We start from the raw sequence: 72,089 nt of genomic DNA on the forward strand, positions 1-72,089 counted from the left end.
CTTAAACAAGCTAGCAGCTCACCTCCCCATGTGCAAACCAAGTTTTTCCTGACACTCTTTTGCAGGGGCACGGCTGTTGCATCCTGTCTTAATTGCTGCCAAAGACAATTCTGATTGGTTCATTGGTTCATGCAAACAAGCCAGAGTGTTTTTTTCCCCCCTATACTAGAAGAGGATTTGGTGCAGCCAGACCTTTCTCCAGCGCTGACACAGTGCTGTGGAAATAGGTCTGGCTATGCAAGACTAGCGTTAGGGTCACAGGCTGGATTGGATGGATTGCTTTTAACTTTGCTACAACCATCCATGTGCCCCTATTGATGATTAATAATATTTATAAGAACTTTTGATCTAGTGCTATCACCGTGTTAAAATTTGAATCAGTCCAAAACTTTGCTTTACAAATAAATACCAGCAAAACAAATGACATCCTAACACTGTAAACTAAGATGGTGAACACACTAAACATCCTCTGCTAAACATCAGCATGATAGCATGCTAATACTTGATTTTGCACAGCCTCACAGAGCTGCCACCATGGCTGTAGTCTCTAGTCTTCTATTTTTGCCTTTTATTGCATACACTCACTTTCTTTATACAGTCAGTTAGTACTACAGCAAATTAAACTGCTATTTAGCTTCAGAGTCTGCGCACAAGTGACATGAAGATCATTTGGCATTTACAGGTGAAGGTTAATCATTTGGAGTGTTTATCATCACAACATGAACAGCATAAATGTGAGGTTGTTACTTTACTCCCAGCAAGAAACAAGACGTCTTTACAGATAATTGAATTAAAACTCCAAACCAGACTCAATTTACAATCTGCAAATTACAATAAATTAGTAAGACCTTAACAGACCTATCACAAATATATATACAAGCGTCAGCCCCCTCACTTTATTTTTGGACATGGCACTTGGTAAACAGATACATTAATTATCTAGTCCATTTAAAATGGTCTTCATTATCATCCACTGCTTAAAGGGAGAGTGGTGGAAGACTTTTTGTTCATTTCACAAGACAATCCCTAGTTTTTTTCAGAGTGCAATGCAGGGAACAAAAGAGGAACAATAAAAGATGGTAAAATAATGACAGAGGGAGGTAATCAAGCTTGTATTCTTTGCTCCACTGTGCTGGCACTTACATCTTGCCTTCAATGCAGAGCTGAAGTTTCCACAATCCATCTTCTCTGTAATGCTACCATGGAATCATTCCAACTTGAACACAAGTGTGCAAATGAGAAGTGGGAAATTAGTTTACATGATATGCCTGCATTTATGCAGAAAGTGTTCCTACTGGCTCAAATACCGAATACAGTTGAATGCCTCAGTAGAACAGAGTGCACAATGTTTTTCTTTCGTCGACATCTTTCCTTCTTGTAGCTTGTGGTAGAATGACAAGGTGGAGCTTAGATCAATGGCGCGGTTTATTTGTCATAATAGATCAGGAGGGCTGCAGTTGTCTCAATGAAAGCTGAGTCGTTGTGGCAATTAAGGCCTTGATGTGGGTGGTTTACTTTATTTGTTGTACAAAGTGTTAATGAGTGCACAGGCAGCCAGACATGATTATTCAACAGCGGGAGAATCACACTAATTTGGGCTGCAGATGCAGATTGCAGAAATCAATGAGGGAGAGACAGAGCAGGGGAAAGGAAGCGACAAAACCAACAAGCCGTCGGATTGGAGGCGTGGAGACGAACGTGAATTGTAAATGAGGAGAGGCGGAGTGAAGTGAGGAGAGCCGCACCGGCAACTACATCCAAAGTTAACTGTCCAAAAGTTTGCAGTTAAACGGTAAAACTTTATGAATCATAAATACAACAGGGGCTGGAAGCACAACTCCCCACTTTGGGATACACCCTGCCCTCCCAGTGGTAAGAATTAATTACATTTCCTCAAGTGCTCTACTTAAACGCAAGTGCCTACTTAACTCTAAGTGCCGTACTGTACTTAAATGCAAGTTTGGGGTACCTTTAGTACTCAATTTCACACTCAACTAAACTACATTTTTGAAGAAAACAAAGTGTTCTTTTTACTCCACTACGCATATTCGCCAGCTATATTATTAATTATTTAGGAAATTAGGATTCCAGATGCAAAACATATGATCAACTAATAAAAAATAGCTTTTACTGCGTGACATTATACAAAACATTTAAAATTAGCGACACCTTCTTAACCTACCACATTAAAATGCTGCAAACAACTTAATGCTTTACTTGTAATAATCCAATAATATAGTGTAACATATGAATACAACACACAGAAAGAAAAAAAACACAGAAAAAGCAGCACATTTTTTCATAAAAAAATGGATCGTAATTAATTGTATATATCAACTATAGTGTAAAGTTCAGAAGTAAAGCAAATTCATATATTTTAGAAGTTAAGTTAATTCATAGGTTTGAGTTAATTTGCGAAAAATATATTGACAATGTGTACACAGCTGGCTATTTATAGATTTATGTTTACACAATTATTATTTGCATATTTACATGCAGTTACAGTGACCTGTTGAACCTGCCTGTCTGGTTTTCTTGTATTTACCTTGGTCCAGGTCCTGTCGGCTCCTGATTCGGTGTCATGTGAGTGAGAGTCAGGAAGTGGTGTGTTTTGTTTTGATGTAAATAGGCAAGATCGGACATTTCTGGTGTGTTGTCCTCAGCTGTGGTGATTTCTCTTGCGATACCATGGCAATCCTGGTATTGTCACAATGCCATTTGCCATTTATATGATGGAGATAGAAGAAGCATGGATGCTCACAACTTCACTTTTTCAATGAAATGATCAAATAAAAAAGAATTTCATTACCTAGCTTCTAGAGGTGCTTTATAGGCCAACATTAGCAACCCATGCTCCTACCCTACCAGTCTGCACCGATATTAGTGGAGTGGAGCTGAACTAAGTTACATTTCAGGCCTCATATGCCATCAAAGGGGGCAATGCAACATTGAAATACGTCAAAATGCTACAGAGCACTAGCGCTTCACTCTACTCCTCTATGTCGACATGAATTGGACCTTACTTCTCAGCAGTGTTGGGCAAGTTACTTTCAAAAAGTAATTAGTTACAGTTACTAGTTACTTCTCCTAAAAAGTAACTGAGTTACTAACTGAGTTACTCCACAATAAAAGTAACTAGTTACTAGTAAAAGTAACTATTCCGTTACTTTTGCGTTTCTCGCCCCCGTAACCCTCACCACCCGGCCCCCACCTTCTCAGCGTGTGTTTCATAAGCCAGATGAATAGAGTGCACAACAACAAAGACAAGTACCTGAGTTTTGCATTTATTGTAACTCCATATAAATTAGCGGCACAAGAGCTAGCATCGTCGCGGGCCACCAATTTGGTTGAAGCGTGAGCGATCGACAGGTGCTTCATTAAATTTGAGTTGCTAACATAAGACGTGGACAAAGGTTTCATTCCGGGACATAATGTGCACTTGACATGCACATTTTTACCTACGAATTCGGTGAATTTGAAGTAGTGCCGGTATTTCCATCTGGAAAAGGTTTTGCTGCTTTCCTCCTCACTCTCCATCTCTCGATCCCTTTGTCGTAGAAGAGCTAAAAGCACCCGCCAAAGTTCTTTCAAATCTCTGTACCCGGCACTATGCATGCGGAAACACATACCCAATTCTCTGATTGGCTGAAGACGTAATCTCACTACACATCAGCCAATAATTGCTGAGACGGCTCTCTCATCCTCCTCTCTCTCAAGCGACTTTGAGTATCACGCAAAGCGCTATATAAAACTCATGTATTATTATTATTATTATTATTATTATTATTATTAAGACAGGCACACACGAGTTCAATCATGAAGTTAAGGGAAAAAAAACTCATTATGCGACTAGTAACGCACGGTAACGGGGTGTCGGATATGGCAACGGCGTTACAGTGACAGTCAAAGTAATTAGTTACATTACTCGTTAGTGAAAAAAGTAACGGCGTTAGTAACGCCGTTACTAGTAACGCCGTTACTCCCATCACTGCTTCTCAGTGTGAACATGCAAAATGGAAGGGTGGGACTTAGTGGTAGAGGGAATGGGTGTATTGGGATTGAGCCTTGGACTTCTATTCATCAAATGTACACAATTATGTTTCATATCTGCTGAATGTGTAACAGTGCATTGGATTAAGAATATGCGTTATTCCTCTTCTGTCGATAGGACTTTTGCTCCCACCAGCCACCAACATAACTACCGCTGACTGACACACAAAATTACCCTTTTAAACTTGATTTCACCTAACACTTGAACCTGAGCCGGGGATTCTGGAGTGTGCACGGGCTGTTATTGAGAAGCTTTTTGTGTTGTTTATCTCCGTGTCAAGCTAAAGGTCAGGGCGTAATCACAGGCCTAAACATCACTCCAGCACATGGACAAAGCAGCTGATCAGCCGCAGGAAAATGTCAGCCAGATATAGAGTGCTGATTGTCCATTAGAACAAGGCCAGGGCCAAGCCTGAATTAGATTAGTCGGGAGCTCAGGTCATTCAGCTCCTTTTGACAAGGTCACACAGCCCAGACACAAAAAAAATACTGATTGTGAGGATATAATCACCTTGATTTGATGTGTTCATTTTTGTATGTGTGTGTGTGAGACATTCACATTATTCCTTTGTACTTAAAATGTGCTGTTGTACTCAGTATGAGAAGGTCATTTGCTAATGTTCTTCGTCTTCTGCACCAACACTTTTATGATACCATTTATGTTTTGGCTGTTTGTTATGAGTGTGTGTGCATCAGCATGCAGAGCATGAGAGTGTACGCACATTTTGTGAGTCTTAATTTTCACTTCTTTATTTTCATCCCCAAAATATATAGCTCCATTTTCCAGGTGCAAGCATGAAATTATGCTTTATGCAGATAGAGCCACCGCAGTTTCGTTCCGGGGGGGGTGGTAAAAAAGCAAAAAACTAAAGTATTCCTGCTAAGTTAAGTAGACAGTTCATAAGGTAATGAATAAATATAAGCTGCTAAATATTTCAACTGCAGAGCATACCTTTACAGTTGGAGGGAAAGGCTCCAAATCACATTCTTCACAGGAGGAACTGAAGATATAAGGAGCTACAGACACGGTGTGTATGGCTGACAGCGAGAGCTATTTCCTGACAAAGTGTTTACCTTCTTTCTGGCATATATCTTTGTTTTCTTTAATAATTTGTCATTCAGCTGGGGATTTATGTGTGGGGAGGGAACTCTGAGGATTTCTCAGTTACTTTTGCTCTGCAGCAAACAGCGTGCTGGTGTGAAGCTCCATGTTCACCCAGGAAACAACCTGGGAAAACCAGATAAGACAGCTATTGTTTTATTGAAAAGTAATTTGTTAAATATGAACATGCACACGTACATCTACAGAGGTGTTTACTCGGTAGAACTTTTAAGTTTCTTCCCGCATTTTCACATCGTAAAAAGTCGATGGCCTTTTTCTGCAGCCCTGCACATGTACCTCTCAGCTTTAAAGCTATTTTTCACAGTTCACAGTAGACTGAGCAATGTGCTATCTGTGAGATGATGTTAAAATTATACAGTAACAGCTTGTTTGTCGGTGAAATGGCGCTTCAAAATTGCATCCTGATTAATGCCAAATTCTTACAAAGTCATGTTTGATCTGCTGCTGATGTGTGACGGTGCTATTTCGGTACCTGACACTTTTCTGCATTAATGAACAATGGAAATAAAGTGATGATCAGCCTCAAACACATATGTAATCCATTTTAAACCCAAGTTGCAGCATCTAAGTATGGAAATTATTTTACTTATGCAAACCCTTAAACCACAACTACAAACCATCCCTTTAAGATTAATTTGTACATTCCATGGAGTCACTGTTTTCCATTAATATCACTGTATCTATCTATATATATATATATATATATATATATATATATATATATTTGATAAGAATTTAAACTCGCCTGCTTTAGGTAATCCATCGCTCTGAATGTTTTGTAGGCCTCCCTTTTCCTGAAAGGTGTATTATCATCATGTGTTGATAATGCATTTGCCAAGCAGGGACTGTTTTGAAATCCCTGTTGGTGCATTTAACGAGTTCCAACATCTGAGATTATAAAGTTGGCAGCCAAAATAGAAACCCTTCCAGTGCCAGAAACAACCAAATTCAAATTCCTCTTTTTTGTTTTTCAAACATTTGTCAGCTCGTTCTCTGGTTTCAGTGTGTCACTTTTCAACACCGGGGATCAGAGCTTTTACGGCAGCCCACATTGACATTTTTTTTATGTCTATTGAATGCACCGGCAGTACGGTCCCTGCACAAAAGCATTAGCCTTGCACAATGAAAACGTTATGATGTAAATACAAAGTGACAAAATCTTTGCTACAATAGAGTCCGTCGTCAAGTTTCTTGAGACACCAAAACCATCCATAACAGAGCGCGCGCTTTGTGCTAAGTCTTAAGTATGGTGAAAGTGGGCGACAAGTTTTCCAATTGTAAAAAATTATAAAGTGTACAATTTTAAGAGCTAAAGTAGAACACAAAAATCATTCAATCTGGCTTTTTATTTTTTTTGAAAATGTCAGTAATAGAATGGTAAACCTTACATAGAATATGGTACAAGGTTGCACAATGTCCAGGCAAGAGTGACTCAGTGAATTATTTTCTGCATTTGTTCATACACACTATGAATTATTAGAAACTGCTGTGAATATGGTGGTCGGTGCTTTTCTTGGAAAGCCTCTATAAACACTTCAAGGTCCGGTTTGTGTGCACAAGAGATTGTGTGTATCTGGATGTGTGTGTGGTCTAGATACTCCAGTCGTACCGCGTACCTGTATGGTTTCTGGTGGAGTAGGATTTGATAATGCCGTGCAGCTCAATGTGATCGATTTACGCTTGTCCTTGCTCAAACATCGCCATTCTCATCTGAGCCAAACCGGCTCCTTGTCAAATCAATTTTGCAATGAGGCCGACCATACTGGGAGTGTGTGTGTGTGTGTGTGTACATGTGAACGTACATCTACACACAAGCCAGTCTTTCAACACCTTCCCCCAAGTCACAAATCACAGAGTTAGTGATGAAGCCACAGCTGTAGATAGACTAACGAGGAGTACGTGAGCAGGTAACCACAGGTGTTATTGAAAATATGTTCTCCACAGCGAGAAAATAACTGGCGCAAATGAGAGCAGAAGAGGCGTGTGTGTGTGTGCTTCGCCGTGCGTGGGGGGAGGCAATCCATTGGTTTTGCAACTGTAACCATCGATCACAAACGCAACACATCTTTGTGATGTCGTTTGTCTCCCCGCTCCACGCGTGACTGGAGGCTCTCGGTGGCGCTGAGCTGAATGCCCAACAGAGTGATGGTGCAGTGTTTACCCTTGCATGGGATATCTATCACCTTCCGCTGTGTGATGTTGGATCAAAGAGGCACTGAGACGAACAGTATGTCAGACATGGTGCTGGATTAACGCTGGGACTGTGAGAGAGACTGTTGTTGTGTTTCTTGCAGCTTCAAGCTGTTTTCCCTCGTGGGGAAATGAATTCCCTTAATGATTTTGCCCGGTGGCTTTAGGCATCATCTGACTTTTTGTTTCCCTTTTTCCCCATGCTCGAAAAAAGGTATGACTTAGTTTGTCATTTTCTAGTCTCTGCAGGCAGATCAAGTCCTACATAAGACAGCACAGTTTAGAGTTCACATTTCTTACAAAAAAACTGTCTTCTCTAATTCCCAAATGTCTGGTAGATCCATTTCAGTAACATATTTAGGCCAAAACACAGTAGTTCATGGTTAAATGGTGACAACATGGCAATAAAACTGCAATCCCTAATGCGTTGTTATGCCTTTATCTGTCATTATACAGCAGACGCCTTTATACCTCTACACCGGAGATCCTGAGATGGCAGAAGTTTGATTGACAGTTTATTTAATAATAGTAATAATAATAATAATAATAAATTTTATTTATATAGCACTTTTCTTCATATTCAAAGACACTTTACGTCATCATATTTTAAAAGGAACAACACATTATGAACAAGTGGAAAAAGAAAGAACATCAAAACCTGAGCAGATGGGAGCTTCTAAGCCCGTCCTAGAGCCTGCAACAGCAAACAAGTGATTGTGTAGACAAGTGACCCACTCTCTCTTCTCTCTCCTGAGCCACTTACACTCTAGCATCCGGATGATTAATGCATTAATTAGCCAATGAGATTTCAAATCAGTAATATATAGTTTATTACAGTGTCATAACTTGGAAATCATGCAAGTTAATGTCGTCTTATGCTTTTCTGCTCCTTGAATCAGTTGTTTTTCCAACTAAGCACTTGTTTGTGACTAGTTTATAGGCACAAAGTTAGTGTAAATACGTTTTTTGTTTTTTTTTGCCAGCCGCCGGAATATTTCCTCAGAAAAACATTCTCAGTGATATTGTTATTAAATTTGAACTTGGTCCATATAAGACTACATGGTGTGGACCCGTTGTGTTTTCCAGCTAAAAGGGCCGGTTACAGTTGCAGACTTACTTTTGGATTAAAAAAATTTGGCAAGAAAATTAATAAATAATTTAGTGTGTTCAAACTCCTAGATCGATGCCAGAAGCACTTACAGAGCTTCTGACAGCTTGTAAGCGCTTGTAAGGAAAAACTTATAACCTTTCAAAAGAGCCCCACATCATGCCTGTACTCCAAATGGTTCAACAACAGCTTTGAATTTAATTTGGGCTGGACTGAGATAGGCATTTAAGGATGATGTTACGTGAATTTCCAGGACTAAGAATAGGTTAAGAGAATGGGTGAACAGACATTGGGATATATAGAGAAAGAAGTGTGGGAAACAGTATAGTTACAGTTTCCATAACGACGGGAGCGACAACAAGAGGAGAATGGTATTAGAGGTGGATGAGGCAAAAGTGAGAAAGACCGTGCCGCATGCAACATGTGCGGGGGCAGATGCGAGGGTGTGGATGACGTCGGCGCACTCACCTAACAGATGTGGATTTTTGCCGTGTGAAGTGGGTAAACAGGTGGGAAGGTTGTATGTGTTCACACATTTAAAAAAAAAACAAAAAAGAACACTGCACACTGCAAGAATTTACACCCAGTTCTATGCTTTGTTTCCTCAGCATGCAGGATGCTCCACAAACTCTGCAGCACTTGAAGATGCAAAACTTTTGTTCTCAGGTGCAACTTTGTGTAGGTCCTCAAAATGTCAAATAAAAATAAATACATGAATTAATGGCTAGTACAATAGCAATGCTACTTTTGGAAAGTAATTTGTGCAAAATAAAATGTTATTAGATAAAGGATTGATGAGGTTCTTATTCTTTTGTTTTCTGTAGCAGGAGTGTGCAGTAAGCAGTCTCCTCTCTGGGAGCTATATTACAAGTCTGTATTTACTTACTTATCTCTGGTCTGTGCTCCTCCTAAACCTTTTTATGGAGGTTTGTGACCGTCACAGTGATTTCCCCATTCTCATATCGTTCAATATGGCTTTTATTTTCCGCCAGTTTTGTTCTTCCAGATGATGCCACAGAGCACGAAATTGCTCACTGATATAATCTGCTACAGGATGTGACATTTAATGGTTTGTGTGTGTGTGTCTGAGTGCGTTTGTATTATAGGCGTTCGCCCATGGGTGTGAGAATAGCCGTATATATTTAGACAAAGTGTTCCGCACGGGTGTATAGGATGGGGGTAATTTGGTGAGGACGGATCTCTGTCTGTCCCAATACCTGGACACATACATCTTCAATCTCCTCCATTTCGCCACAGACTGCTGCTGCATCCTAAACCGCTGCATGGAGCTTTATTATATTTGTGCATCCAGTGTGGAAAAAAAAAAAAACGGAATGCACTTGGCTCCCTAATGGAGTGCTCCATGGCCAGGCAGGAGTGGCTGCTGGCTTGTTTACCGACCAGCACAACCTACCAGCACACACCGACCGCCATTAATCCCGGGCAGCGGAGAGAGGGAGAGACAGGCAGCGGTAGTTTTGAGCAGCCCAGCTTGTACTTACATCATCCCAAATGCTTAGTCCAAGAGTAGAGGTAAAAGCCATTATCCTGCTGTCTTTTACTCCTTCTCAATCTCTCTTCCCTCCATCAGAGCCTTGTTTGTTATTCCTACAGACGCTGATGATAACCGGCTTTTGACTTGCAGTATTCGAGGTTAAAAGGCACTATGTATTGTCCTCAGCAGCACTCTGCAAAAACTTTGCATCAGACGTGGCCTGTTTAAAGGAGTGATCACTGACTTTTTTTAGCAGCAGAACAAGCTGTAAGCACAGCATTGACATATTGTTACGTTAGAAAATTCATATGGTATGAAATGTCTTCCATCTTTCTGCCACCAGGGTAAATCCAACCCAATATTCACTTCAGCTCTGTTTTGGTCTCCAAAAAAAAAAAAACCCTTGTGAAAAACATCTGGCTCTTAAGCTGCTAAATGCTCTGCTATGTCCGCCAGCTAGTCGTTAATTGCGGACGTAACTGACCCACTGACAATTTGAATATGATTATTAATGCAGCTTTACAGTGAAACAGTGATAATCCAAAACCCCCCAAAAATATATCTCAACATGAAGGATGAAAAGCTCCATATGCAAACAGTGACCACCTTTACACAAATTAATATTAATCTCCCATCAATAGGCAAAGCAATCTGTACAATTATATTTTTGCGGTGCATTATTTATGTCAAGTGCTGTATTTATGGCCAGAGGATCAACTAATATTATGCTGTTTGGGTTGCTTTATTAGCTAAAAGCTAGCTAGCCCTGATCATGGACTGGATAGACTTATTAGACATATTAGTATGGACGACATAAAATATCCAAAGCATTTGCTTTATCTTGAATATTTTATCACTAATCTGTTCATTAAATTTGTTTTGTGAAGAATGTTGCAATACAGAAAGTCAATCAGAAAAACCTCCAATATACCTTAAAAGTAGAGAAAAAGCAGAAGAAAATGAAAAGTTAAAAAATGTTTAAAAGTGGTTTCACAAGGTTCTATTGACTTGAATGAAAGAAACATTTATCTTTTGAAATAAATCACAATATTAGTTACTTTGCATCCACAGGATTCATTACTTAATCATCAATAATTGAGATATCCATGCACAACCATAATACTTGATATGGGATCCTGGATCTACCAGCTAGCAGCTAATTTGACAGCAGATAAGTTCAGCAGCTAACGCTAGCAGATGGTAAGTGTAACCCAGTAGAATCAAAGATTCTCTATAAAGATAAATAATATCATTTAATATGTAATAATTTTATTTTCCTGCTACTTTCCGGTTCACCAAACTATGCTTAATTGAAGTTAGTCGGTTGATTTAGGTGCCAGTCAAGTTTATTTTATTGTTATTGGTCAAATCAAGTTTTATAGGAGGGAGGAGCAAGTCCCACCCTCTTTCAGGTAGCAGGTGCGGTTGTGCGCGCAGACACACCGGAGCAGCGAGAGAAACACGCACATGCGAACGAGTGAGAAAGGACAGATAATTCTCTGTCGGTTTTTATGCACACAATTTGTTTGTAACCATTTAAAAGTGTATGAAAGTGACACCAGAGGTGACTGAGACGACCAGAAGCCTGTGGATGTGGGTTTTACTGTATGCGGACCGTCTTGGTGAGTCAGTTTTAGAGAAGCTAATGTTGCTAATGACGTAACCTGTGTCACTCCGACATGCTGCGTATTGTTGTGTGTGTGTGTGTGTGTGTGTGTGTGTGTGTGTGTGTGTGTGTGTCGGCTGCTAGCTAATGTGCTACATGTAAAAACGTGATGGTTACTGCGTGATTTGTTAAAAGCTTTGTTTCATTAAAGGGCACATATTTCAGTGTTAATATGAAGGAAATGAATGTGAACCGCAGCTGTTTTGTTTAAATTGTAAATGATTTGGTATTTTTGAGTACATATAATATCTTTAATGTCCTGTAAAACAGGGTTGGTTAAAAATAGAGCTCATTAAGAGTATGAGAAAAGGTTAAAATGTGTAAAAACAAGCACATAAAGAAATTCATGGTTAACATTAGTAATCATATTTCATGGTTAGGCTAAAAGCTAAAAACTATTCATAATTCATATAATATGGACTAAAAACATTCCATAAAATTATGTGGGTTGAAGGTATTATTATCACAGAACTATATGATAAAGATGATAATAATAATAATAATAATAATAATAATAATAATAATAATACATTTAATTTATGTAGCGCCTTTCAGGGTACCCAAGGACGCTTAATAGTAACGCTTAGATAGTTACTACTGTGTTTTCTGAGATTGTTGTGTTCTTAGATTTAATCTGAGATATGGCCATAAGTGGTCATAACTTTATAACTGTATACAATAAGAGTTTTATATTGTTATACAGGCTAGGTTTTACCACTGGATACCACTGGAAACTCCCTTGGATTTGGGAAACTGGACACTGGATTTTCTCCTTGGCAAGGAAGATGGCGAGCTACTGGGAAATCTGACTGCTTTATCCATCAGAGAGGGGACCCATCCATTCCTTCTTCAAAGCACAAGTTCACCGGTGTGGTAGGATTTGTCACGACTCATTCTGATGCTGACTTATTACAAATAGGGTAAACATTGGGAAGCCCTGCAGGGCAAGTCTGATCTAAATTATTTTTTTTTCCTCTTTCTAAGTTAATTAATTTTTGGTCCATCTGTGAAAACGTGAAAAGAACAAAACAAAACAACAATTTTCAGGAGAATTGTTTTAGTTCCTGTCTTTTTGTTTTATTTATGAAAAAAATCAATGTGTGGTAGGGTTAGTAAAAAATAAAATAAAATAAAAAACAAGAAAAATTAAAAACCGAGTCAAAATTTTATTTTTGGTCAGGTGAAGAAAGAATATTTTTTTTCATGTGTGGAAGTGAATTTCTTTTCTTTGTTTTGGGGGGAGTAGGGATTTTTTTTTAGGGATTTCAGCCATGATTTTTAGAAAAATGGATCACTTGAAAAAATCACTTGCCCCTCAGGGCTACCATATTAAACGGGATCACCGTATTAGTGTTAAATCAGGACCTGCAGAGCAATTTGAGGCTAAGCGATCACTTGTTGGTCTGTGATAATCTAGCATTTGGTCAACAACCACCAAAGTGATACAAAAGTGAGTTAAGGGCCTTAAGATCTCGTTCCTGTTCGACCTCTTCACAGACTATAGTAGACCTGCTGTTCAGTTCATGTTGAAATCAAATACTCCATTCTCTGAATAATAGCACATCATGTGGTGTCAGTGTAGGCTACATAGCAATTCACTTGGCCAGAGATGTTCATCTTTCATATGCTTGCACAGTGGGAAACCCTGCGGGCTGTACTGTAGCGTATTGAACACTGAAGGAGCCTGCATAGAGGAGTTAACATCTCTGCATCTTGAAAGCACCTTGAATACACAAGTTAACATAAAAGACTGCAGGTCACGTGATCAGATAACAAAACAGTTAACTTACATCTGCAGGCTTACAAATATGCTCAAAGGAGAAGCAGTGAAACAAGCTCATGCGCAGCATCAAGGTGTGTTCATCTGCTGCTGGCTACAATGTCAACTGACAGCTCTTTGAGGGAATACAACAACAACATAATTTGTGCCATTTTCCCAGCAGTCGCGGCTTGAGACATTCATGTTCTATTGAATCTGTTGTGTTTGTAGTTGATGTATGCGGGGAGCGGTCCTTCCCAAATGGATTAATACCATAACCAGTTCCAGATGGCTGCGACATCTTGTTCCCCTTCCTGTGATCGTTTTAATGCTTTATTGATTGCTGTTGTCCAGGAAACTGGATGCATGCTGTACCGCTTACTCCTTCCACACACACACACACACACACACACACACACACACACACACACACACACACACACACACACACACACACATCATCATCCTTCATCACACACCTTCACCATTCCCACACTCTCCCATCCCACAAAACCCACAATCCATTTTTCATGGCGCTCCGGAATGACTATGCCACGAGCTGATTGGACACACCTTTAATCCGCTCGAACTGAAAGGATGGCGAGGCACGCTTGGAGGGGGAATCGGAAGTGGACTTGATATCAACACTAAGGGCCAAAAACAACCGGTGCAAAGCAGCAGTATGTCTCTGGGCGTCTCGTGTAGCACCATAAAGCAATGAATGAAGTTGAACACATTAATAGATACACTCTCAGTCAGTCTCAAAACTGGTCTCGTCGGTCTGAAACAGCTGTGCCAATCAGAGTGAGGCATGACAATAACATCTCAACAAATTAAGATACTCGTCTACAGGAAATCGCCTGGTTGTCTGGATGGTGCACAGCAACATAAATCTGCAGCCAAAGGCAGATGGTGTTTTTTTTTTTTTTTTTTTTTCTTCCAGTTAACTAGATAGAAACAAATAATGACGCATCATATCCTCAAATGTGATACAGTGGCATAGTTGCACCATAATTCATTTAAGAAAGAAAACAACATGACTGGTAACGGTGTGTGTTTGTCATTTTACAACACCAGGGTTGTAAAACAAAATGGAGTTTAACAAGAGAAAAAAATGATGAAATATTTTATATGGTGGAGTGGGGAGGATGAATTGAGTATTGAGATTGAGATGAGTCTCACAGCCTGAGGAGAGGAGCTGGTCCGTAGTCTGGTGGTAAGGTGGTGGATACGTCATATCTTTTGCAAGGTGGCAGCAGGGTGAACAGAGACTGGGTCGGGTATCCTTTGTTCGACTGTTGATGACTTTTGTATGACTTTTTAAAAAGTTTTGGTGCGTTATGGTACTGCGCTCTGATGTGGGACTTCTCAAATTGAGGGCTGCAGATTTATCACCACATGTGTCCTGCTGCCTTCAGATGGTTGCATGTATTTAATGAACTGCAGGAGAGGCTTTTCAGACATTTTAAAGTAGCTGCGGACAACAGACTCAGGAAACATCACTCATTTAATTATTAAACTTTTTTTTGAATACTGATCAAAATGCTTTTATGCCTGGGCGTGTTTAATTAAACTATTTTAGTAACGTTTTAAGAATTATTGCATGATTGCTGTGCTTTTGCTCCAAGCATTTAGTCAGCTCTTGTCGTTGAAATCATCCGAATGGCAGCAGATTGATTGTTGCACCAGGTTCTCAGCACCATGTCTACGGCCCAGTTTCCACCAACAACTCCCTCCGCGCTGCCTCATTTGAATGAGCCATCCCACCTGTGCGCCGTGCGTACTAAAAATATCTAACATATGGGCAAAGCTAACTTCAACTTCAGGAAAACACCAAACAGGCAGAGCTGTGATTGCCCTGGTCGCCATGCCGCCACAGAAATAGGACCCTAAGGGTTCAGAATTCAATATGTTCTATGTCATTGATCTGTGTCATTGAAACGTCCATAATGTTGTCTATATCTCCCGTCACATATGGAACAAGGATCGTTTCCGGGCTCTCTGGCTCATGCAGTGGTTTTCATCATTCACAGATGGGTCTCTTATGTGCTGCATGTTGAGTTTATTCCTGTGTGTCATGACTGTTCCAGGTAGATTAGTCGATGTGTGCGTGGGACTTGGCACCTGTGAAGGTTGGTTTTATAAACTGCTGTTGCTTAGAAATGCAGTCAAAGCCCAGATTGATGGAACATTCACATGCTGTCGCATAGATGGAAGTAATATTATTGCTTTCATGCATTCAGACACAGGCCAGACTAATTTTCAAAGCCCCCCTCTGGCAAAATTAACATTAATTCCTTCACAACATCCACATTGGTGTATTTTCTGTCTTCCAGGTTAGATTCACCTTAGAAGAAATCTTTGGCATTTTTGAACATATGCTTATTTGCTTTCTTGGCGAGAGTTAGACGAGGAGACTGATACAACACTCGTTAAAAATGTAGCTAGAGTGCGCAGCAGCTTAGCTTACCATAGCATGAAGACTGGAATCAAGGCGAAACAGCTGCAGCTTGCTTGCTGTGGACCTTAGGATAAAGCTGCAGGATATAACACATTATGTCTCATTGGTTTAAACTGAACACAATCAAAGTCTAAAAACAACAATTCACCACTTTACAGGGGGTTACTACCCAGACTATTTGCTGGTCAGACCAAGTTGCTAGGCAACTAGCAGTGATACAGGAACACTTTCTACGAAGACCACATCTAAAGTACGTTAAGGGAGCCTTCATAGCTTCATGACTACACTTCTAAACATACATAATGCTTTCTGATGCGCTATATCAGCTGCTGCAAAACACTGATGTGACTTATAATGAATTATAAATCATAAAGTACGACAGATGCTCTTATTATAAACTAGAGGTTGACTGATGGTGAGGTGAGTATAGGTAGTCACAATGTATTATAAGCCCCATCAGTCAACCTTGGGCTTATCGTTAATAAAACACATCCATAAGACACTTAAACTTGTAATTCATTATATGTCACATCTACTGTATAATATTTTACAACAGTTGAAATAGGGCATCAGAAAACATTATGTATCTTATGATGAGTGCACTCATAAAATACGAACCGTGAATGCCCTATTAACACACTACTGATGCCTGGAAGTTAGTAACGTCGCGTTGACCAAAATCCATTGTAGAGTGGGTCCCGTAAATGAGCCTGCTCACAGAACTAACAGGCTACCCATTCACATTCACACTGCAGTTGTCAACATGGCTGGATTTGTTGTGATTTTTTTTTACTTTTTAAGTACCTTTTCTGTTTGCTCTGAGCTGGCGGCCATGTTGGTGTTGGTGATGTATGTTGAGCAAGACGGTGTACTAACTTCATTGACAAAGTGTGTGGGTGTGCAATTTATGGCACAATTCAATTTGTCTCTCCCCACTGACTACTGTACTTTTTGTTTCGGGATTAAGGTCCCATGAGGTCCACCGGATGGAGCGTGACTTCGGCTCTCTATGTTGGCTTGATCACTCAATGTAAAAGAGTCTTATACTGTGCAGTCATATACATCGTCGAATGTTGCTGCTTCTTTGCCCATTGTAGACATGATGAAAGACTTTTGGAAATTATACAAGACCCAGGTTGAAGAAAAATGTCACAGCATAAAATCAGCTCACACAGAAAACTCCCAGAGCCATTACGACTTTAGGTATTGTACATGTGGGAAGGGGAATATCAAAGAATATATTGCCGTGATGACAGCGGGTCCCGTTGGTTATTCCTCTTCCTTTTTTTGTCACTCCTACCTCCACCCTATCTCACCCAACCCAGAGCGTAGTGTCCATGGGAAGTGTAATTGACTGAGCTCTCTCCTAGTGTTTATTTTATCCCCTTGCGGACCACAACAAGGCCTGTTACCCCACTAAACAAATCAATGTAAGGTGTTAAAAAAGTAATGATGTGACACTGAACTCTAACACCCAAAGCTATGGCCTACTAAATCAGCCCCGGTGCTGGGCAATTCCCACTGAGTGCATGATTAAGCAGCTCTGACTGAGGGGGGGCTCAGGAGATGGCTGGCTCATAACTCAGTGCTGTCAAAGCATCATGAATGTGTTGAAGAAAATAAGAAAATAGTAAGGCTTCTAACTCGGCAATAACCAACTCTCGCTGGCCAGCTGGAAGATGTGTGTTAGTAGTTAGTTTGCTACCGTCAGCAAGCTCTCATAGCTTTAACGAGTCTATTAAATGTGACAATCATCAAAGAGAAGGTAAACGGCTGTAACGAATGTCCAGTTGCGCCTTACTTCTGCAGGTGTGCTTTGTGCTAACTTGTTTAGCTGCTGAACGTGAGTCCGTCACTGCTCCTGTGAGCAGTGGCTCCCTTGTTCTCTGGGTCAGGGGCTGTGTGCTTTTTGCGACTGGCTTAGCTGCTGGTTGTGTACTTTGAGCGCAGTGTGAGTGTGATACTGTAATGCCACTGGGGTTGGCTACATTGACATGATTGGATGGGAAAACAGGGAGGAAATAGTGAAGAATACTCCTTTTTTATATATTAGTACAAACAGACACACACAGTGTGGAAATAAAGTCAAATTTGTGACACTGCTCATCAGCCTTGTAATAGTGACATTAATACTGCTCTCTGCTTTTAGTGTGACAGATGTTGACATCTGAATAATCATAACAGAATGCATGTAATGGGATCCTTTACGAAGCCATTGTTTTCTCTACGATAACTTGAATGGTTCCATCAGTGTCATCTGGAAAATGTATATTTGGTCGTGTCAAAATAAGCTTAAAAATACTGCTCTCTTTGTGAATTAAGTCATTTCTAAATACAGGTACACTGACATGACAATACAGTTTTTACAGTGATCGAGTATGTTCTTTCTTGGAGGAAGCTGTAGGTGTCAGGTGATTGACAGGAAGAAAGAACAATGTGCTGTACACAGTTATTTGAATATATCCAACAGAGGCACAGTGGAATATGATAAAACAGACAGAAACCTTGGCAAAGGTAAATGAGGTCTTCATGTTTACCTTGATGGATTATCCAGTCCAGGCAATTTTCGAGTCACTGTTTTCTTTTCTTTTTTTTTTACATGAAGGAATGACAGCAAATAGCATCACCTCAGAGTAGAATAATTTGTTTGTGCAGATACAACTTGGAACAATTGAAAGGAAATGGAGGAGTGTTGCGATCCTGTAAAGTGGCTTGATGCAACATCTGACTATTTGTGCCCCCACATCTTTGCAAACAAAAACTGGTTATAGTCAAAATTTCATCCCTCACAAATCATTGAATGTCATGTTAAACATTTTGCATCTCATTATCTATAGTCATGCTTAAAGAGAAGGTTTGGTCGTCTAGTGGATAGTTAGTTTTTTTGTGTCATACATTTACTCTATATATTTATAATCCCAACGTGGAATGGTCAGTTAACCAACGATGCCCTCACCGTTGGCCTGGTGTAGATGTAATGGTTGACATGTACCACAATTGTAGATGTGACAACCAGCGAGAGGTGTGCCTGTTTGTTTGAAAACAACAATGGCGGTTCCTCAAAAGATGAGCGTAATTGCTATAGCATCAGTGAAATCAGAACTGGAGATATATTTCATTGAAAGAAGAGCAAAAATTGGCAGTGAAGGCTTTCTCAATGGAAAATATATTTTTCTTGACTGACTTTGGCAATAGTTTAATTTACCAATAGGCCCCGCTGGTGGTAGTGCTCTCCTACTGCTGATCTGACAGCTGAAGTTGGCCCACGGTAGACGGTGATTGACAGATGGTTCGTCCAATCATCTGCAAAGTCTTTTTATGTGTGCCTGCCCATTTCCAGTTTCTTGTGGCGCCTTTCCAGATGCCTTCTGGCTCGTCGGGTCGGAATCCAGCAGCAAACTCAAAGGAATTTTATAGCAATATGATATAATTATAGATGTTTTTGCTCCTAAAACCAGTTCATCGATATTGCTTATCTTCTAATACCAAGGCCAAATTCTTTGTTTAATCATTTTGTTTTTGTTTTTTTTCCTGAGCAATACTTGACCAGTTCATTCTGGAACTCATAGACACATTAAAATTAAACACCACCCACACATTCCCAATCTCCTCCCCAAACACAGCCTGTTTACTGAGGCATGACAACTGCGTGCAGCAGCTCCTTTGTTCCGGTGGGTCTGGCAAAAGAAGCACTGTGGTTTTAATTTTTAAAATGCATGCGAAATTCCAACAGAAATAGACCTGTGACTGAAAAATTGGCGGTTTGCACCAGGATATTTTTTTTCTCTGACACCGATCTGTGGCATAATTGAACAATGCTCACAGCCAAATGGCTATCTTCAGATTGTGCTTTATATAAGCAACCGTTTGTGTGATTCATCTGGTGTCTAAATAGGAATATCTGTACCGGCTCCTTTCAGCAGGGGTTCTATTTCTTTCATTGCTGCTGTCTTGCATGAGGTGGTTGAGATGAGTGGAGGGCGTTCCCCTGCTCAGCGTGTTGCACTTCACTGCAGTTTTCTGATGAAAAATTTAAAAAACAGACTACAAACCGCAGTATCCCAGTCCTTCAGCCGCACTCTCTTCTCCTTTGCTGAGCAACATGTGTCCGTGCTTGATGTCATCTTCAATGCTACCCGCTGCTAATTACATCTGAGCAGTTGAACTTGGAGAGCAAAACGCTTAAAGGCAGAAAGAGACTAAGATAAGAAGAGAAGCACGGTGACAGGGGTGTGTTCTTAGACTAAGTTACACACACAGGTGTATAAGGGAGTATATGCTGCTGCAACAGAACGTGTGCCCACTGTGCACGATTCTGCTGACGGCTCAGGATCTTCTAATAAGCGGCTTCCCTTGTTTGGCAGAGGGCGAGGGAGGGGATGGGAGGGAAGAAAATGGCTCTTTCACCTCTGTAACCTGCTGAAGTCCCCTCTGTGCTAATGCTTGGCTGCACACTGAGGTGCTCTGCTGCACACACTCATGCATATGGTTTAATTAGAGTGGCAGGCATATGTCTCTGCTGCAAGGTACCTGCCTGTCAGATTAAAACCAGAGGACTGTTTTATGCAACATTATGTCTGATTTCCCTAAATAGTGACTATTAAAGAGGCCATAAGTAAAGCTTTTACTGCTCCATAGAACAAAATGGCCTAAATATATCTGTAAGGGTTGATTAGGCTGTTGATTAACATCAATAATTCAGGAAATACTCCACCGAATGCAGAAGTTTCTAGCTTTCAAAACCCATCTTTTTCCTCCAGCCTCATCTATTCCCATTTTCAGTTCTCATTACAAAATGCTCTGCAGTAGAAGCACGTGATGAGACTTTTAAGTTACATCTGTGGGGTTCCAAGAGCCATGTTTGTTTAGTTTGTATCTAATGCTAAGCTTGTGCACGAGCACACAGGTGCTGTGATACGCATTCCTGTGGATGATTTTATGCCATTCCACTGTTTGATATATCAAATAACCACTATCCACAACGTGCACACGCTAACTGTAAATAATCTACGCACAGGCTCCATTAGCTTTAGAGCAGGGACACCCCAAACTTTTTTCCGTTGAAGGGCCAAAACTGAAACTTAAAGGTGCACCGAAGGCCAAAAGAATGCACCTATTGTTGTATTGTAAAGGTGCAAAATGATACAAGGATCGCAAATTAACGTAATCAGCTGAGTTCCTGCGCACTCTGCCCGCAATGATCAGATTATAAAAAATAATCAATATTTTAGTCATATTTTTAAAATGTATTATTATTTTTATTATTATTATTATTTATTTATTATTATTATTATTATTATTATTATTATTATTATTATTATTATTATTATTATTATTATTATTTTGCTTCAAAGATCTGGTGTGCCAAATTGAACCTTATGGCACACCAACTTTGGCCTCTAGGCCCCACTTTTGGCAGCCCTGCTAGTAACTATTTTGGAAGGAGGACAAGAAGGCCACAATGGAGTCTTTTGGTTCCATTTTAGAAGTCTGTTGAACCTTTGTTCATTTCCAACATTATACTAGGTACGTTAACCCTGGTGCCATGTCATTTTTCCAACGGCCCATTATTCTGAAAGCCCTAATAGTCTGAAAAATAGCCCGTTGGAGCTAGGTCTGCTTTTATCCGACAGCAAAAGCCCACTTCTCTGAGGGCTCTTCATTCCGAAATTACACACTCTGATATCACTAACTAACTGATATGACTGATATAACACAAACCATGATCTATTTCTAAAGCCAACAGAGTAGTTTTGGTGCCTAAACCCAACCAAACTATGACTCTTTCACGACGTTAACCATGTGTTTATTATCAACAGAGATGGCTAACTGACGTTGACAGCAAAGGTCAACTGAGTTTGTCCCCTTCCTACACGTCCAAATACACGATTAAAGGCAAAAACCTCCAGGGAGAGTGTGTATTTTCGGGAAAAAAGGCCTTCAGAGCAGTTTGCTTTGTTTTATAATTTATAATAATGGACTGTTGGACAAATGGGCTTTCAGTCCAGTGCAACATTTTTCACACTATAGGGGTTTCGGGAAAAAAGGGCTGTTGGAAAAATAGACTGCCCCCCTAACCCCAACACTAGCAGCATGCTAGATCAAAGCTGCACTCATTGTGGAAAAAGCATGTTGTCATCAGTAGCTGGCAGTTCAAGTGTGATTATTAAACTGATCCTAACACACAATTTTCTAGACCTTTCTAGGCTCATCCAAGTAATATGGTCGTTTTATGATGAAACAAAACTTTAAAGCAATTTGTTTGAATCTATTATATTTATTATTTGAGATACTTAAGTAATAACTTCAGCCCTGAAAAATGCAAAGTATGCAAAGTTTTAGTTCACAGATTACCCAATACTGCATTTCATACTGTGTGATATCACTATAAGGTGGTTGGAGCATGCAGGAAGAGTTAAAGCAGATTCACACTTCAGTAATAAAGCTGGCTCGTTGAAGAAACTTCCATTCACTCCTCAAGTGTGTAAGCCTTACTGTACAAACTTCAAGATGAGAAGAACAACAATTAATGCGTATGCAAAACTGCGACAGTGGGACCGATGCCTTTGTTCCTTGAATCTGGCTGTCACTGGTTTTTAATTAGCCGACTCCCTTCAGCGGGTTTGAAAACAAAGCCCTTATCAATGACACAACAGAAACATATGAGGGGCCGTACATGCTAACAAGGGGCCTTTAATCAATGGCAGCCACACAGGCACCAGGCAGGGTTTAGCACAAGCTTATTCACATTAGCTGGCTGTATTGTTGTCATAATAGTTCAATACATACATTTGCGTGTGTATTCGAGTGTTATTTGTTCTACCGCTGTTTGTCTGGGGTTTCCTGTGTCTGAATTCTGTTCAGGATTCAACAGTTTGCTAAGAAAACAGTGGGCTTGTTTGTGCAACACATAATGTGGGGATGAAAATAACAACACATTTATACAGCACATTTCAATGCGACGAGACCTCACCAGAGGAACAATATTAAGTGCGATGACAGACAAATATACATAAAAGGAGCTCATTTACATTTTTGCAGCAGTTCATGTGCTTCAGTGCAGCTGCAGCTGGTGACAACAAGGGAGAATGTGTTTGTGTGTTTTTAGGGGAGGCTGATTTCTCCACGCAGGTGAGCGCGCTCAGATAAATGGCACTGTGCCTCTATCAAATATCCAGCGCTGTGATCCCTGAGGCTGGAGCGTTGCTGCAGCCCATTCCACTCTCAGTGCGGAGCCCCATTAAGCTTTGGCTCCAATCAAAGATCCTCTCCCTGTATCAGACTTACTTCATCTCGGAGGGCCCACTCCAGCTCGGAGACACAGCGCCCTGACAGCTGATTGATCTGTACTCCGGTGTCTTATGCTTTCGCATCTTCCCCTCACCCCTCAAGAAAGAGAGACTAAGAATGGAACAATTTTGGTACACAGCATAAACTGTGTGTATGTGTGTTTGTGTCTCTCACTATGTTTTGGTGTGTTCTCTCAGCGTGTTCTCCCAACATATCAACGATGTAGGTACCCCTCTGGCATCACTTCTTAAAGCGTTCCCTGAGTGCAGTCGTACAAAGAGAAAGGAAAGTCAGGGTTGGGGGTTGCTCAGGATGTTGGATGAGTCATACAATGGACTGCATCCTGTTTGTGTCTCACTCTAGAGTGAACTATTCCTTTAAGTCATGTAATGTAAGCAAGTTAACCCTCTAGGCGCCAGAGTTTATTTAGGAAAATATTCCGTTTGGATTTTAAGATTTCAAAAGGCTGTAGCTTGGAAGTGGTGAGAGTCCTCTGGGCATTTTGTTTTTTATTACAAAAATCGCTATCTGTCTCTCTGTCCAGCACGCTCCTACCACCGCTCCGCTGCTCTCTCCTCTCCCACTCTGCCGCTCAGCCGCTGCTGCTCTGACAGCTGGTGTCGGGTTTCAAACTTTTTTTTCTCAGATATTTTGCATAGAAACACACCCACAAATGACGTCAGGATTGAAGCTGAATCTAGTGGCCATCTAGTGGTAGCAAGCAGTAACAGCACAATGCAGTAGATATGGGCTGTTTTATTCAGCAATGTTGCCTGTCGCAATAATGCAACTTTGGCGCCTACGCACGTAAATTATGTAACTTGGATGCGAAAGTGAAGTAAGTACGTGACATGAGTCATTTTATGAGTTTTGGATGTCCAGTAATTGTAGTCAGCGTTGATTTTCGGCCAGTACCAGCCTCCTGAGACAAAGTGTGTGTGACCCATCCATCCACCCTGACCTCCTCCAAAAGCAGACTTTCTCGCTCTTTATACTATGTATTTTATTTCTTCATCACATTCATGTGTAAAGAAATGCATTTTGATAACAAGCCAAATAATTTAGGACATTAACATGTTATATATAAGCCAGGTCTTTTGAGTTTAATTGTGTTGTGTTGCCTCTCGTGCTGCGGTTGTTTTTGATTATTTCGTCTTTTAATTAAAACGCCTGTACGTACAAATATGATTAAATTCAGTACGGGATGATTATTTAAAATAACTTATTCATTTCATTCATAGAACATTTCTGTATCCTCATAAACCATTACTGTGATACGAAAAAATTGTATATACCGTGATTAAAATTATCCCCCACCACCACCACTCTGAATGTAGATTGTCCATTTTTTTTTTTCTCCTTTCGATTGCTATTCCATTTCCTTCTCACATATCAATCCATGACTATGTATTTGTTAAAATCTTCAATAACTACGTCTCCATTCTCTCTATTAGGCTATCTATCAGTGTTGTGCATATGTGTGTGTTTGATGTGATTGCGCGTGTGTGTGTGGTTTGGTCACAGATTGATGTGTTTGTCTCCCCTCTGTTGTTTTCCATCCTTTGTTTCATGCTGTTGTTTGGACAGGCATAGGCTAGCTGGAGATGGGAATAAATGGGACTGTTAGGAGACATCCGTTATATGCTGACACAAAGCCATTATAAAAGAACAACTCCATATGTGTGTGTGAGTGTGTGTGAGTGTGTGTGTGTGTGTGTGTGTGTGTGTGTGTGTGTGTGTGTTTGTGTTTGTGTTTGCAGACTCGTACAGTATGTGTGTGTGATCTGTTGTGGGAAACAAATGCGGGTGGCATGTTTGTTTCTGATTTAGACAATATTGTATTTCATACCTGTGTGTGTGCGTATATCGGCTCCCTCTGATGATTGTTTTCATTATTGATTAGGCTGTTGTTTTAGCGTAGATGTTCAATCTTGTGCGACAAATCTATAAATCGTTTGGTCCATGAAATAGTGATATTTCCATTACAAGTTCTCCCCGAGCCCAGGGTGGTGTCCTCGAAGTGCTTGTTTTTCTGTTCGACCAACAATCTAAAACCAAAGACATTAAATTTACAATGATATTGGATAAACTTAGAACAAAAGGCAGCACATGCTGGCGTTTTAGAAGCCCAAGCTATGAAAATGTTTTTTTGTTGGGACTTGATAAATCACTTTAACAACTAATTAATTATCAAAACCATCAAAACAATTCATCTTGATCAACTAATTAAGTATGGATTATTATGTTATCATATAGTTAATATGTATTTATTGCTGTAACTAACTCTAGTTGTAGCTAATGTTAGTTGCTGCAAAGTCTTTTTTTACTTATTACTACACACTGTTCCTCCCCAGGTAGTAAGTACTAAGCGGAACATTTACAGTCTTTTAGCACCTTAAAACACTCCATGGATATGAAGATGTTGTACATGTGTTGATGAATTAGATTCTCTTTTCTATCATAAAAACAAACAAACAAAAAAAAAAGAAAACAGAAAAAAAAAAGGCCTGTTCCAAAAAAAAAAAAAAAAAAGTCTGGGTTTCAAATGTCTCATCAGAGACAGAAAATGCACTCCCAATATAAAATTTTCCAGTAGGGTCATTTAGTCCCCAGTCAAGTTACACAGTAAGAGTGATTCATCCCTTTGTCACTCTATTTTTGGGAGAAAAAAATAATGGCTCTTCATTGTCATGGGTCTTACTTTTCCATTACCAATTTGACTTTGTCTGCTTGCTAAAAGAACAGAATTACCTCAATTTTATGTTACAATGGTCTTTCAAAATGGTACAGCTGAAAAAATTATGCAAGACTGCTGGAAAAATATAACTGCTCCACAAATAAAATAGGTGAATGACTTAATGATAGATGTGCCATATAAGTAAGTTAGCCTGGCTGTAAGTGTTTGTGGTAGACATTTTGAGGTATGGTACCATTTCTTTGATAATATTTATGTGAAGCATTGGAGGTGGTTTGTTTTTTAGTTGATTAGTAGTTTAGATTTTTTAATGTGTATATTTTCAAGTATTTTTCTTTCTTTCTTTCTTTCTTTCTTTCTTTCTTTCTTTCTTTCTTTCTTTCTTTCTTTCTTTCTTTCTTTCTTTCAGATTTAGCATTATCTTGTGTGTGAAGTATTTTTGTTGTTCTGTGGAGTAAATGTGATTTTGAAAATGTATGATTATCACATTTTTTGAATGTTTTATAAATTAGTTTTATAAGTTATGTCATAATGACGTAGACCAAAGGTCTAGAAGTCAAAGAAGTCTTGCTTTTCTAGCAATGCACCTTGGTTTGATCAGCTGCTTAGAGCTGTCCTCTTGTGATTGGATCACAAAAGATGCATTAATGCCGTGAGAATACAGAGGAGACAAGCGTACATAACACAGAACTGCCTGTTTGTCACTGCTAACAGAGACTCCAGTGTAAAATCTGGCTTCATGGTCAAAGAAAAGGTTTTATATCATCATCACATTTAAAAAATTTTTTTTATCAATTGATTGTTTTAGATAATGCCTTGTTTTAGGGGGTGCTGCTGCCCCCTCAGCACCTCTATGTCCTCCACTCACGCCAAGTGAACAATTTACAGTGTGTGCCCTACGTGGATATTGATTTTTGCATTAATAACCTCATTTTCTCCTCTTCCTCTGCTGTGTCAAGCCATAAATGTAAATGAAGCCATAATGTAATTACAATAAAAGATTTGACTCGTAAATCCAGGCGCAAAGCATGATTGAGTGTACGAGTGAAATGATGGCGACGCCACAAAATACGGCGTCTTTAGGGGGTAACTGTTAAAAGGTTTCCTTTTATTTCCAATTGTTTGTTGGCCCAGAAAAATCAGTTGAAAGAAAAAAGACTTGCGTGCTTCAAAGCCAGAGCACCAAAAAATGTGACATGTCTGATCCCTGCTTAGAAAGTTGCAGCGGAGCACGACACGCAGCAGGAACCTCTCACATTCGATCAGATCAGACTGAACACAGCGAGGTTCCTCCTCGCGTATTTCCTCTCCTCCATAAGCACTGAGACACTTTGTCCATCACAGATCGTTATCAGCACTTTACTTACAGATAATATAGCGCCAACAAACCCTTCTAACTGACATGCAGTCCATCAGGTTATACCAATTACAGATGAGGATATTGATATAACCATGCACCAGTGTATCAATATTGCCTGCTAGCCACTTGGGTTTGACATTCAATCTCTGCCTTCATGACCTTGCTTCACTCTCTGGGCACTCTGGGACATATTCACATCCTCCGAATGGAAGGTCAGAGTGAGGATTTCTCACTAACCAGATAGATTGTAACACCCCCATCAAAGGCAGATATTGAAGGGTCTGCAAATTATAATGAAATACATGCAATGAAATGGCATGACACTTACTCTCGGGTAAGGTGACCATCCTCACTGATGGGGGATTTAGCCTCATCCATTTTTCTTAGCTGCATTTACTTTCCCGTCTCTCCCTGCTCTGTGTACTGTGGCTTGTTTTCCTCTCGCTCCAGCATTGTGTTTTCGAGTTTAACAACTTAGAAAATGAATGTTCTCAGCCTCGTCAGGATTCAAAGGGTAGGACTGAAGCTGTAATAAAAAAAAAATAAAGAGCATGTGGACGTGCATGCTTATGTGTGTCCGTCGCAGTGTTGTTTGTTTGGCAAGGCGCGCCGATGCCGCTGCAGTGCTTTATGGTGCTTCATAAAAATAAATGGTCTCTGTCTGGCTTCAATTATAATGGTGAATATGCAAAGGCGCCTCGTTCATTAGTTTGCTTTTGCTCTGTGAGCGGGGGAAGTGGATTTGGTGTATTTAGTATCTGACTGTTGTCCTAAGTAGCAGGGATTATTCTAATGCTCTGTCAGTAGCAAGGCCTAGGACTAATTCCCTTTTCTCTTCCTGATATCCATTACAAAGGATGCACTAATAGACCCCCGTATTTTTCGGTTCCATATGTTTCTTAACCAATCTTGCAATTAAACTGTCATCTATAGCTCAGTGTGTGTGTGAGCCCCCACATGTGCGACAGAGAAGGTGTGTATGCATATGCGTGTGCAAACACTTGACCCCGTCTACTGGATGGCTTCCCTGGAAGCTTATTAGTTGAACTGTGAGCAGTGTATGAGAGGGTCAAATGGGCCCATCATTCTTTTTTTTTTTTTTTGGCTTAACCTATTATACTGTGAACACCAGTGGCGGACGGGGATAATAATCTTCACAATGGCTACGTTCACAATAGACTACATATAATGCGTTTTAAAAAAAATATTTTTAAGTTTACTATTTATTTCCTTTAGTTAATAAAAAGTGTTTTCAGATTTCAAAGTTTGTCAATTGCAAGACAAGGCATCAGGGCAAGAAAATATTCACAAATATCTTTTTCGTACACTTTTGGGGTGTTTAGAGCCTCGACTGGACATACATTTATCGTGATGATACTCTGGTGGCTCTGAGGAATGTGTATACAGGTCTTTATTTTGCAGATAATTTCCATGCATTTGCATCTTCTCCTTTCCACAGCATGATTCCATGTTTTTAAGTCAACTCTGGAAGGGAAGTTGTGATATGACCCTGTCCCCTGCTCGTAAAAGAAAGTAAAATCATTTTACAGCATTCACCCCTTCGTTTACTCTTTCTCTCGCTCCTGTACTATTGCTTTTCTCACCACATCGCAGCCCCTCGCACTTCACATACTGACTGATCATTGTGTTGATGTATAGGCTGCCTGTGACCAACCTATGGCAGACAGTCAGAGATCACACCGAGTTAAAGTAGGCGGGTTGTCTGACCGTTTACAGTCCTGAGTAACTGTAGCTACCCTGTGTTGTTTTCTCTCTGGTTTACCCATTTTTAATTTAGCATTTTGTGCACAAGGTGCACTTTTTAGTTTTGGGGAGGAAATTGCTTTCAGAAGAGAAAGATCTTCATTGACTTATTTTCTGTTATGCCTAAACAAATTAAATAAACATCTTCCTTTTTAATGACTGAATAAACAAGCTGACCTTAAAAGACAACACTATTTCATACTTTTTTACTTTGTTTATATGTGGCAGACCCTGCCACCTTTCTAACTTCAGTGTTCTCGGAACCTTATTTTCCTCTGAGAACAACTTCTTTATTCACTTATGGAAAATATAAATATTTCTGAATGTCTGTTATTACCTCATTAATATTGTAAATATTAAAAGTGTATTCGAATTTGAATCCATATATATAATCCATAAATACCTCTTTCACCTATGAAGAACAAACAATTTACTGTAGCTCAGATTTAGGGATATAACCTGCACCGATGCAGCCGTCTTTGGCTGAACTGAGACTGCTTGGCTTGCAAAGCGCATTTACCAGATAGAGGCCAACAGTTTAGTTTTGTATTCTGGCTAACTCACTGTTGATACAGCTTATAACATATAAAAATAAGAAGACTGTCAACAGAAGTGATCCTAACCTTTATTTTAGGGGGGACAAATGGGGCGTAGGGGTTCTCGTTACAGGATATTTCATGTTTTGAATTGCAGTTCAAACCATTAATGGACATAAAGAAAAAGCGTGCTGTGCAGGATATCGAAAGATTTCCACAGGAAGCAAAAACTTCATTATTCCAGCTGCTTTAATTACATTAATACATTTTTCATGGCAGTTGCACTGTGCACCCTGACCTGACATTAACATTATGGGAAACCTCTAGAACAATCATATGCAGATACAGTACCACCAGCTGATTAATTGTCTTTCGGCTAATGGAGACAAGATTCATGTTCGCTGCCAACCGGTCTCAGCAGGTGATGCACACTGAATATGCATTTTGCAATGTGGTAATATGAAGTTTAAATAGGGTGAAAAAATAGGATTAATTATACATTGAAGCCTCTGATGGCTGTGAAAAATACTGAAAACTTTATTTAAATCCTCAGGGAACTTTGTGTCACCCCTGAAAATGTTCTGTTAATATTGTGATTGCTTTGGTTTGCTGAGCCTGAAATGGTTTATGATTTCACTGTGAGCTTAGGGTATTCGGGTTTTGGGGTTTTTGGTGAGCACTCAGAACTTTACCCACTGTGCTTTCTCTGATATTGCAGGAGCTTCAGCCCGGGGGGAAAGAAAGGAGAGCGAAGATAAGGCTTTAGCTGAGTAAGACACACGTAATGGGAAATTTGTAACTGGTCCACCGGTCACCTAAAAGTAATGGACACTTAAAACATTCCTAAAATCATGAAGCGTTTGAAACACTTTTGTCCTCTTTTTTTTTTGCAATGGACCGATGACACTCAGAAGGAGTGAAGATGAGAATTGATAGAAGAAATGAGGCTGCAGAGAATCAGAGGCACAGGTATGTCTGGAATGATGTTATGAAAGAGGTGATGTCATCGCAGAAAAGAACAGTTGCAGAAGAACAGGCGCAGAGGGACATAAAAGAAGACAAGGAGAAATGCCGCAATACAAGGTGATGATAAGCAGCAGAAAGAAACAAAATGCAGTCTCAGTGGTGAGTGAGATTGTAAATGACTTGTCAGGCCCACAGCGCAGTACATATTGGAATTAATGAAGGGAAATGTTCCAGCGGGGCTACATTCATACAATGTGAATAATTAATACGCAAGGTCACAGAGAGACAAAGATGTAGGAGAGGAATTTTTGACGGCTGAGAACATGTGTAGTGTATATTCAGCCTGTGTGTTGGATGAAGTTACATAATAACCGAGAGCAGACAACCACACACCCAAACACACACATACCTCCGGAATTTTGAATGTACAGTTAAAGAACTTGGTTCCTTTAACAATTGGCTGTTCGCTAAGCCTCACTGTTCCTAAGTCTGTCAAACTCTCTGTACGAACATGACGCACATGCAGATTACAGATTTCATGTCCTTTTAAGAAACGCTGTGTCTTCAATAACACACTAAGGTAAGCTACATCATGCTTCACAATTATAGCCTATGACCTTTAGATTTGTGGGGTAAACAGATGGCTGCTGCTGGCCAATGAATGTTGGTAATGTGCATCTCAGCAAATCGCAACCATTCTGAATCTTCCTGAGGGTTCAATTTTCAATATCATTGTGTTTTGGCTGACCTGGTTCTGTTGCTACAAACGTGGCCGGCCGTGGGCTCAATTTTTTCAGATCCATCGCTGAAACACGCCTTACCTATGACAGAAATATATTCATCGGCATTGGAGAAGAAAGCGCAGGTTTGGGATTTAGAGGCGATCACTGTCCACGGCATCTTTCGACCGTCCAACCCAGCCAGCTGGACTGTCCCAAGGAGGAGAGTAGAAGAGAGAGATCCTGGGTAGCAGCCATTCTAATCCAGCTCGGATTTAAGGCTGCTCCTGGCTAACTTTTGGTCGCAAGTAAAGTAAATGGATGAAATTGGCTGGCCAAGCCACAGGAAATCAGAGACCGTTGTTTCACGCATCTTTACAGAGACCTGTCCCCACCACAACATCCTGGATCAAGCTGTTGCATTCTGAGCAGACAGAGATTGGGATGACGAGAGGAGGACTCTGTGTTTACATCCTTGATGCTCGGTGCTCAAACTCAGCCAAAGTTGTTGGACAGTGTTTTCCAGATGTCAAACTTTGCATACAAAGATGCAACAATATTATCACCATCTTGTTGCTGCTGTTTCAGTCGCCCCGATGCAAATAAATCACCTTGAATTGTAAATTTATCCCCAGTTTCCATTCCTTAATTTTCCTCAAACATACCACAAGGAACTCTGTCTCCGTGTAATACTGCCTTTACATGACCTACATAAGCAAACAAGACCAACAGGGAGAAGATTGACTATTTCTATATAACCATTGCAGTAGGTCTAAATGACTTGGTCGGATTCCAACTCATGATGTTGAACTGCTGAGGATGAATTGAGGCAATTGAGGAATGAGGCTGCTGATACAGTAAAGCACAAAAACAAAGTTTACTTTTTTACCATAGTCATCTTTTGTGCAAAGGGGCTGCCAGAATCAATAAAAACTGAAAGTTTGCTGTAGCCGCTTTAAATTTGTGATTTTGGTTTTGGTATGGTGAAATAAAATCTTCCCTGCCAATTCTGATAGAAACTGAATATTGCTTTTATTAGAGCACCATCAAAACCATTTCACCAACTGGAGAAAGCTTGACAGGCCTGCTGTGGCTAGTTGTGGTTGCTAAGCTATGATTGGACAATCAACAGAGTTATTCAACCTGTCAGTGGGGGAATGGGAGTGTGTGTTTGTACTTCCAAGAATAGAGAACAGTAGTCTGAGTGATGCTCTGAGTCACAATTACCAGAAAGAAAGAAAGACACAAACAATTTTAAAGTGACTGACTGTTTGGTGGACAGTTATTTTTGATGGACTACAAATGAAACTGTATCTGAGCTTGAGTGCGCAGGCCCTCCAGTATTGGCCACTTCTTTTTTTTTTTTTTAAACAGCTCAGTACCTCCACTCGCTCCCCTTTTCTCCAACCTTAATTCATATTGACCTGCCAGTTATTGCTTACTGCCACTCATCTCTGTCACAGCAGCAGCATTAGGGAGCAAACGAAACTCTGACTGCAGGGCTTTCAGACCCTGCTACAGTCTAAGTTTAGGCGACTTCAGCACCACAGACACCACAGCGTTAAATCTTCTACCCAGGTGCGTGGATACCTTTTTCCTTCACCATGAACAGGTATTAAAAGAGCCCCCGGAGCTGCGAATGTTATCTCAGTTAAAGCAGTTGGTCATTATGAACATGAGCAGGAGATTGTAAAAAGAATCCTGTTACTCACGGGGAAAGAGAGAATTCATTAGTAAACACAAAACCGTTCATGACATCTGGACACCCAGGCTAAATGATGCGCCTGTGCTAAGAACTACAGCAGAACTCATCTATTTCTTTGCCTCGGTTCAACAGAATTTGCATTTGTTTTCCGTACACTACTTGACTGTGCAAGACCCTCTTTTATGTATCCCCTTCGGTGTCAGTGACGAGATGCATCGGGCACGCGAAACACCTGTCATGCTGCATCTCCCTGACGTGTTTGTTCGCTGCACTGACCTCGAGGCAACAGCGGCCACCGGATACCAGATCCCCGGAGAAACATCAGAGGGACAACAGGCCTTGAAGTGAACACGTGGATGGAACTATTTAAGATGGTGTCATCTTTATTTTATTTTGAATATAAGAAACAGCGGGCAGGCCAGTGTCGACTGACAAAAAGTATTTTGCTTACATAACATGTTTTCTTTTGGACATGTGGGGAGAAAAAAATGTCATAAATACACTTATCTGTTGTGGAAATGAATGCAAATTAGCAATTATTTGAATAGATAATGCCCTTTTTGCATGTTTTAAACACAAATTCAGAAGTTTTAAGTTTTCAAAAACATTTTTTTCCAGGCATGGTGACCATAATAAACTACTCAAATAGCGAGAGGCTTACTTGATTCATATTCATACTGACTGATGAATTACTTCTGAATATTTTCCTGTGATTACATATTGAACATTTTATGTCTATTTTCTGTAGATTGTCAGTTAGCAGGAGTTTGCTTGCAACTTCTAATGTCTCTTAGTTAAAATGTGTAGCCCGTTCATCTGTAGGGTCCCTCCCTCAATTCAGAAACTTAAGCCCAAGTCCTCCCATTACACCAATGAAACCCCATTGGAAACACAGAAAGAAAATATCCACAATTTCGTAATGATTTCGATTTTTCATGGCTTACTTATTCAGTCAATTATATTTTCCGAAATGTCATCTCCAAACATTGAGTTGATGTTGTTTCAAAGCATTCTGCACACTGGCAGGAAAATAACTCTGGTGGAAAAAGACAGAATCCTATTTATTTGTATTTGTTGCCCTAAAAGTAGTCAAACCTAAATATATAACAGTATAAATAACTGGAATCTGCCCATGAAATATTGTATTTTCGTAATTGTAGAATGTCACCAACGATGCTCAAACCACCAAACCCCAGAAAAAGAGCAGAAGACCAAGTGTGTTTTCAGTGGTAGTTTCAGCCCTGACAGACTTTTCACTCGCCTTTTACCTGTGCTAATGCTGATATTAACACTGACCACCTAACTCATGAGATCAAGTTAGCGATGTCAATCCAAGTGCTGCTAACTGCAGCTGATTCTCATTCCAAATCGGCCCGAGTCCACATCCCCGAGTACTAACCACATCTGGCAGCTATATGTGAGCCAAAGTTGGTTTCTGTCTGGTCTTCCAGCTGCAGTACAAAGCCAACTGTGCTGCCACTCAGCTGGAATTGACTAGACTGCCAATGTTTGAAAGTGGGATGGCACTGCTTCTCAATGATCCTCCATGGCTAATAGACAAAGCCTGTTTCAAGTATCAAATCTTTCCATCAGTCTCCACAATGACAGAAATGATAAAGTGATCGAAAACCTTCTCATGTGGTCAGTAAAAATGTTCCAATCCATGTCTGGGAAGGCTTTGATGAGATTAGATATTTATTTAAACTTCTAAAAATCGTATCAGTTGTTGATTAGAGCTTCCACAAATTAGCATTTTTGAGCTCACAGCTGTGCAGCATGGTTGTTCAAACATACTTGCACGCAAACACACACAAAACATTGTCTGAGGCCTGTGTGTGTGTGTGTGTGTGTGTGTGTGTGTTGGGGGGGCATCATATCTGTTTGCACTGGTTAAATATTGATGTTCAAGATCTGTCAACGAGGTTTGGGCTCAGCCCCCCTCCTTACTAATGTATGAACACATATGATTTATTAATCCCCCACCCCCCACCCACAAGCTCATCCCAGACTCCAATTGTTCCAAAAGTTTCTGACTGTGTAATTCGCCACCTTTGTTTATAAGCCTGTTTTTTTCAACTCAGAACACAATGAGGCACGGTGAAGAACGCTGAGCGCTGTCAGGGGAGAATTCGATAAAGTATGCACAAATTACAAAGTGGAGACAATATTCTTGCTCTTCTCACTCCCCCCACGCCCCCGCCTACTCAGTTCCCTTTTCATCTCTTCATAGCTCGCTTTCTCAGTGATAAGTGTGTGTCTGTTCGCCTGACAGTCAGCGAGCATATGGAGGGTGTGTGTGGTCCTGCCAAGCAATGGAGAAATCACAGACAGGACGGCAGCACTGTAGCACATTAGAGTAATCAGAGGGAAATTATTGCCCTTAAGTAGCTTTTGGACATCTGCAAGGAGTGCACGCATATTGTAAATACAGCACACATACACACAGAGGAAGCAGCATGCTCAGATACCTGACAGCGAACAGATGGACTCGGCACAACCTGTTTCAGACATCCTTCTCTGCTTTAAAAGAGTAATCATAGAAAAGTAAAAGCTGGCGCTCCCTCAGGCTAGTCTTTCTAATAAGCACATGAGTAAAGCCTTTTTTGAATGATGAAAGAAAACAAGAAGTCAGATGTTTATGAGCTCGATTAGAGGCGCAGTCAGTCGCAATCTCCCCACTCACCATCTTTTGCATGCAGGTGAAGGATATGAGCATTAAATTTGATAGGTGTGTTTACCTTGTGAGAAATACTGCAATTTTATTCAGGCCTGCTGTTGCCTTGTGTTTACACTACCGAACATGTGGCAGAATGTTGTGTGTGAGAACTTCCCGTGCATATCATTTTGCGGAGCATATGCTCTCATTCAAATGTATCAAACTTTGCCGGTTGTTCGCTGTTTCTCACCAACTTGTAAGTCGTGGGAATAGCGAATAGTACATGAAGCGCCTCTCACAAAACCCTCTCATATTTTGGGTTTCAGGCTGCCACAAAATATTATTTTGTTTTAGCCAAGCTAGCAGCATGGCTCTGTGGATGGCACTGTCGGTTGGTCCAACACCAATTTTATTCAGGCCTGCAGACCAGAGTGAAATATCTCTTATCTGTCTAACTATTGGATGCATTTACATGACATTTTGTACAAATATTCATTGTTCCCAGAGGATGAATCCTAATTAGATCTTGGAAAGGATGTGCCTGCTAACCCTGATCACTTTGTTGACCTAACTTTTCATCCAGCGCCACCAGCAGCTCTGAGTTTTTAAATTATCCAGTGAAATATCTCCACATCTAGATGGTTTTTGCCAGCCCGTTTGCCAGGATATATTTTCAGCTTTGGGAAGTTCGACCATCTCCATCCTTGTGTGTGGTGACCACAACAGGTATCTTAAGCCAAATTATGATATTTTCCCAACACTAACCAAGTGTTTTTGGTGGCTAAACCTAAGCAGAGTAGAAGCACAGCATCTTTACAAGAGAGAAATAGAATACTCAAGTTAAACAAACGTAAAGTGGCAACATCAATAATTGTACAGTTTTAACTTAACTGTGGTTATGCAGAAGCATTAGCTAACATTTATTCTGGCCATTGGGTTGGTTTTTGCCCAACACTTGGTACATTGAAGGTTCCCAGACATTGTGTTTTAATTATTAGCTAGTTTAACGATTTAACTAATTCTGATTAAGTACCTGCAAAACTGACGCCACATCAGCCTTAGCTCTCCTTTGTTTTTATTGATTATTATATGTGCTAGTATGCTAACAGGCTAAGCTAACATGGTAAACGTGATAAGCATTATACATTCTAGACAGCGGCATGTTAGCATGCTGCCACTAGCAGCTCCAAGTGCAGCATCAAGGACCTCTAGCATGGCTGTAGACTCCTGGTCTTGTACAATCAATCATCTGGTTTAGTTATTTTCTTCTTTTTGATTACTATTGTTATCAAAAAGACCATTGTTTCCCACATCCCTTCCATTATTTTATTTATTCATCCCCCACTTTTATTGTTTCTCTATCCGACTCCATCCGTCTTTTGCTCCTTCTGCCTGACTGTTCACATGTCTATCCATATGTCTTATTGTCTGTTTCTCTGTCCTACCGTCTGTCTGTCTGTGACCATGCCTGTCTGTTAGAAGATGTGCAGACCAGCCATTCTAGAACCATGACGCGGCCCAATTTCAAATCACAAAATCCTCTCAGGTCCACCCAAAATTTCAATCACAACCCTGATCAACACATGAGACAAAGATGAAGGATTTCTCCAAAAAATGAATTAAGAATAACACCTAATTTGATTCCCTTGTTTTATCAGTTATAATATTTATTGAAAATGACCTCTTGCGGCCCACATGCGGTACCTTTGGGAATCACTGAATTAGAAAATGAAACATCAGAAAAGTGTGAAAACGGGCTCAAGATGACATCTTAAAATGCAGTGTGTTGTCCAATCAACAGTCAAAACAAGAAAGAGCAAGAAAGAAATCAAATAAATTAATTTACAATCACTCTAACAGAGAACAGCAGCAAATCCTCTCATGCATGAACTAGCAAAGATCTGTTGAATGACATTTTCTTCAACTGACGAAACTGAAGTGATGTGTTTCGACACGGCTTACTCAAGCCAGAAAAAGAGAAAATCTTATTTTTATATACTGTACACCAGTTGTACCGCATTGCAGTACAGGGCACTTCACACAAAGATACAACACAATGCCAAGTGTTTCACTTTCACGACACACAACACAAAGGAATGATGAGAGCACGTCAGTCACGTCATAGTAAATAACACTGTTGCGATATTTCAGTGTCTCGTTGTTGAACTCTGAAAGTCTCTCTCCGGTGGTACTGGCTGAGCTGCATTTTTCTTTTATATGCGTGTGTTCACCTCATTCATGGCCTCCCCTTCAGACGATGTGGTCAGACGTGTCTCGCACCACAAGCGACTCTCGGATTTGTGTGGCTGTCAGGTCTGTTTTGTGCAGAGGTGTCTAAGAAAAAGCAAAAGGAAAGAGAATGCGGGGGGTGGAGCAAGTATATGTGTCTGTGTGTGTGTGTGTGCGTGCCATCATACCATAAAGTGTCAGCTCATGTCTGTAGGAAGCCTGATGCGAGTGTGATGGGGCCCTCCTCTGCCTGTCCCCTTCTCCCCTGGTTCTCATTTCACAGGTGGACGAGCAAATTAGTTCCAGCCCTAATCCATCACCATGGATCCCGGCTCACACGTCGGGAATGCACACCGACTGACACGTGCATGCAGCCACATACGTAAACATACACAAGGCCGTGTCGACTGGGATTTGGGGGGGGAAGGTCGCTGGAAAAGAAAAATGCTCTTACACAGAAGAGTGTTGAGATCAAGAGAGAAGAGCGATTACACACACACATAGATGGATCAGATGTTTATCAGCTGGATAAAACATGTCTTAAATTGTCGTACAATTTGCCTCAGCCCTGCTTCTCTGCTTCACAAGCGTTTTGCGTTGATGCTCGCTACCCTCCACCAACTTACAGATCATTCCATGTCACTGGCTGCTGGTGGTAGGTCCTCTTTAAGTACGGGGCCTCAGCCTGAGGTGAAATGTTCCATTTTGACGTTCATGCGGATCTTCGTCTCTGAAAAGCTCAGTGGTGCTGCCGCCATCAACGGTGGCGCATTGTTGTGAGGAAATGTCAGCGGCGGCAAGGAGAAGAAAAGGGACTGAGAGGAGTGTGACGGAGCTTGAGCTGTGCTCATGGGTGTTTGGGTTGCAGCTGCCATACTCTGTCACCTCTGCACATGAGAAGGGGAAGCATGTAGAATGAGGGTGGGACAATCGACGGTCTTTTTAACTGAGAAGATGTCATTTCCTGTATTTTTTTAACAGGTGGATTACGCTTTTATCAGGGTAACTAGCATTAGAACAATTATGGGTACATTTTTATCCACACACATATTTGAAGATATTAAAAAGCTAAAAATATAGGAATTTATTTGATGACTAATTTATAATAGCTTTGTGGCACAGGCCTCTGATACAGTATATAATTAAAATAAAATACTGTTTTTGGCGAGAAATATAATTGCTAACTGTTCAAACAACAAATAACTAAGGGAATATCTAAACGAATGTGACACGATACAACAATTATAACCTGACAATTATCAGACGAGAGCTAAGATTTAGATTTAGAGCAAAAAATGAAAAATTAAAGCTGACAGCTTGAGCTTTCACTGTGGTTTGAGGCTTTATTACATCATTATCTGTCATCAATTAATGTTATAATTCTCCATTTCTTTCTCTCCATTTGAGTCACATTTACCAACATGCTTTCCTCTTTCCTGTCACGTTTCCGTTCTTCCTACCTAGTTTCCCCTCTTTGATCAAGGTTTTTTTCGTGGTGACAGTGTGTGACCCAGCTTAACTCAGCTGCCTGACATTCAGGCATCAATGACTACTTAACGTGAGCGGCCGACTGTGTGTATCTGTGTGTGTGCTGTGTCAATCTGCCTGGGTACAAGGCAGCACTCCTATAACAAAGCAGAATGGATTTGATAAGCACTGACAGAGCGCTCTGAACAGGCCGACACATTTTTCTACATAGTAAAAGTAGGGCGGACAAACTAATAATTTGTAAACGGATTATAAACTAGTATAATGGCTCAGACGCCCATGCCTCTGCATCTCGATGTGCTGGTGAGCAAAAGTGAGTGGCCTTTGCATACCCATACATCCTATCCCTGCATGTTTTTCTCTCTTTTTCTAGTCGTGAGCTAGCTAAAAGCGTAAGCACCCACTCTACCTAGGGGCTAGTGTCCCATTTTTTAGTGCTGATGTGAGTTTAACCTCACGATGATGTTATAAACACTCCCTTACCAAGAAATGAAAAAACTCCATCCAACTCTTCTGGCTATCCCTGCCATGGGAGCAATTTACAATTTTCTCATCTCAAGGCTATTTGTCTGCATCCACACCACTGGGGGTTTTCGATGTGTGTGTGCGCGCGCTGTATGCAAGACTTCATCCTAATTTGCAGCATTTAAAGGAAGCCCAGAGACAAAACAGAAACACAGCTGCCTATGACTTTGGCCCACCTACCACATGCTCCATGCCAACAGACAACCTTCACTGCTACTTAATTAATAAAAGAATTGGGGGGAGTACTGAGGCAGCTCTAATTAAAAAGCTTTTATGGCTAGTTCATTTTATTCATCACAGGTTGTTCTTGCTCTGTGGGGTAGAGCAATCCTGGAGGAAAAAAAAAAAAATCATTGCCAAGCTGTATATCTTGACTAAATCTGCCTGTTTGTATATCTCTAGTGTTTGGCAAAATGTCTGCAATATCCTTTGTGCAACACTATGTGAGCAACAAAAAGCAGCTGTCTAATGCGGTTCAAAAAAGTTTGTTTGTATAAAAGATGTATGCGTCTGCCAGTCACAGCTGAGCAACTCCACTGCTTTATCACTTTAGTTTCTGACGCCACTGCAGAACAATTTGAGCTTTGAAGCAGCCGCGTTTAAACAGCTCACTTGCTGGAGAAAGAAGACTTCAAGCCCACACTGCTTAACATTCAACTTGAGCCCACTGTTTCCTCTGTGTGTCTGGCTTGGTTTGAGGGAACATTTCACCAGACGTCGCAAAAGTAATTCAGTCATTCATTACGGCCATTTAGTGTCTTGCATTAGCGTGACAGCTGACAGTGACTTACTTAAACCTTTGCCGGAGATTTTTCATCCATGTCACAGCACCCTGTCGAGGATTTAAGCTTGTCTGTCAGGCCAGAGCCACTCAGCTGGTTCTAACTCAGTGGGATCAGCTCCACCCGGAACACAGCTCCATCTTCTAGAGCTCAGGACGAAAACTAATTCTTTCTTCCTGCCCGAACCTTTACAGTTAATTGTGAGACTGACAATGTTACAGAAGTGCTAAATGGTAAATTAGTGGAGTACTCTTTGAATACACTGATATTTTCTTCAACCATGTTGGCCACCACTAAGTTAATTTACTCAGCCGATGAAGTCATAGTGTAGTCTGCACCCTTTGAGAGCAAATTTGAATTCAATAAATCACAAACTCATCTCTGTATATACACTGAGCAAAAATATAAACGCAACACTTTTGTTTTTGCTCCCATTTTTCATGAGCTGAACTCAAAGATCTAAAACATTTTCTATATACATAAAAAGACCATTTCTGTCAAATATTGTTCACAAATCTGTCTAAATCTGTGTTAGTGAGCACTTCTCCTTTGCCGAGATAATCCATCCCACCTCACAGGTGTGGCATATCAAGATGCTGATTAGACAGCATTAATATTGCACAGGTGTGCCTTAGGCTGGCCACAATAAAAGGCCATTCTCAAATGTGCAGTTTTGCTTTATTGGGGGGGTCAGAAAACCAGTCAGTATCTGGTGTGACCACCATTTGCCTCACGCAGTGCAACACATCCCCTTCGCGTAGAGTTGATCAGGTTGTTGATTGTGGCCTGTGGAATGTTGGTCCACTCCTCTTCAATGGCTGTGCGAAGTTGCTGGATATTGGCAGGAACTGGAACAAGCTGTCATATACGCCGATCCAGAGCATCCCAAACATGCTCAGTGCTCACGACGACGTACTGCAGTCAGGTCGAGACCCCGATGAGGACGACGAGCATGCAGATGAGCTTCCCTGAGACGGTTTCTGACAGTTTGTGCAGAAATTCTTTGGTTATGCAAACCGATTGTTGCAGCAGCTGTCCGGGTGGCTGGTCTCAGATGATCTTTGAGGTGAACATGCTGGATGTGGAGGTCCTGGGCTGGTGTGGTTACATGTGGTCTGCGGTTGTGAGGCCGGTTGGATGTACTGCCAAATTGTCTGAAACGCCTTTGGAGACGGCTTATGGTAGAGAAATGAACATTCAATTCACGGGCAACAGCTCTGGTGGACATTCCTGCAGTCAGCATGCCAATTGCACGCTCCCTCAAAACTTGCGACATCTGTGGCATTGTGCTGTGCTGTGTGATAAAACTGAACATTTCAGAGTGGCCTTTTATTGTGGCCAGCCTAAGGCACACCTGTGCAATATTCATGCTGTCTAATCAGCATCTTGACATGCCACACCTGTGAGGTGGGATGGATTATCTCGGCAAAGGAGAAGTGCTCACTAACACAGATTTAGACAGATTTGTGAACAATATTTGACAGAAATGGTTCTTTTGTGTATATAGAAAATGTTTTAGAGCTTTGAGTTCAGCTCATGAAAAATGGGAGCAAAAACAAAAGTGTTGCGTTTATATTTTTGTTCAGTGTAATTAGCACATCAAAATGACCAGCATAATTAAAAAAAAAACAAAAAAACAAATATCTGTTGTTTAGGCACAACAATGAGAAGAATAGGAAGAGATCATGCTATGTGTTTAAAATACATCATCAATATCATCTTTTTTATTCCACATATCCACACCTGCCGCCTACATTACCCATAATACAACCCGACTGGCAACAATTTCAAGATTTGGGCATGTTATACATCAGAGATGATTGACTGTCTTCTGGTAAACTCACTTCTTTACAACCCCTCCTGATTGTTTTTTATTTTTAAACGGCCCCAACCGACATTAACTCACATTAAGTGACATCACACAGTTAGCAGATTTGATGCAGCCCCCTATGTGGGTACAAAAAGGCTTCATACAGCTTTTTACATAACACAGTAGTACTCATCAAGACCTGCAAACAGACTTTAATGTAGAAAATCATTGTGGTTCCCTTTTTAGCAGGATCACAATTTTAAGACTGTTAAATTTGTTTGCACGAGCTTAAAAGTTTTAACAACGTAAAATGTATAGTATATCAGCCACACAGGGTGGTTTGATGCCCCTGGGGTACTGTGATCATCCATGTATTTATCCCTGTTCTGATTGCTCTTGTTGTTACTTCATGCTTTTTTACCTGTACGCTAACTTGCATGCGAGCCCTTATGTGTAGTTGAATAGGTGGGGCAGCTGGAGGAGAAAATACATCATTATATGTTCCACAACCAATGATAGTGAACCAGATTTTCATCCCATGTCAGAATGGTCCCCTGGGAAACCCATCTAGTGATTCAAATGATGAGTTGGTGTAGTTAGGTTTTATTCTTTCAGTATGATTTGTTGAAATGTTTGTTGCTGTATTTTTCTTTTACTGTTACAAACAGTCATAAGATTTTGAGTTCCAGTTGAATGTCTGTAGAGCGGAGGACCTGTGATATTTAGCTAAACATTAAGTGATAACATTTTTGTTTTGTTGGGATTTTGATGTGATTCCCAAATACGTTGAGACTTTGTGTCAAAAGGGAGGAATGTGGGAATTAAACAGTTTTAGATTTATAAATCAGTGCATGGATTAGAACATATAAGGATGAAAGAGGAGGGGAGATCCTCCTCGCCTGAGGTGTGAGGAGCTGTCAGGGTTAGAACAGGTCAGGGGCAATTCTCTTTGCCTAAGGTATTAACAGGAAGTTATATAGGTTAACAGTTATTATCCAGTAAACCATTAAAGGGTCAGTGCCCAGGGGAAGGCGTGATTAACAACTGTCATGAAGTATGTAACCACAAGTCAAGATGGGTCTGATTCCTCGCACACAGTCTGAAATTCTTCAGAAAACAAGCACCTCTTAAACTTCAACAAGGAGAATTTCCCTTTCCATATTCACAATGCAAGTCATCCCTCTCAACACTCGGATTACGGTTTAATAGTGCTGATTAACAGAAGCCACCTGATCTTGGCAATCTGTTTTGTTTTGATCATGAGGTAGCAGGCAAATTTAGATTAATTAGCAACAAATGGCAAACTAAATTGAATGAAACACAACAATCAGATTTGTGGCTGGCATTTAAAGGGGAAGATGACAAAGTGATAGAATGTGTTTGGGCTTATTTTAGGCACAAATTGTTTGTTTCACCTCATCCGTTAATGGCTGTTAATCCATCAGTGCGTCGAGACTTTTTCCTTGGCAGGTGACCCAGTAAGTATCATTTTTCTTTGGGTAAGGACTAATACTGCTCTGTTGGCCAGACAGCGGATGTCAGATCTATTCAGTGTTACCAATTTGTTCAGTATACCTGCATCTACTGCAAATTAATACAGCAGCCCTGCTATAAATCCTACCTTTTGAATGCTTTTGACTTTTGTTACACCTTGTAAATAATGTGCAATCTTGTCAGGTGTTATTATCTTCATTATGGCAACAGGAATGGTAAACACAGCACACTACTGCATTTAATTGCACTGAGCTGAAAGCTAAAATTTCCATTTTAATGTTGTGATTTTGCCTGTTGTGCATATGGTTGATCTAAATGGATGAAAGCAGTGGGAACGCCTTGCCTTCCTAACGTGTTCACGCATAACAGATGATTGTGATTATCTGATGATTGTGTGTTATAAGTTATAACACTGGTCGAGTAAAGCAGACACCATCCAAGAGTCTATTTGGAAACCAAGCTGTTTCTTCACTTCTCTGTGATTTTATTGTTGGAACAAGGGTTATTACTCCATGTGTGTCAATTTTTTTTTTGTTTTACCTGCTGACCCTCTGCCAATTTTAGATATCTTACTGACCACTTACAAAACTGTGTCCAAGCTGGGGCTGGTGTGGTGCATTATTTCTATTGCTTAAAGGAGCAATTTGTAACAAATGCTTCAGAATTTTACTTTGAAACTGACATCATCAGCTGAATGTGAAGAAACAACAGTGTTGAGGTGATGTCATAGACGTCTATGGACTGTGATGCAGAGATACCTGCTGAAGTCGGCATGCTAACCAGCTAGCCCTTACCCCTCCTGTCTGAGAATAGACCCTTTTCAAGGCGGACATTTTCACATGTCAAAGCAAGAAAAACGCAGGTGGAATTTATAACATTAATGATGGCTGCATTCCATTTAGCTTGTTAAGTTCTGGGTTTTGTGCAGGCTCACTCGCTGACATGGCTTTACCAGGACACATACTAGAATGAAGGCATCGTTATCGCTTTGGTCATACATGTGCTAATTCTGCTTTGACAAGTCAAAAAGTCTGCTGTGAAAAGGGTTTTCTACCACTCTGTACCGGAGCCGGGAGATATATGCCATGGCAGCTCACTAAGTGCAATAAGGAAATACTCTCGCACCTTCTGAATTCAACTTTCTCTCTTTTACCAAACTCAATTAAGACGAGCTTAATTGCCTCGTTAACTCATCGTACAACACACTTCATTCAGACTCACCAAAACAGTCTTGGTTTGTCTTGTGGTTTGTTCCCACAATGACCTCTGGTTGGGTCAAAATAAATCCTCCATTCGCAGAGTAAGGTGTCAAAGTATTCCAGCTCTACACAATGTTTTTGCAGTGCTGCTGATGTCCAACTCTCTCTTGCTCCTCTGCAGCCTCGTGCCTCTCTTGTCCCCGTCTGTATCTTCTCATCCCCAGTGTCATAGTCCTGGTGTCAACCACCTCCATAATGTATCCCCTGTCTTCAAACTGACCTTGATCAGTCTCCAAAGCTTTGTTCAGTCCCAGTTTGCTGTTGAGTCATGTTCACTCTCAGGCTGCTAAACCCCAGTTGAGCTGTGCACTCCCTGTGGTAACTCCTCCCCATGATCCGAGGTCTTAGTCCAGGCAAACTCTAGGGGTGATGGCTCCACATTTAACAGAGCCATTAGCTAATTAGCTAGCTAAAACCAAGGAAAGCTAGCATAGAGCAGCAGTCGTCTGTTACTCCACTGATATGCTGCTCTATATATTTTTGGATTGCTTTGAATTCTGGCCATATTTTACATACATGTGTGAGAAATGGTCAGTAACCGCTGACCACTGGTATCTGTAGCTGTCATTAGCTAATTAGCTCAGTTAGCTGTGTAGCTAGCAGTCCTTGGGGGAATCCAGCTTTTGTTTTTTATTAATCCAGATTTTGATTTTTACAAGAAAGAATGTACTTTGTGTTCATTTAGAAGTTACAAAGTTTGCTATATTAAGTGTTCTTGTGATCCGAACTCTTCACACATGGATCTTTTCAATGAAAGACATTTTGACATGTCACAGTAGTGAAGGATCAGACGTAAAAACTCAAATGTATGATAGCCGGGCTCCATTCAGCTACTTGTATTTCAGGATGATGGTGTTATGCGTACTGGCTCACTGTCACCCCTGCTGGGTCACTTTAATAGAACACAGCCATCGCTTATTTTTGTTTTGCTTGTCAATTTCAAGATAGGGCCCTTCATTCATCCAAATAACTCTTCAGCTAAACTCAACAGCTCACCAGGCACTTAGATGGAGAAAGTTTTTCAGGCTGTCTCAGACTTACTTGTTAGATGCCATTGATGCAAGTCCTCCTTGATGGCTCCCAACACACATGAATGGCATGGAAATAAATTACTCATACCACTCTTCACCTCATCTTTATCGGATCTAATTGCTTAAATTTCATGTTACAAAGAGTCACTTTGAAGTGTTTGTGACACTTTTAAATTAATTAATCGTTTTTACAGCTGCATTTTGCATTAATTATGTGAGAGCAAAAAGTATTTTTGAATCAGTGACCCACAATTTTAACTGTTACTGGATGATTTTTTTAAAATTAAAAGTTCTTGAGATAACAGGAAGAGGGAAGTAACGGTGACATTTAACCCTTTCAGTATTTATTTTTTTATTTTTTTCATTCTGATGGCAAAATATAACTGTTGCTTGGCTAAAATCTCAAGCTTTCTGCAAAACACATTTTTATAACGATAAATGGAGCACATGAGCGAGAAGTGCTGATTGATCTCTATTGTCAGTTTGAAGGCTGTAGCGAGCGGTGGTGCTGTATTGGATTCCATCACATAAAATTCTTATTACATTTAGTCTACCCGCATTTACTGTAAATATACCGCAGCATGTTATTCCTCTGCAGTCTGTGGCATCAGATGAGTTATTTTTTTTCCTCTCTGAGCATTATTCTTATTGAGCTTCTTCTCTGAACACATTAGTCACCATTTCCCAAAATGACGGTCTGTGTGAAAGCGAGCTGCGCTCTTTGCCATCACATATCCGCATGTTTGTGTTCATGTTCGTAAGTAAATGTAGAAGTAGATAACCACTTTGGGGCCACAATGGTTCGTTCAATACTGAAAAAATACTTGACTCCTTGGGTGTTATACTGTGGCTGTGACAGGCTTTCCAAATCACATACAGGCATTGCAACCTACGGCTATACAAAGAGGATCGATGCCCATCGCAGGTCTGGTAATGGACTAGGTCTCTCTCTTTCTGTCTTTGTCTGAAGGCTTACAGTAAGGATGGCCTGTCTGCCCCTCCGTGGGCTCTCTCAGCTCGCTGTTCAGACGTTTTCAAACATAATGTCACTATTGCTGGACCTTATCCAGCCTGATAAGCAGAACTGCAGCTGTGGAGAGCAGACATCTGGTTGCCAGCCTCCCATTTCACTGTGAACAGGATTAGGTCCACTGCCTGGAAACCAAATTGTTTTATTCCGCCCAACAAACTGCAGACGAGGAATAGGCTGTGAAAGATGCTTGTCATTATCCATCTTAAAAGCTCGCACAGGCTTTGTGAGGGTTTTTTCTTTTTGCCATTTGTCTCTGGCTAGCATTCACTTCTGCATTTCAACCAAGAGCTTTGGCTCCATCATTTCCTCAGCGGTATGCTAGAAAGCTCTCAATCCCTTCATTTAAAACACTGCAGCTTGGATACTCTCCGAGGACCTAATTTTTTGTCAGACAGCCTTTCTTTTACTTTACTTTGGACATTTTTAATAACGTCTTTAAAGAAATAGGAATTCCCAAAATGATGATGGGTTTTGTGTTGAATGTGTCATCGAAGCACAGCATCTGAAACTTCAAACCGCCTCCTCTGCCCACACGGAGAACATACTGGGCTTTTTCAGCTACAGATTTTGATGAAATAAAAAAAAGAATAGCATCTCTCAACACTACTCACTGTGCAGACCATTTTCCCCGGCTTCCCCCACCATCAAAACATGCACAAAAAGGTTAATTCTCCAGTCGGTGCCCTTGAACAAAAGCACTGGCTAAGATCTGGAGTTGGTCCCCGGGTGCAAGGGTTAACCCGCGCCCACTGCTCTGAGATTGGTTAAATGTAGAGTACCAGTTGCACTATGTTGTACATTGTATGACATGTGATTAAATAAAGATTCTTATTATTATTATATTTGTGTTACATGCACAAGTGTTTATTTGCCCCAAACAGTAGTAACAGTGTACTGTACATTAGCCCTAAGCTAGTTGGAAATGGCAGGCATTAAGGGTGTGTGTGTGTGTGCTGTGTATTTTAAATTCAGTTGAATTCAATACTCACCATGGACACGGCTCCCTCTCCTCTTTTTTCCTCCAGTTAACTACAGTCAGTATTAACGTAAGTACATAGACACCCAACAATGACGGTCAAGTATTGTACTTTATACTCCACTACACTGATCTGATAACTTAATTTTTAAATAAGTTTATCAGCAATCAGATAAAAAAACACTGATTTCGATAATCAGAAAAATAATTTGATTACTAATAAAAATAACGGCCAAGCTGGTTATCAATCGACCCATAGAATTCACTATATACACACAATAATATATGTATAATTTACTTTTATTTGTACTAAAGTACATTTATTGCCAGAACATTATTTTTGATACTTGGATACAATTAATATCAGAAATTTGAGACTTTCACTTAAGTACTATTCATATTGGTAACTTTCACTTTTACCAAAGTAATATTCTAGCATGATATCTTTATTCTAACTCAAGTATGACTTTTGGGTACTTACTATACAACGCTGCCTGAAAACTCAATAAAAACTTATCTCTGAGTTCTCCTCCCATCAGTAAACAGCTCCAGATCGGGGCAAAATCCAATGTTTAATCCTCCAGACGGTCGGGCTTTGCACCCGACCCTCTCCTTCCCAAGTTGCACAGCTCTGGGCTCTAGTACTACAGCTGCAAAGGATAAAGTGAGGAGAAGTAGTAAAAGGAGCGAAAAAGTCAGTTCAGGGAGGAGGTTGGGACTTTGTCAGGAGACCACAGTTCGTGATTTTAACCCAAACCATGATATTTTCCTAAACCTGACCAATGAGTTTTCTTTCCTAAAGGTACTCTCAATATCTGAAATAAAAATAAGGAATAATTGATTTATTTCTGTCACATGTTAACTATTTAAACTCCTAATTGTCTGAATAAAATTAGATTAAATCAAGTATTGTTACAAATTTATCAGCATCATTGTGGACTAGATGTGTGCAATGCCCCCATCTCGTTGGCGCTTATTATGTCGTCAATAGAGCTGAGACCAAAAAGTAAAACCTGAGGATATTGCTGATCATAACATGATAATCAAGCTGGTTTATATTTTTTTTAATCACACGAAGAACTGACCTTTTGCTGAACATTTAAAGTGAAAACAGGTGAAAACCCCCACCTCCTCCCAAGTGGATTTGTTGTTGGTGCCACTGACCGGATCGCTTACTATTTCCCTCAGAGCCTCGCAACTAGACAACACAAGACTGACTCACTTTGTTTCCAAATCTCCATAATCAAATAATCAACACCACTTTGGAAATAAGAGATAAGAAATAAGCATGTTCATTGATGAGGTGACGTAAAATAGTCATCATTTCATATGGAGATTTGTACCATTTGTAATCAAGCCTTCATGTTGTTGTCTATTACCAGTTTAAACTGAGGGACATTACACTAAAAGTCTACTGCGCTGCAAATTTGGAAATGTGTGTTGAAAACAAAATGGTGGCCAAGGAGTGAATGGAGGCAGCTGGTTGACGGAAAGCCAAACAGACATGCACACATGCACCGGATTGTTATTTCTAGGATACATTTTACTTCAATTTATTCTCATCGCACTGGAAGGTTGGGCCGGGATAGTGGCTGCTGCCTGCTGGTCATTCGTCCTCTTTCAATTTTGTTGTTGGGGACTCTTGGCTGACTAAGTGCTCCAAATGGATTCTGCCTCCTGCCAGGGTTCCTCTTTCTTCCTCCGTTTCTCTGTGGCTATCTCTCCCCCCCTTCAGCCACCGCTCACTCTCACGGCTTCTTACGTGTTATGAAGTAAAAATAGGCGAGTAGACAATAGTTGCTGGGAGATGAGTGCCAAATAGAGCACGATCACTGAGAGCGGAGTTAATGGCTAAGAAACAACTTCAAAATATGACCTCTAAGTTCTCCAACTGTGCTTGTGAGGAGAGGTCGGATATTCAGGATCTGGCAGAATGGCGATATACAGTGTATTTATATATATATATATATATATTTTTTTTTGTCAGAACTTGATAAGGAGATTAACTGCCAATCATAACACAAGTATTTTCTACGCCATAAACTTCAACTGAAAGCTGTTCGGCGGTCACCGCACATCTGTGCATGTTTATGAGTGCTGGGAACACTTCAATCTCCTATTTAGAGAAAGGAAATGAAGGGAGATGATGGAGGAGGAGGAGGAGGAGGCGAGAAACGGAGGAGGGAGAGGATCTAAAAGTTAAACTGCATGCTGATGTTTTGTACTTCCTGTTTGTGTTCCTCTGTGATGGGCTGGCAGCTGCTGCCAACGCGGGCTTCCAGTTCAGCAAACATCTGGGCCTCCCTTGCCTGCTAAATGTGTGCAGAAAGAGAGAAGTAGGGAGGGACAGGCTGCATAATTACGCTGGTCTAAAGGTGAAGGATAAAAATACTGTAGAGAGGAAGGTGAAAATAGAGGGAAAAAAAGAAGCGGCTTCATGCATATGTTATATGATCGACAGAGGAATTGGAGAAATATGTAGAAATGTACCACATGCTGATTTCCCTGACCGCTCTCAAGGCAGACAGCTAATTTATGTTACTTGTGGGTTCCTTTTTTTTTTTTTATCTTTTCGTTTAGACATCCGCGCGCAACTCAAATAGGCACTTGTATTGATCAGGCTTTTAATTTCAGTGTTTTGCTCTTATCTACTCCGCAGCAGTTTGGACAAATGCCTAAACCATCCAGCCTATATTCCAGGTGGTCCACATATCTGCATGACGCTAACGTCCATACTTGATTGGATTTTGTTATCTCTGTAATTGTTTTAATCAGCCAATCACAATTAGCCTCCAGGAGAAAACAGACAGAAAATGGGCAGAGGGAGGGAGAGAGAGGGGGGGATGGAGGCATTGACGGGGAGGAGGTGAGTGCACCGGCCCATTACTGATAAAGCATATTTTTTGCAAGCGCTTTATTTTCATTGATGAATTACAGAAAATGTGCCAGACTCAAACTTGGTTGATCCAAGGTCGGTTTGTAATGAGGCCCTTTATTCTTTGACAATGCATTATTGTCCACGCTGTCACTCATGCATCTGACATCTAAACCCATTTCCTCTCTCAACAACAGGGCCCACTGGATACGAGTGCTCTCTAAGGAAAATAAAGTGGCTTACAGAGAATCTACTGACCAATTTAACACTCAAAGGCAATCGACTTGCTGACCTCGGACTTCTATTTTTACATTTTGAGGAGGAGGGTGTCAACCCAATCGCTCGATGAAATGTTGGCAGTGAACAAACCACATATATGCTGAAACTTAACATTTCTTTATGTTGTTTATGTGCCTATGGTCTGGTTGGGTTTAAGCACAAAAACCATGGGTTAGGGTTAGGGTTAACCCGAACGTGTGGTTAGAAAACAAATATATATCCATTGACACAAACATGGTTGCAAATGTTGAGATGCCATCTTGAACAGTGGTCAGTGGCTTTGCAACCTCTTCGCCTAGCTGTAACGCTGCAACCATCTCCTTTATCTCCCGACATGAAAGTCATAAATGTAAAATGTAAAAAATTCTTCTTCTTCTTCTTCCTATTCTTCTTCTTCTTCTTCCTATTATTCTTCTCCATCCTAATAGCTTAAATTTATGAAAACTGCAGGCACACACCCACATAAACTTAACAATTTCTCATCACATATTGATGGCATGCAAATCATTCCACGACTGATGGGTACGGTGGGACTGAGTAGCCTGGTATGAATAGATAATGAACTTGATCCCCCCCTTTTTCAGGACCTAAAATTAGTGAATGCCATTTTCTGAAGGTGAAAGGGCGGAGATAAAACATCAAATTGTGCCAGTTTACAATTCTGACCTCCGTTGAAAGCTTTATCAGCACCTTTTTATTTCCGAGCTAGATTGAGGTGTGCAACAGGCTTTTGTCATGGGAAAAAAAAGCTAAATAAATGCTCTGTGTCTAATACAGAAGAGCACAATATGTTACTTTTACTTTCCTTTCTTTCAGCGTCTCATAAGATTTCGTTTGAATTGTTTTCTTTTGTTTGAAGCTTAAATATCCTGTTGGCAGAAGTACGACTGAGTCCAAGGCTATAATCCATCACTGTAGACTCTGCAGTGCCTGTTTTATGTAACATTTGTGTTTTTTCTTTTTTGTTTTTTTTGTGATACTTCATTTATCCCCAAAGGACAAACTTATGTTTTTGAGTCTTCTGTTTTCCAAGAAGGATTAAATGGACTGAGAGATACAATATGGTGCTTAGCAAGTCTTAATCGTTATTTTCTCTCAAATTACACTGCAAAGAAGGAGGCAAAATATGGCTTACATTTGCAGTCTAAAGATTCCTTGAGGCAAATTCACAATGATAGAACAATTCTGTCATGTTATTTCAACCGTACCCTACTCCTTCCTGTAGTGTTTTGCTCATTTAAACACTTTTGTTGAAGTGCTTGTCAATGTTAAATAATAAAGTCATGGCTACCAACATTCACTCCCTGTATATGTTGTTGTATTTATGTACACTGACACCGATTTAGCTGTGTGTTTTTGATAATCCAATGATAAAGTTTAATAGCCTGATATTTTATTTCAATTGTACATTAGGTTAATTGCTTTGCTTGCTGTGGATTTCAACATCAGAGTTCTGTTCAACTGAGCTCTTCAGCTGTGACTGAAACTAAACTGAAAATAACCAATCATTTCCTGTAGCATATTGTAATTTCTTTCCATTATACTCCGTTTTAGATCCTACACTATTAAAATGTGCAGTAATTTACTGTTTGCACACATTAAATTATTTTATTGTAGAATACTGTGTATTCACCCAAAAATTACAGCAATCAAATCATACTTATCATGCCGCTACTATAAGTAAATAATTATGCACTGTAGAAAATCATGGCCATCAACAATGCACTGTAAAAGATTACAGTGACAAATATATACTTTATACTATATAAAATAACCAATAATGTCCTGTAAAAAAAAAATCAACATAACCGATAATTTATTGTATAAAATCACAGTAACCAAAAAGTTTCACAGTAAATTGGCTGCTTCTTTATACAGTAAGTTACTGTGAGCAGCAAAGCATTCTAGGGGCACTCGACCACTACTGTAAATTTTAAATGTACAGATGCATTGTGGGAACTTTACTGGTTGGGATTATCAGTGACGGCTTAGCTAATTCAAATGTTGGATTGGTGAGTATCTTGACCCTTCAATCTTAAAGACTGTCTGTTTTGATCGTAACATGGACAGTATACTGTTGCTTTGCCTCACTAGCAAGATTAGTTTGGCCTGTTGCTAACCTACAACATTAGCTCAGGTAACGTCATCTGTAACATTAAGGAGTTTAAGCTGCCCTCATATTACATTTCAGCGTTAGAAAAGTGATGCTGAAACTTTTTTTTTATTAGTAGTTTACTACTGTACTTACACCAGCTCATTAGTTGTATTTATGCTGTGCATGTCTATAGATTTCTTCGTTTTGGCATATAAAGCTTTACATCTTACCAGTTTGGAGGAATTGCTAAGTGACTTAAGTGTTAATAGTTTACTGTGAAGTTGCATCGTAGAATACACTTAATGTAAAATGTGACAGAACACCTCCCGATTGTGCAGCCTCGAGCTGTGTCCAATGAGATGAAAGCCATAAAATGATTTACATTTGCAAAAACTAGACAAATATGTTGTGTTGTCACAAAAAGACTACTCAGATTCTTACATTTTCACACACAGTATGGGTGTGAATCTTTGTTCTATCCTCACCATCTAAACTTGTCATCAGCACTTTAACAGCAGCACACCTTTTTCTCACTTCCACCCTTTGTGCCTAGTGCTGATGGGTGATTTTGAACAGTCATGAATAAATCAAAGTGTGAAAAGTATCTAAATATGGATTATTGCATTGTATTGGGTCTGTAGTTTTAGTCTGAAATGTGTAGTGGGGAATATGTGTTCCACCACAAAACAAATGTACAGTATGTCCAAAAGCAATATTTTTGGCTTGTTACAGATAACATTGTGAATGCCACGACAGTGTAAGCAGGCATGAACAACACCAGGACCCTGAAACTGAAGCAGCTAAATGGATTTTATACTTCAAATCATACAATTATACGAGAAGTAAATTTTAGAATTATGTAAAAATATATGAACTAAAAGTTTCAGTTGAAGTATGCATCCTGCTTTAGCCTCAAGTATTGTCAACGAACTCCACAAGATCCTCTCTGGAGATGTTTTCAGACATAAACAAACATTGCATGTGAATAAAAAGTAGTGTCAGGCAAAGGAAAAAAAAATAATTAAACTAGTTAAAAATTCTCAGAATAACATTCTCCTTCATTTTAGACCTTCAAAGACCATGAATATGCAAATATTGTTGATTTCAAAAGATGCCTCCTACTTCACCTGAAAGTCATTTCTCAGTGTAGAGACTTCAAGTGTCCAAATCGCACAGGGGAACTTTCCACGTAAAACATGAATGTGAAGACAGCCCTCTATATTTAACTGTAGATAAAACTAAACTAAACTAAAACTAATATATTTACCAGACTGTGCTTTAACTCATCATACAAACAACCATATAGGGCGACTGTGAATGCATCTTAGTACAACCCATATTTATATTTCTTGTTAGGTGGCATCCTCTTGTGGCCATAGTAATTATTACAGCAGCAAAGGAGGAAGTAAGACGAAGTAGTATAAAGAGCGACTAGTGCTCAGAGGGAGGATGGTGGCGATAGATGGATGGGTCAAACACTTTACACCCAGAAGGCCGCTGCTCATGTCCACTGCGAAACCAACTCAACAGTGAGTTAATTTTCAACTTAGTTACATAGTTTTGTCACCTACATTACATATCAGAAGTTTTGTGCATTATTTAATGATGTTAAGTAACAGTTATTTTAACTAAAACATCGATGGCTTTCCTCAATCTAACCAAGTAGTTTTTGTGCCTAAACCCAACAAAACAACAAGCTGACACTTGTCGTCTGTCGCTGGTACGCTGCAACAGCCATGTTGTTTTGGGAATGGTTATGTATGTCATTTAGGGAGTTATTGTCAATCAACATGTTGTGTCTAGGTACTAGGATGTTTTGCTCTTAATGGTTTGTCATGGAAAAAGAGGTCTAAATGCCTACACATAAATTATAACTTTGGGTTTGTGCCCTAAGCAAGTAGTTTTTTGCTCTTAAAATCATGTGACTGAAGTGAATATAATATAATATAATATAATACATACATTCTGGTCGACATACTGGTCGAAATGCATACATATTCACAGCAGCAGCAAATACTGTAAATCAAACTGGATCAATAATAAATAATTGGACCTCAGAATCAGAAGAGGCTCCCCTTTTAGCAGTGACACTGGAAATTTAGGAGCTAAGCAGATGAGTAAATAAGTATTAGTATTAATGATCCCAGTGTCGCGTTTTAGAATTGATCCACATTCAAGAAATATCAATGCTAAGTGTCTGATCCACATTTAATAAGGCCAAAACTGTCACTGTGCTGCTCTAGGGGAAAATATCATTTGCAGTTATGTACTGTATATAGCTCAATACACACATTTTTCAGCTGACAGTATTTCCATGGCCTAACTCATGTCAAGGTGAAAAAACGAGCACTTGTTGAACATTGTTAAGCAAATAAACATGCTTTATAGCTGCTGCTGTTTCTAACCTGGAAACAAAGAAGTCTCATTGTTGGCAGATACTTTATCCAGTAATGCAGTAAGGGCATTTAAATCTAATAGTCTGATTTAGCATCATCAAGTTAAGAGTCCCTTCAGTAATGACCTGGCAAAAAGGCGTGTTAGGGACCCTAAAGTCTTCTGTCTCGCTTTACTGTGATAGTCGCAGAATATTCAAGGACTAAAGGCATTAACTCCTCCAGTGGCCCCGTGCCAATTACATTAAGCCATAAAGGACTATTTGCTCACTTACTGCAGTGCAGACAATGGACTTGGCATCTATCTCTCCATCTGCCATAACTCTTTTTGTCGAATACTATGAGCCGTCTCTCTTTCTGCTTTGAAACTTACCTTTTCCCCATCTTACCCAATCTACCACTTTGTGTGAAATTTGGCTGAGTTTCTTTATCGTTACAAATCTCGCACCGTCTCCAGGAGAAGAAAGGCAGAGAAGATGTTCAGAGAGATATCAAAGGTGGAGACAGTGTTTGAAAGGATTTGGGGTACTGTAGGAGGCAGGAAAGTGCTTGCGAAGACAAATGCTGTTGTTTGTCTGCTGTCCTCAGATTCAGGTCTATATCATAGCTCTGGGTCATATAGTCTGCTTTATTATTTCAAAGGGAAACAGAATGTTCCCCATCTTTCTTCAACCTTCACTCCTCTGTGTGTCCGTGCACAGAAATGTGCGCAATTATGCATCTCCCACAGCCTTCCTCCTTGCAAACTGAGAGACGGATCAATGAGGACACCGGGATCACAAGAGCGGAGGGGTTGGGGGTGTTGGTCTGCTCAGATATGGATCAACTTTAACTTGGCATGTACCAAATAAATGCCAGAGGGGGTATTGGGATGGAGACACCCTGCAATAAATCGATCTCAGCCCAGCGTGCATACCGCAATCAGGAACGGGTGTGTGAGGTAAAGGGCCGAGGTGGGGAGAGAGAAATCGATCAACATGGATGATCTGAGAGGAAAGGTTTCTTTTTTGTCTCCCTCACTTGTTACACACAGACATGAGTGAACAAACACTCATAGGCTCTGACACTATAAACAGCAAGCAAATAGACTTGTCTCAAATGTGTAGTTTGTGTTTCTCTATTGCGTGTGTCTTCATGTGGTACAAAGTCAACACAAGTCTAGATTGGATGGTGTGTGTGTAGCACACAGTCAACACGAGTCCAGATAGGAAGAGGGGGAGAAAGCCATTAGAGATAGGAGCTGTGGTCTGAGCCCACGTCTAATGCAAGGCTACTCAGCCAGTCAACCAAAGGCTGCTTATCGGGCCACGGGTCCACGAAGGCCACAAGCACACCCACACACACACAAACACATTTTCCCCAGGCTTTCCACCCAGTCTCTTTTTTTGTCAACAAAAAGCCCTAAATCACACACACACTGAAACACACAATTTTGCAGTTCAAGAGTACAAAGTAAGTTGGACTGAGGTTATTTCTTGTAGATTTTTCATCATTTTATTTTTTTTATTTTTAGTATTCATCAGATTAACCCCCCAACAAACAACTCTCGTATTTATTTAGTGTTTTTCTACCCTATTCTAGCAGTCAGTTGCCATACATCATTTGATTCAGAAAGTTTCAGTCTGGCTCATATAAAGTTTCAATTTTACATTTGCTACACAGAACTTTTTACACAGAACTTCAGAACGTTTTTTAAATGATTATTATTTAAACAGATGTACTGACCTTTGCTGAGCAAGTTACAGCAATTTATTCTGACATTAGTTCATAAACTGACCACGTAGATGTGTCCAGAAAAGTTCAGACTGTAAATAGAACGGTTATTAAATCATAAGAGAGGCTGTTGAAGCAAAAGTGACTTGGCTACAACCACTGCCTGTCGGCCCAGAGGAAGACGCTATGTGAGTGAATCAATGCTGCAGAACATGATGGTGGAGTCACTTTCACTACAGAGCCCCTAAATGCCAAAATGAGCGTGAGTGATACCACTGAAAAGCTGGGAACCTCTGCGTCTCTGAATCTGCATGGGTCTTGAAAGCATCTGGATAGGATTAGCGGGTTCAAAAGTTCTTAAACATTATAGAACAGTAGCTTTTTTAAGCCGTCAGCGGTCTCAGGAGGTTAATCACATTATCAACAGATGTGGTGATAACGTTCTATCAGTTACCCAGATTGTGTATGAATACTAATGCATTTCTATGCAATATTACTGTACACCGACTTCAGTTGGACTCGTATCATATGATATTGCAAAGTACAAAACACAATAGTCTGTTTTCCAAACTACTGACCAAGGGAACTATAATGCGTTAATTTAGTTGTGACACTTTCATCATATCAAACCCTAATTTATGATGTGATTTTCTCTTTGTATTTTTTCACAATAGCAATTGAGTGTATTCCCATTCTGTCATAACTTAGCTATACAGTAGTTTTCACTATCAATGTCTGTTTCCCAGGTAGGATTCCATGTGCATAACCATGGGCAAAACATAATGACAGGACGATTCCTCTGAACCACCATAAACAGGTTACTCTCCTCTACTGAATGTGTGTTGGACTCCAGTGGTGGATACACACATAATTTCAAATTGAAATCTGCAACGCTTATTATCAAGGCAGCAGTTGTTTATTTACAAATCAGACATGAAGCAACATTAGCATTCATTTGCAGTTGTTTGTTTCCACCCAATGACTATAATTCCAATTTTCACTGTTTCTTCCAGCACTTTGTTGGTCTCACTCAGCGTGTCATTAACTTTGTCTAGTGTTTGCTGTTTGGTGCTTTAAAGGTGCAGTATGTAAAAATCAGCCACCTGCCGAAGTCATACTAAAAAAAGGGAGGCGACATACCACAAGAGCAAACGCTAACTGCTGCTAACTGTGGCTGCGGTTAGCTTTTCAGCTCAGTTAGCAGTGCAGGTAGCGGTCTGGACTTAGCACCAGGGGACTGTTGGAGCTTTGGAACAGGGCTGGCCATGGCTAGCCGGTTAGCATGCTTACTTCAGTACATATCTCTACATCTACAACATAATGTCAAAACCGTAATTTCTTCACATTCTGTTGATTATTCAAATTTTTTAAATGTTTTTTGTCTTACATATTGCACCTTTTAACTGGTAGTGTACAGTGGTTTTACTGGGGTTTTTCTTGTTGCTAGTGGAAACAGAGTTGAGACCAAAATGCTCAGTGAACCTAAGGCAGACCGCAGCTTGAGGTGATAATTATCTATCAACATGTGCAGTATGGAGAATAAGAGTATATATTACCCATAATGCACTTTGCCCATCAACAGTTCAGTCAGAAATGTACTTTTTCTGGCAGTTGGGTCAGAAACAGTACATAAGCTACTATCGTTATGCTGGCAGCAGCTAATGTAGCCTCAAGCAGAGATGGGGAACAGGCAACAGAGGTCTGGTAAAATCACTTATTTTTAATCTAAGCCTCACATTTTTTATTTATTTCTCCTTTTCAACTTAGTCTTCAACCACTGCATGACATCAACTAAGGGCAATTTATCAGACTGAACACAGCTGCCTCTAGAGCAAAAACATACTTTATGAACTTTTTTTAACGCATGCATTTGCACTCACAAAAAACCTAAAATACTTTGTAAGGTGGAGTCTACCCATAGCCTAAGATGTTTTATGTTATAAAAATGTCTATCATGATAGTGATTCCAGCTCTATCGCCACCTCACACACTGTTGTTTGTCTCTTTACTCATACAGTAGCCTTTCTTGTACCATGCATGAGAGCCTCCCTCCTGCTGACAGGTTGATCTGTGCTGGCATTTATTGATGTGGCCCAAAGCCCATCCTTAAGCCGCTCTCTGAGATAGTGTCGCCTGGGATGGAGGGGTCGAGGGTGGAGTGGTGGTTGGGGGAGATAAGCCAATGTTGCACACGAGTGCTTTGTTTATGATGAAGTGGTCCAGGCAATTACATTAGAGGCACAACGAGAGCCCTCGTCTCTCTCTCTCTCTCTCTGTGACTCTTTGTCAGCCCGCTCGCACTTGCAATGCCTCATGCGTCACTCCCGGCGAAAATGCTAGGAGGCACCTTTCAAACCTTATCGGACCAGCAGTCAAGGACGGGAACTTTTGTGCCGTCCACCTTTTAATAATGCCTTGCATGGTTCGCCGAATGAGGGAGGAAGATTTATGACGTGACAGCTCGGGCACCTGAACCTGCACACAGCGTCTCTCTGTTGAGGGTATCTGTTCGCTCTTTTATTGGAGGCCGTGATTTAGGAGGAGTAATTGACTGGAAATGGACTAATGCAGGTGAGATACTTTATGGTCCGAGCGGCGGCTAACTGCAGAGGATTCTTCCTTGATGGAGAAGCGGAGGAATGGACTAAAGAGGAGAGAGTGTTCAAACTCACGGTGCAGCGCGCGCACACAGAAAAAGTAATTAAATGGCGTATTGAGTCTTACAGACTCTTCTCTTTTTTTCTGCAAACAAGATAAATTGCAGTGAAACAAGTGAAATTATTTCAACCCAGTGGCACATTTCATCACTTTTTACCAGAGACAGAGAGACAGGGAGGGAAAATAGATTTGAAGCTTCAATACTACATTTAATTACTTGTTAAAATTGAGATATGCAATATGATCACTCATGAATGTAATCCCCCTGCAGGAGTGTCTCTGACGTGACGCTTTTTATCTCCTCGTTTTTTGCAGCGAGATTAAACGATAACCGCTCAAATCCTGTATTGTATACAGTTTATTTATCTATTATACCCTTTCATTGTACCCTGTTTGTGTAAATTATGTTACCAAAGCAAACAGACCATGCAGGATTTTTTTGTTGCAGCTTCAGACTGTCAGCCAGATGTCAACAGTATCAACTTATTATTTTTTTTTTCACTTTCGCATCTGGGTTCCAAACTTCTCTCAGCTCATTAAACAGTAGCAAATAGGGAAATAACTACTTATAAAAAACACACATCTTGCAGCCGAGGCATAGAAGCCACAAACACAAACTTACAGCGGGCCAGATGGACAGCGTGGCTTAATGTCGTCATGTCACGGGCTCCATATGCTCTCCCGTGTATGATTTCTGTTGGTTTAGTTTGTTCAGCGCTACAAAGGCTCCTGAGATTATGCAGGCAGGGCGGGGGGAGGAGAGAGGAGGAGATGCAGAGGAGTGTCGCTGCCCACAGGAAACAGGCTTTGACATATGTGGAAGCACATAGCTCCTTTGGGGGGAGGTGGAGGGAGAGGAGCGGAGAGACTCCTCGGAGCTGTGGGGAGAAGGGTGTGATCATTCTGTCATAGGGTATTACTGTCATAATGCATACACACACACACAGTGTGCACACACATAAGCGAATGTGTACAAACATATATAGTTGAAATTCTGATGTATGATACACTGTGGCAGCCCTCGCGCACGCAGACACACACCCCCGCATACACCTGTACACCGTTGACGGCACCTCCCCCCCCACAGGTGGAGCCCTGCGGGGGCTGCCATTTTCTGCACCAGCACCTGTCACCTGGATAACGGGCAAGAAATGAAACAAGCACGTCAACCTCTGCTCTCCTCCGCACTGTTCTCTCCCTCTCTCTCCTCCTCCCTCCCTCTCCCTCTCCTTTCATTCCCAGGCGTGTCAAGCCAGCCAGCTATGATAATTCTGCACCTAGAGACATGCTCACTTTGCTTGTGGAGTCACCGATTGCTACAGTTTCCCAGCTAAGCTCCCAGAAGCTCGGCCCCGGCTGTGAAACTGACAAAAGGAAATACCTCAATTCGGGGCCTTTTTTACCACTTGATATGAAAGGCAGAGGCTGATGATACGGAGTCCCGCATAGCTTGAACAGTGAAATAAAATGAGTGATATTGGGCATGGTACTTGACAAATGTAATCTGTCATTGAAAAGTTACATTACTACATTACTAAACTTAATCCATATTTTTTTTATATCGACAGTAAAGCTGCGGGCTGTAAAGCCAAAACAGCTTAAAGAATCTCTGTTGAGAGCAACGTCATGACGATAAATCTCTCAGGGTTTGACGCTACAAGCAACACTGCTATGAAAACATTCAGTGTCGCTTAAACATCGTACATCGTTCATGTAAAGGTGCAATATGTGAGAACTGGCCACATGTCGTATTCATACTCCAAACAAATAGGGGGCAGCATATCACCGGAGCAACTGCTAACAGCTGCTAACTGTAGCTGCAGTTAGCTCAGTTAGCCGTGCAGCTAGCGTTCCAGACTGGATGCTCAGCATGTTACAATTAGACAAGATGGGCCGGGGCTAGCTGGTTAGCATGCTAACTTCAATAGACATCTCTGTAATACAATACATATGTCATAAAGTCAAAACTGTTATTTCTTCACATTCTGTAAATCATTTTAGTAAATACCTTGAATGCTGGAAGCTCAAACTCTTACATATTGCACCTTTTAGTCCCCTCTGTTGGCATTATTTAAACACCTGAAAACTTTTCCTCACACTTACATATTTGGAGGGTTTTTTCCATTAAAAAAACCCTATCTGGCTTTAAAATTGCTTGGATGTTACTCCACCACTTTGCCTCATTAAGTATGCGAGGTTCAATTGATATTCAAATTAACAGTTTCTAGCCAGAAATGGAGTGTAGCCCCGTTCAACCACAGTTTTTTTAAAGTAGGAAAACTCAGAATGCAAAATACAGATAATTAGCTAGATTTCATCTGAATACAGCTTGTTTTCCCAGCAACTTTATGATAATGAGATGGAATGACCCACTGCACACGTGATTGGCTGGCTGTCTGAATCTTTTAGACTTTCCTTGCTTACGCTGCAGTTCTAAAGCAGAAATGACCAGTCATGGCATTGACTGGTCATTTTGCTCATGATATATCTTGAGCACCATTAGGATAGGTTAACAAGGTTAAAAGCTTGGTTTTCATTGGAGGGGGGTCTTTGACTACTACTTTTAGGGTCTACTTTTGCATCTTTCCTGGTCACAGTGGAAACAGACAACTTCTGCCCCTAGCGTTTCCATGTGGTATTTTTCTTGGCACTGGTGTCTCAAAGCCAACTGGATCGCTTTTTGTTTTCCTCAAAATTGCTACTACCAACAACACAAGACAAAACTTGTGTTCATTGGCTGAATTTAGTCTATAATGGGGACTTGAAAGCAGTTAGAAATGATGCCAGGCTGTTTATAGGGAACCAAAATGCTGATAGTGTCATTGTATTATAGCCATTTCATTGTGCAATCAACATCAGCAAAAGACTAGTCTATTGCAAGTTTAAAATATGCAGAAAGACAGTGAAGCTTTGGGGCACACAACTTGCATCTTGGAACAAAATCCAACGTGAGAGAAGTGCCTCAGAAAACACAACATGTAAATTATACATGACAACTTTTTAAAGTTATTTTCCACATTTTTTTTTTTTTTTTTTTTGTTTCTTCGCAGAGGTGAGCTTCCGTCCCATCATTTCCAACCCCTGCGTCAAGCTAACATGTCCCAGATCAGTTATATCTGGTCCATCTTCTGGTAAAACAGCAAAAGAATCATGCTCTAAAACATCAAATTCCAAGGCGTTACTGGGATTAGCATCTGCATTGTAATGATTGCATTTCACCTTGTAATTTCACATGACTCATGACTGAGAAATGTCAAAAAATGACTGTAACATGCTGGTAATGCATCCGTAAAAGTGAGTAAACCATTGTGTGGATGTGTGCATGGTCAGAAGCCACTGGCTGAGTGGAGAAAGTGATTAAAGAGACATATGTGTGTGTGTGTTTGTGCGAGACAAAGCCAGAAAGAGCTTTCAGAGGCACAGATGGGTGCATTAGCACACAGTGGGAGCTTATGCTTTATTTTATTTTTTTACAGCCATAAGTCTTGGTGGGGGGTTGAGATATAATTATTTCAGATGCAGTTTTACTTTGGAGTCCTCAGAGGGGAGATATTGTGTTTTGTTATTCTGGGGGTGAATGGCTGCTGACACATTTTACGACATTACTTCTCTTGTAAAAGAATCTAAGGAACTGCAGCGAGAGGCCCTGCTGTCCATTTGTAAAGGGCACAAGTGGACGAGAGAAATCTTTAACCACGCTGTGACAGTGCTGGGCCTCTACTCCTTTTATTTTTGTCACTTTCTCTCTCTCCGTGAACCCGTGTTCTCTTTCTCTCTCCATGTGATCTCCCATCAATCAGTTTCCTGTCCAGATGAACGTCCCAAGCTGTGATCTCTAAATTTCCATCCCAGTATCGATCAATCCCCTCCGAAGACCGCTGTCTGTCTTCTACTCCTCTTGTATTTTCTGTGCAGCCGCCTCCACGCTTGTTTATCTCCTCTCATGCATCATCCCTCATCGCTGCCTTGCTGCACCTCCCCTTCGCCGTCATCTTTTCCTGCACACAAACACCTCTCCTGCTGCTTCTCCTTCCTCTCCCCGTTTCCCTTCTGGTCAGCTCCTCCTCCTCTCTCGTCTGCATCCTTTTGTTCTCCCTCTCCGCACATCTGTCTTCTCTTTCCCTGTTTCTCTCTTTCAGTGCACCTCAACATCAATCCAGTACACTTTATTGGCATGAATGTCATAAAGATCTTTCCTAATTATTTGCCAAAATGCCAAGGCCTCTGAAAAGGATGTTCGACAAGGAAACATTTTTCTCCCAAGAAAAACTAACCACATTAGTAAATAAATCTCTCTCTCTCTGTATCTCTATCCGTCTGCAGTTGGTTTTTATGTGGCCAGTGATGGCAGGGGTTCAAACTGTGATGGAGTGCCAAGATGAAGGCTCCATCATCATTATTATTATTCATGATTTGGACGCATAAAACAAGTCCTTCGTGAAGTAAACAGGACATGCCCGCGGTAAAGAGAGGCCTTGGCCCCGCCGCTATAAATTGCCTGCGCAAAAGGACACTTTGATATTCGGAGCTTTATTAGGATGCCCTTTCTTTTGGCATTGTAAGAGAAAGCAAACTGCCATTTGGAATTAGATTTAAAGCCCTTGGGTGATGGAGAAAGTTGTGGAGGGATGGGAGATGATAGAAGACGGATGGGACAGGGTTTAAAGTGAAATATGGCAATAAGTCAGCATGTAAATAGTTATTAGAAAATCTCCTTCTTGTCAACGAATCAGCAGATAGGCTGGGGCGTGACGACGTTCACCATATTTGATTAAAAATTGATAGACTTATTCAATGAACAAGTAAATATGGAGTCTGAAAACATGACCGGTGACAAGAACATGCTTTTCTTCTCTTTCTGACTTGCTGTTTCATCATTCTAATCTCCTGCATAGTCGGAGGTAGAGGGCGACAGGAAGATGAGAGCAAATGGAGAATGAATAAGCAACACCTCGTATTTATTTTGGTAGGAAACGGAGCTGAGGAGATGGTAGACGCAGGGATGCCAAATAAAAGGGACAAAGGGATGTAGAGATGAAATGCAACTGCTGCAGATATTGATAAAAAAAAAAAAAAGCCCCAACACTACCAGTCAGAAATATTGAGCTGCTCATTAGTTGAACTGTATCCAGCAGCTCCTAGTGATTTTCTTGACACTTTCCCGCTCAAATATATTCAGAGAAAGACACCAGCAGAAGTGGTTGACTGATTAAAGCAGATGATGGTTAACTTAACGGCATAGAAAACAGATGAATCCTGCTCTTCCACCGAAAGAGAAAGGAATGATTTTGCAGGCGAGGTGCTAACGAGCTGCTGAATAATAGAAGGACTGTATTTTTCATTTCGTTCGAGCCACCGTGGCCTTTAAGGTGCATTTCCCCCGTCAGGTTTGAGCGTTTAGAAAACAAAGATGCAAGGACGAAAGAGGATATTGACAATGTGTCTGGGAAGAGACGCAGATTCACTGTGAAATCTCTGCTCAATCCACTCGTCTCCGGGTATCAATAGCAAAATGTCCTCAGGGATCCCCACTTAGATCAGACTCTGCTTTGGAGCTCTATGTACTGCAAGGCTAGTAACAATTTGTAGCACTATTGTTTGGTAGCTTGATTTAGAGACGGCTTACATCGAATCAATGAGGACAGAATAAAAGAGTAAATAAATGCCAGTTAAGAGTTTCTTTCCTCCCTCGAAATTCCAGCATTTTAAAGGGAAATTCCTGTATTTTTAAACCTGGTCCCTCTATCTACATGTTTTGGCATGTAAATGATTCATGCTTGACACAAGTTTTGAAATCGGTTCTGTATATCACCTCAGCTGGCAGCCACAACGAAGCCATCCTGTAATCCTTAGGGGCAACTCCAACCGTCAAAGTAACATCCACTTAAAGTGCTTGATTTTGCCTCTGACAGGCCGGAGATAACACTTGTTTGTTAAATAACAAGAATGTTTTTGTGACCAGAAACACAAGTGCCACTCAAGGAGAAGTCTCGCTCTGAAATCCTGCAAAAGGTTGAGTTGTTGAAGGGAGACGACGGTGGAGAGAGCTGGAGGGACGAGTTTGGAGTTCGGCTCTGATTACTTTTCTTCATTAATCTACAAGTTAAAAACATGACAGGTAGCAAATTATGCTACACGGACTTCACTGAAGGAAATAAATTAAAAAATACTGAACATGCTGGGTGTATCTACAAGTTAAACTTAACTCAGTCTAACCTAGTTTTCTTATATCAACAAAAAAGGATGTAGCAACAGTAAACAGTAAATACCTGTTGAGCCTATTGCTGGTTTTATTTAAGATCATAGTGAGTTGAGGGCTGTTCAGAGTAGCTAGTCCAGGATCTGAAAATATCACCTTTGGTGGGACTAATGTCCCGGTAAGTTTCTGACTTTTGTTCCAATTTTGTTATAAGTATATACTTATTAGCTAGTTCAATTGAAGCTAGTGGTTTAGAGGTAGAGTCTGGATAACCAGACAACAAACCTGGTGGGTTTTCACAGGGTTAACGGGAGTGTCAAAGGGGTGCTCATTTTATCAGCGTGTGCATTGTCAGTCAATGTTTTTGATCAATTTATTCATCACATGTACAAATGGTGGCAAACATTTCGATCCAAAGCAATAGGAAGCAGATGATAGATGTTAGATTTGATATTGATAAACTGTGTGTGTGCGTGCATCTGTGTGTGCTGTGCACCTGTATGAACTACATCTGATACTGAGCGGCAGAGTGGCAGTGCCGGAGCAGCTTGGAGAGTGATAGTTTGGCACAGTGAAATGGGAGAGGCGAGAGGCAGATTTCAGCTGAAGACGTGTGAGAAGGAGATCAGGACAGAGAGGATTAAAGAGTGAGTGTCATGTGGGTGTGTGTGAGAGAAAGTAGGTATGTTAGGAGCTTTCTGCTGTCTCATAATGCAGGGGCAGGGATGAAGGAATAAAAGCAGATTTACATCATGAACATGAGCTCCTTTTTCAGCTGCAGGTATCATTGTGAATGTGTGTGTGTGGTTACAGGTTGATCGAGGGAGAGGGAGGACTCTAAAATAGATGTAGTGTACAGTGTCTAAAAGCTGTGCGTGAGCCTCATACGAATCCGAGGATATTCTGGTGACTATTCTCAGTGATAATCAGAGTTTCCTGTGGCTATTGCCATGCATCACCTTCTGTAATCAGGGACAGAGAGAAAAAGGGCGAGACGATTGCAGCAGGCCTTTTGCAGTAATACACAAGAATAAGAATGATGTGGTTTAGGATGTGTAATTTCCCAGACTTCCATCTGCAGAGTAAGTTTTACTCAGACTGCAGAATTGAAAACAGGAAGACAACAGAAGAAGTAAAGTCGGCGACCTTGACCATGAATTTAAAAAACTTCTACACACACACACACACACACACACACACACACACACACACACACACACACACACACACACACTCCAACATTCCTCTTCTTCCACCTGGCTCGCTGGAATAAAACATGTTTTCCTCCAGTGTCACACAACCTGTCAACATCATTGTTTAATGAGGGGCAGACAGTCAGTGTGTAAGAGTGTGTGTGTGTGTGCGATTCCCATTGATCACATGATTCTGGACCACCTCACAGGACCATAAAGGTGTACACATTCCCCATAAAGCCTGTCAGTCTGACTTTATCTGCTCTGGAGGATCTCAAGGGGCCACTACAGCGTCTGAGGTGAGGGTCGTGTCGCTGTCTGAGGTTGTCGAGCCAGCACTAACACCAGCAATCAGGGCTGCACTGTGCTCACAGCTGGCCTTAAAGGATAAAGCTTGTGATGTTTTTTTTATTGTCAACAAATCCCATCATCCCGTCCGTCGCACTTGGCCCCAAGCGCCTTGTCCCCATGAAAGATGTAAATGTTAAAGAATTGTCACAAATATACAAACCGCTCGAACCTGAGTGCATTTGACAGGGACTATTTTCAGCTGTGGAGTGCCCATGTTCATCGTACTGAAGGACCATGTCAGCCAACGCAGCACGGTGGCTAATTGAGGTGTTTTCAGACAATAATGGAGCTCTGTGGAACAGAGGAATACGCTAAAGTGGGATTTGGCGACACATACCACCCTTGTTAGTCGAGTTAATTCATTGATGGTTTTAGTCTATTTGAGAGCAGAAATGAACAGACTAATTATTCAACACACTTGGCTACAATGTCCTAGATATCGCCTCCAATTCATCCAAGTGTACGCTTAAAAAATGTAAAATGGAAGAGCCTGAGAACCACACAAACTGGATGCCTCACGCTGGCAAAAGTGTTTTAGTGCCACCACAATCCCTTCCCTCATGGTACCAGAAAAGACAAATGACATCCTTTGGGCCCTGTGCAGACATCTCACTTCACTGATGTCACTGATGCTCATTAGGTGGGTGCCCAATGATATCCCGGGTGGTTTTAATCACCCGCTGGAGAATCTTCCTGTCCTGGGCCGTGCACGAACCATGCCAGTTCGTGATGTTTCCAGTCAGGATGCTTTCTATTGCTCCTCTGTAAAATTGTACACACTTTTGTTATTTTATTTCCTTTTCTAAAATCAACAATCAGCTCAGTGGTGTAATGTAATCTGTATTCACAGATTGAGGTACTAGAAAAGGTATTGTCGTATCGGTGCATCCCTAATGGAAAACCTTCCTATCTCTAGCATTCATCCAATATGACTTGAACGGAGCACTGTTGCAGTCTAGTCACTTCAATGTAGGCACAAATAACACTCGACTTTTAAATTGTGTGCAGCACGTAAGCCAATTCTTCCCATTCATTTCTTCGAAAAACTGATATGGTGCATAACAAATGTCAGGTGACATGATGTAAAGAGAAAGTAAGTCCACGTTAGGGGAAGGTTGGGGTTGATGGATGGGTCAAACAGACGGGACTTCTACCCGGGAATCCGGTGTTTATGAAATCGAAAGCCACTTTTGACTCGTCTCAACTTACACAACACATTTAACTTACATCATGTCATCTTGTCCTAAAACTAACCAAGAAGTTTTGTTGCCTAAACCTAACCAAAGTACTGCCATTACATGTTTATTTTGTTATCATGACAACAAACTGACTATAAATATGCTCTCCACAAAAGTTATTGAAATAAGTTGTGCCTTTGTGCGCAGATTGATGAGACCAGACTGACTGTTGTGTTGCAACCATTTATCCTTCCATTTACATATTTTCTATTGTGGGGGCACATGTAATTAAAGGAAATAATTAAAATGACCCTTTCTTTCCTTCACCTAAAAGTAGTTGCTATAGTTTTTCTTGTTTTTCAAATTTCAAATAGTTGTGTTGTCCACGTCTCCACTACCTTCTTAAAATATATAACAATCCAAGTCAGCATGGCTGCCATAAAGCAGTCTACCATTGCCTTTAGCCACCTCCAGCAGTCAACTGACCCTAAAGACTCTCCCCTCTCTGCTCTTCCTCTTCTCATCTACACGGGCAAAGCATGTGTGTCACCGTGGGTGGTGTGTGTTATTAACAGCATGGGAGCTTTGGAGAGGGGTCACTAGCGAAACACGTGGGGTCGTGTCAGACTGTTCATGCATTAGGCTGTGGCCGGGTATGTGTCGGAGTGTGTGAGTGTGGCCTTTTCCAAGGGGTGAGTAGGTTTCTGAGAAGCATGGAAAAAGCGGTGACAGGGTTATATTGAGGAGGAGAGAGGGTCATGTGCCAGGCAACATGTGGGGGGTGAGCATGTTTGAATGTGACACACGCAGCAGTGCGAGGATGGGTGGGGTGAGGTGATCCATACTAGGTGTCACGCCGTCTGTGATAAAGCAGCAATGAGAGATCACTGAGCTCTGTCTCTTTCCACCCTGGGGAGAGCTGGGTGTATTAATATCTACAGAGCATCAGCTATACTGACGTAGCACAGATTTCAAGACTCCGGAGTCCCACATAATATTTTACTGAACCTGTGTGGAGGCTTTGAGCAATCTGTTACCAAACAGTCTGCACATACACAGCAACCTGACAGCAAATGCCTTTTTTACAACTGCAGGGCATACAATATAGATGTGGAGATGGAGAGTCTCTTCATCCACATTTCTTTTTTTACCTCTGCCCTACAGACCTCTACATTTCTCCACCCGCAGTCGGACTTGCTCCCTGGTGTAGATGGAAATTCAGCAAACAGATTCTTCATGAGAGTGGAGGTTGCTCAGTTTTTAATCATTCAGGCAGGATTTTACATTTTATTTCTGCATAAAAGGGTAGGTCAAAAGCTTTCTTTATAAAGAGACCTTGCTCGCCTTGATTCAGAGATGTTCAAGTGCTGGAGCCTCAAGAATTCGTAGTGTATAATGTGATAAAGAGGGTAATGTTTATACTTCTAATGCACCTGACAAGGCTACTCTCAATGTGAACAGCTATTGATCTCTTGCGTAATCATCAGCGTCATCGCACCAAGGGAACTAATACACAACAGGCTTTTCACAAAGGATTGACGTGTGTGTGTGTGTGTGTGTGTGTGTGTGTGTAACTTTCCTCAAATCCCATGTACACAGCGGGACAGAATGGCTCAAGGCTACACAGTGGGGGAAATCTACATAGCAAGTCCTGCTATGCTGGATACGCTATTATAAATCCCACATTATAATGTACAGGCTAAGTGACACAACATTGTCAAGCGTAGGCAACTATTGCAATGCAGAAGCAGTAGGTGGAAAATGTCTCTGTCAAAAAGGACAGAAGCAACATGACACAAAATGTTGGGTTTTCCAAGAAAATGGACCAGTTCCTATTTCCTCACTGAGGTAAAACTGAGCCATTGATCTTGGTGTGTTTGCAGAACCTTTCAGTGAACGAGGAATATAACATTTAGGCACCACTATCAGACTTCATGGGAAAAATATGATAACTCGCAAGAACAAGTGAGAATAGTGAAGATAAATGAATTGCTGGCAGGTTTGAGGAAACAGCAGTCTGTTATTAGCAGTAGATGAGAGATTAGTGGCGCAGCTGTGAAAGATATATTGCTGCGAAATAGCATTAGCATTAAAAAAGCCATACTGGGGGTGTGTTTGTGTTGCTGTTGTTCAGTTCCAAAATACATGTGACTAAGCATTTGTGCCTTTTTACAGCCACTTGTATCTGTAAAGTGTATTGACAGTGAATCTGAAAAAAAACTGAGACATAGTGTTGAAAATGACCTTATTTTTCTTCAGACATCTGAGGCTTCATCATCTGTTTTGTAAATTGATGGTTTGTTAGTTTTGAACATATTCGATTGACCCGCATGCTGTTATGCAATGGTTTTACTGATCTCCGTTTCTAACATCCAACATGAACACGTCTTGGCCTTCAGCTTTTCGAACAAGCATGTGTCACTTTGGTCCAGCACACTGCTGTTTTTCTTACTCTTCAACACCACTAACAATATGCAGTCTGCCCACGACATGTAGGCAGCAGCACAAGTTTGTTTACTTTGTCCCTTTATCCATATGATGTAACAGTTATTTTTGCAGCCTTCCAGCTGCTCTCAATCAAAGAGACAACGCTGAGATGAAAATTAAATATTTCCGATGTTTCCTCAAAGGCCAGTTATTTCCTTTAAACAATGAAAAAAAATATTTATGTATTTTTACTGCAAAAGATGACTAAATCTGATATAGGGGCAGTGTATCACCAAAAGGTTTAGGTGAGAAACAGGGAATTTCACACTCCCTGGCCTCTCATAAGTCTTTCTTTCTTTCAACAAACAGCTAACTTTGCAAACGTATTAATACCTTCAGTAATGTTACTCAATCAGCTACCAATCAGCTGTTGCGAAATAAACAGCATTAGCAGCTGTTTATGTAGAAGTCTAAAAGAAATGTTGTGAGTTCAGCGTCAAGCTACTCTTCTTCTTCAATGTTTTCTCTTGTTTTGCTTCTAGTTTCTTACTTAAAGCT

At 40.6% G+C, this 72,089-nt stretch overlaps 1 long non-coding RNA gene across 1 annotated transcript; it reads left to right on the top strand.

Annotated features, from left to right (window-relative positions):
- The first annotated feature begins 11,408 nt into the window (after positions 1 to 11,408).
- On the top strand, positions 11,409 to 51,499 carry LOC140993989 (uncharacterized). Its single transcript, XR_012178698.1, has 3 exons — positions 11,409 to 11,588; positions 12,336 to 12,505; positions 51,243 to 51,499. It is a non-coding gene; the product is annotated as an uncharacterized lncRNA (long non-coding RNA).
- The last annotated feature ends 20,590 nt before the right edge of the window (positions 51,500 to 72,089 follow it).

The sequence above is a fragment of the Pagrus major genome, chromosome 3 (genome assembly GCF_040436345.1).
Source record: "Pagrus major chromosome 3, Pma_NU_1.0".
Taxonomy (NCBI): domain Eukaryota; kingdom Metazoa; phylum Chordata; class Actinopteri; order Spariformes; family Sparidae; genus Pagrus; species Pagrus major.